Source organism: Anser cygnoides, chromosome 2, assembly GCF_040182565.1.
Source record: "Anser cygnoides isolate HZ-2024a breed goose chromosome 2, Taihu_goose_T2T_genome, whole genome shotgun sequence".
Classification (NCBI taxonomy): domain Eukaryota; kingdom Metazoa; phylum Chordata; class Aves; order Anseriformes; family Anatidae; genus Anser; species Anser cygnoides.
In genome coordinates, this window is record NC_089874.1 from 133,017,782 (window position 1) to 133,078,729 (window position 60,948).

A 60,948-nucleotide genomic window follows, 5' to 3' on the forward strand; every position below is an offset into this window, starting at 1 on the left:
ATTTAAATCCATCTGAGACAAAACATTAACAGCCAAATATTTGTGGTTTACTTCATTGTTAAAATTATATGAGTGTGTTAGATGTAATCTGTTTTTATCCCATAAAAAGAATGGTGCAATACAAGTCTAGGGATATAAAAGTGTAAAAACAGACATTTTCAAACTCAAAAATTGGTCTTTTTTTTTTCTTCTGTTTCTCTCTATCTCATTTGTAAATAAATGTTAATCTGAGAAACACTGCTGAATGAATCACAGAGGAGCAGGCTGCACCACCGCAGTTAAGGGATCAAGACTGATACCTGAATGACTAATTTTGAAAAATACAAGTTGCTCTTGACTGTTCTGAAAGGTGTCATATCCCTCAGCCAAAGCTGTGATGATCCTAGGTGGCTCCTATTGCTGTTATTGAATGTGTCTCACCCTCATTGTTTTCACACTACAGAATTTCCAAATTATCTCCTGGAGGTTTCAGATGAACTCCAAAATCCTAAGTGATACTCAGGGGGAAACACGGAATTTCATTTGCTTTGATACCAAGCAAAGGTCTTCAGGCACAAACCCCAGCGTTTCCTGAACTTGAGAGTAGCTTCCAGGAAAGTTGACTGAAATTAGAAATAAAAGCCTGTGCTAGTCTCACTTTTAGTTTCAGAAACAAGTCTAAGTAGTCCACAACCTCAATATCACAATGTTTTCACCTAAAAGTAAAATGTCCTTGTAAAAGTATAATCTTCAGTATAATCCCAGAGTAAATCTGTATGGAATTATATCTTCTAACTGCAGCTGGTCAGAATTGTCACATATGATTTTATAGTTATGTCATTCAGAAAGTCAACAAAATGGCTTTAAAAAACTCATCTGAGAAATCCATGAAGCCGCTAGGCATGACAATTATTTGTTTCCAATTCAATAGGATACAGGAAACAAACACAGGAGACCTGTAAAAATGGAGCCTAGCATCCATCTTGGGATGTTCAGTTGCTCGCTATTTGGGATGCTGCTGCCAAAGTATTTCTAACCCAAAATTCTTCAGAAATCAGCTCGAGAAGCCTTGGCCAAGGAGGCCACTACCTCCAATTCCTACTAGGGATCAAATCAAGTCCTGAGGGCTGGCAAGTGAGCTCTTCAATTGCAGTGCATGAACTGTTGGGTAGCCAGGTCTGTCCTTATCCCTGACCCCTGCTGCCTATTACTGCTTGTTCACAGATTCCTGTTGGGGCTGCGTGTGTTTCCAGTTCTTCTGTAGAGGGCAGAAATGGCTTCACTCATGGGAGGCAAAGCGTACACGCCCACTGCTCACTGCTTTGACTCTTCGTCCCAGTATCAGCTGCCTGCAGGACTGAACCCAAGCTCATTCATGATGTACAATACTTTGGCTTAATGTTGGCACCCTAATGTGCAGAGGATTTATGGCACATGAGTGTGCATAGCCGAATCAGATTGTTATTTCAAGAAAATGGACCCAATCTCGTCCTGACAAAGCTAATGGTAATTTTCCTAATTAATGCATTGGGAGCGGTCCTCGGGAACTACACTGAAATGTAGTTTTCCATTAGCCTCCACAGGGCTGCAATTTTACAACGTGACAATTATTCAAATATCATTTTATTGCAAAATGAATAGTTTTAAGCTGTGTCATGGGTTTTGACATTCGATGAATTCATGATACATTTTTACTACATGTTCCTGCTCAGGTGTTAATGTGCAAAATCCCACAAATACAACAAAAAACAATAAAACTTTTGACTTAAGATATTAATTAAGTGATTAAACTGTCACACAAGATTTGTTTATACTTTGTAAATTAGTAGCTCAATCCTCACAATTTATAAGCAGTACAAATCATAAAACAAAAGGCTTGGTTCACTATAAAAACTGCTAAGCTTTTGCACAAGGCCAAAGCAGCCATGGAAAATTGATTTTCCACAGCTTTCTCAGTCTTGAATAGGCTCTGCATTGTGGATTTTTTTATCGAATGAAGCCAAAACTCATTATAGCTAAGACTTTAAGGAAAAACGTATGTTTGTTCCATTATTTTTACTGTCATCAACATTACGTTTTAACTTGATATATTAAAGTGAGAAGTGTGCAAAAATATTTTTTTCATTTTATTACCTCGGTAAAAGAAGGGGACTATGCTAGACTGTGTGCTAGAAAAATTATTATTCACTATTTCTCACAGGATAAGCAGTGGGTAAAGAGCAGGTGTAAGGTACAGTGAAGCATGACCTTTTGTACAGGGTACTATAAGTACTAAGTACTGTAACTCATTATCACTGGATCTTAGGGCAGTCAACATATAAATAGAACTAGACAAATTCAGAGGTGCAAGATATCAGACACAGCATCCCAGGTGCTGTTTAAGCAACCTCTCAACCAGTGACTGCCAGAAGCTGGGAAGCCCTGAGCAACTAGGTCTCCCCTCAGAGCCCAGCCTTGCTTTGGGCAGCAGGCTGGACCAGAGACCTCCTGAGGTCCCTTCCAACCTGAATTGTGCTACTTCTCTATGGAAGGACTCTATACCTGCTCTTTTCTTACACTGTTAACATCCTGGCTGGTATCAGAAGCAAGTTAGAGGGCGGACTACCTGGGCATTTGGTGTGAGTTGTTATGGAAGTTTTTACTCTGTGTTAGTAGCTAATATTGTGTCACCTGATCCAAGCTATATTAAAGTCAACAGTCTTCAGTAGCTTCTCTGATAACTGGATTGGCTTGGTTGATTTTGCCAGGATTATTGCAGAGAAATCCTTGAGCATACTGCACACACCTGACCAATAACAGTGCAGGGGCTGGGCAGCATGCATTTTAGAAGTAGTGCAATTTATCCACCCAAAAAACACCGGCTGCTCACCCAGTTCTCAGCAGAGGTGTGATCTCATGGAGTCATAGCGCTTAAATCCAGAAATACCATCTGTGATCACCTAATCTGATCTACTTATCACAGGCCATTACTTTTGTACTGAGCTCAATAACTTTGTGTTTGACTTAAATACGTCTTCCAGAATGACATCCCGTCTTAATGTGAAAATGAGAGATGGGGAAACAGCTCATAAATCATTTTGGTAGTTCTTTCCCTTGCTCTCTCAAATCTTTCAAATGATTTCTAAAATATGAGTATGAACTGGATAAAATATTCGGGATGCTCTGTGCAGAGAAGTAAAACATCTCCCATGCTCCCTATTAGGAGATTTGTTCCAACAATCCGGTATCTTACTGCTGATTGTTGCATCATATACGCAAACTGTTCTCCTTGATTTGATGTCAAAATAAAAGGATCATTAAGAAAAGTTTCAACTGATGGAATGGAAGGGAAAATGGAAAGCACAAGAAGGGGAATGGGAATGGAAAGCAATGAATGGAATGAATGGAATGGAACAAGGAATGGAATGGAATGGAATGGAATGGAATGGAATGGAATGGAACGGAATGGAATGGAACGGAATGAACGGGAAAATGCAGAAGGAAGGGAACGGAACGGAATGGAATGGAACGGAATGAACAATAATACACACATCACATTGTCATCACATTACATGCTATCATATATCATATCACATCACACAGCTAATACAGCACGGTTACACAATATCATTATCATAATACATATATCATTATCAGTTAATACAATCATATTAATATCACATAATACAATACACACATATCATTATCAATAATACATATCATTAATAATAATTACTAACAATCATTATACACCGCTAATACAATACATATCACATACCGCTAATACATCATTATCATATCATATCATATATATACTTGCTATCATATAATTAATAATACATCATATCATAATAAGAATAATAATAATAATCACAATACATCATTATCATAATACAATACAATTATCATGAATACATCACATTCATACTAATAGTCACACCACAATACATTATTAATTAATATACATTATTAATAATACACACATCATAATAATACACTATCATCATTATCACATTATTAATAATAATACATCATTAATACATACAATACATCACAATACAATACATAATACATCATATCAATATCATCACATCAGGGTTAACGCTAATACAATAAGTAATACACCGCTATCACATCAATTAATACAATACATTAATATCATTAACACATCACTAATCACATCATTAATCACATTAATACTACACACACATATCGCTAATTATTAATAATTGGATCATTAATAATAATCAGCTAATCATATCATACATAATATATCATTAATACTATCACTATCATATCACTACATACCATCATCATCTACATAATATCATTATCATTATCATTAATACATCACATAATCATTATTATCACATCATAATAATTAATCACAGCACGCATGCTAATACTAATTAATACTAATTAATAATACATCATTAACGCTATCACATCATGTTAATACAATATCATTAATACATCACATCACAATACATCACATTAATACATCATTAACAATAATACACGCGATCATTAATACATGCTAATACACGTATATCATAATACATTGCTATCATACTAATAATAATAATAATACATCGCTAATACAATACATCACATCACATATCAATTAATACACACATCATGACTATCATATATGCTGGTCATATCATAATCACATACCATACGCACATATCATCATTGAATATCGCTATCATATTATCATATCATTAATACATTATCATATCATTAATCACATCATAATACAATATCATAATATCACACACACAACACATCATTCATTATCATTAATAATATCACATTATTACATATCATATCATATCATATCACACATTAATCACATACATACTCACATCATTAATTAATGCTAATATCATCAATAATACACCGCTATCATTAGCACATAATTAATAATATCAATATCACATCATTAATACTAATCAATATCATTAATAATACACGCTATCCTATCACAATAACAATAATACGCTAACTAATAATACATCATTGCTATCACACACAATACATCATTACCTACATATTAATAATAATACAATATGACTATTATCATTGGTCACATCATTAATCAATTAATTACATTATCATTATCATTAATACATCATATCATTACACATGCTAATAATAATAATCATATCATATCAATAATAATACATGTTAATACATCACATCACATCACACATATCATTAATACATGCTAATACAATCACATCATCATTAATAATATCATATCAGCTAATAATAATACTAATACAATATTAATACATCATTAATACAATATCATTAATCACATTCATGATTGCTAATTAACACATCACTATCACTATCATTAATACATCATATCATCATTAATAATGCTATCATCATTAATTAATCACATCATTAATTAATAATCACTATCACATCATTAATACAATAATACATAATAATACATCATTAACACATCATTAAGCTACATCACATCATTAATTAACGCTAACGCTATCACATTACATCACAATACATCACAATACATGCATTAATAGCATCACATCAATATCATTATCCATATCATTACCACTAATCACATCATACATCATATCATTAATACATCATTATCACATCATATCAATTAACATCACAATTACAATACACATATCATTAGTATTAATTGCCATCACAATACATCACAGCTAATCATTACATAGCATCAGCTATCATACATACAATCACATACATCATTAATCACAATACACACATCACAATCGCTACAAAATAACGCACACATCATTACATAATATACACAATATCATACACGTTAATAATAATAATTACAAGCGGTCATTATCATTAATAATATCATTAATAATAGAATATCATCAATTAATATATCATTATTAATATATCATACTAGATCAATAATAATACATTAATAATAATATCACGCGCTATCGTATATCATTAATACACATATCATTAATACATTAATACATATCATAATAATATCATTAATACAATACATCATTATCATTAATAATAATACCTATCATATCATTAATAATAATACATACATTAATAATATCATACTATACAATACATTATTAATACATCACATGCTAATATCATACCTATTAATAATAATACATCATTAATACAATTAATATCATCATACATCATTAATATCATATCATTACATATCATATCATTAATACCACACCGCTATCATTAATAATATCATTAATATCATATATCACGATCATAGATACATCATATCATTAATACATCACAATTACATCACATTAATACATTCATATCATCAATATCATCATATCATCATTCACATCATGGAATACACGCACGGCTATCACATCATTATTCACATTCAGCTATCATTAATTAACAATAATACATCATTATCATTAAATACATCATATCATTAATCACATCACATCACATCATTAACATGAACATCATTCATACTTAACATCACATCATTAATATTAATTAATATGCTAATATCAGACATATCACATAATGCATAATGCGATAATGCATTGCAGCGCTGTATGCATTAACAAGCTAATACATATTATCACGGTGCATGCTAATGCATATCAAGTTGGTCATATCGCTAATACAATACATAATACATGGCACTTAATACAATACAAGCATATCACATCATATCATTAATACAATAATAATACATCATAATTGCTAATACATCATTAATACATTGCTACTGCTAATACACGTTAAGGCAAGGTATCACATCACAGCGCCTAAGTTATCATAATAAGGCATCACATTGGCAAGGCAAGGCAAGGCAAGGCAAGGCAAGGCAAGGCAAGGCAAGGCAAGGCAAGGCAAGGCAAGGCAAGGCAAGGTAAGGCAAGGCAAGGCAAGGCAAGGCAAGGCAAGGCAAGGCAAGGCAAGGCAAGGCAAGGCAAGGCAAGGCAAGGCAAGGCAAGGCAAGGCAAGGCAAGGCGAAAGATTTCTTGCTGTAGTATTGTCATAACAATACAATTCTTCACCACAACTAAAATTTTCAAGTAGTTAAGCCATTTTAATGTTAAAATTTCATTTTATGCTGTAGTCTTTTCTACTCCAGGGTCTATTCAAATCAAATTATTAGTTCCCAGAACTGTCTTAGACACAAGAGAGACTATTATCCCACAGCTGCAATGTTGAGATATATGACTACTGGGATAAAATAGGGCATGGGCTATACTCTGTTAGTTCAAACCCACTGAATTTAGCATATTGTTAGCTGAAAACTCTCACTTAAGAATCACTACTGGCATTATTGATATTTAATAATGCCAGTTTAAATGCATTACTGAATTGAAAAGTTGAGCTCTCCAAAATGTGCCTTATTTACTTTAGAAATTACTCCTTTTTTAGCAATGGAAATACGTGGTTTCTCAGAAGTGATGGATACTGCATTCCTTTTGCTGCTCAGGATTCTTATCATCCTTTCAGACAATTGAATTTCTTCCATTTGTAAAATCTATTACCAGAGGAAGGATTTCAAGTAAAATTCAATGACTGGAATCCAAACTGCTTTGGCAATATAGGAATACATCATTGATCCATACCAGTTCCTAGGAATACCATTTAAAATATTGTATTTACTTGGTTTTAGGAATTAGAACTTGAGCAATATCACAGGAAATCTCATGAGATATATAAATTCATTATATTCATAGAACAGATTTTGCCAAGATATTCTTCAGCTTGAACCAATAAGATGTTTTGATTTTTGGAAATGCTCTAAATAAATACAACAATATTATGTCAAAAGGCTGCAGAGAGACTGCAGAAATCAATTACAAGCAGAATATCTCTACCCAAAGAAAAGATTTACTTTAAACCAGATGTGAAGCAGCATTTGCCATAATCTAAGTGCAAATATTAAACTGATGCTAGTAAATATAAAAATACTAATAAAAATTGTGACTTCATAAATAATTATTTGAATAATGACTAAGAGAAAGTAATAGGCCTTTCCAGACTTAAAAATTAATGAATGGATGACACTCTATTGATTGGAGCATTTACTGCACCTTCAATATGTCTAATTAATGAAACTGTTCACACAATTAAACATAGTGCTTAGCAGGATAACATTATGTCCCATTTTTTTGCAGACATCACCACATTCATATGTCTCCGTGCTCATGCAGTGGCCCACTGAGGAACTTACTCCCTATCCTAGCGAAGTCAGGGAGTGTTTCTCATTAACTTCTGGTATCTCATGCTTATCTAAATATCAATATAAAGCTACTTATGAGACACGTAAACTGCAGGATCTGATACTTGATGTAATAACACTGTTAGAAATCAGATGTAAAAGAATACTTGGTTCATTTATTTTATCAGTTAACACTATAACTTTAGTGATGAAAATGTAGATGGTTACTTGGATAAATCAGATTGTTGTGTTTTGCAAATAACTTAAATTTTCATGTTAATATGATCAAATACGAATGTATAGATCCACATATAGGTAGTCCATGATAGCATAACAGAAAATAATGACCCACAAGGCAAAGAGTCTGAAAGGGGTCTGAAGGTCCCACTGGAAAAAATAGCATGAACTCTTAAGCGGTTCTAACATGGCAAGAAAAACTAATGCAATATTTGAACATGTTAAAGGAAAGGAAATGTGCAAAAGCAGAGGGACAGTTTTTGCCTCTTGATGAGATAATTTTAGATTCTTTAAACTACCTAAATTTTAAAGATGTTTAAAAAAGGACAGAAATGGAATAAGAAGACCCATAAAGCCCAGGCTAATCATAATGACTTAAAGCAAGAAACTAGAGGGGCCAGATCATCTTTGCTTTTCAGAAAAAGAACTAAGAGACTGGAAACTATAGCAGAAAAAGACGCAGAGAGAAACAGAAGATGGACTCAGAAGGCAGAAAAATTCAACTTAGAAACTACACAATTTTTTTTTGTGACAATGAGTGGATTTTATATCTCTCAGTGCTTTCAGGTGAAGACTAGACACCTTCCTCAAAAGTGCTTAGGAAAATATGAGCCATTTTGTCAAATAGTTATTAGAGTGTAAGAGTAGCTCTGTGTACTTTTTCAATACATGAAAGAAATAGACTTAATTGAATATTCTGTTCTGTCCTCCTGCAAAGCTAAAAAGGTGAGTGGAGCAAAGATTTCAGCAAAAGGAGATCAAAGTTTTCTAGCTCAATGAATCCTAGTTCAAGGAATCCACTGTTAACCAAGCATCGAATAATGGAATTTGATCCTTGTCTGAGCATTCAGTCTATAAATCCAAGAAATTAAAGTTATGATCCCAAAAGTCTTATTGTTATATTTGTAGTGTCATCCTCATGAGCTTATATAAGATATGTATTGCAATAGTTTAATGAAACATCCTCAAAAGGAGATGAGGTTACAGTCAGTTTTCCTGTTTATATGAACTTCAGTTAACACCAAAATGTTACTTACACTTTAGACATGTTAGAATACCAAGGATAGCAAAAAGTCTTAGTTTAGCAGATGGATTTTTCACTGCAATCCATCAACCAAATGTAGTATTCTGCATTTCAAAATGTCACATGAGGAAATATATCTTAATTCTGAAAGCTACCAGTCTTTGGAAACTGATATCCTATAGTAGTCCATAGAATACAACCATGGTTAGTACACATTCAGCTGCCACTGTAGATTCCAACCTGAATGCCCACCCTAGGAAGGGCATGCTTCACTCTCCAGCTTACAACTTCATTTGTTACTCAGGAACTTCTCTCAATCATCTCTTCTTTTCACCCTTCAGATAAAATCAGCCTTAAAGTGCTGAGTGAAGCTGTAATCTGTAGGTTGACAACACTATGACCCATCTAGACTTTACTTGCCAGCTTCTCTGGAAGAAGAATATAACAAATCCACTGCAAGACCCTGGACTTCAAAGAACGTTTGAATAATTTGAACTCCATAGAAGAAAATCCTAAGGTTAAAAAAAGTATGAAAATGCACTCCTAGCCAGTCTCATTCAGCATTTGAACTTAAGTTTTATCCTAATGTGATTTGCCATATTTGGTTATTACAGGGGCTAGGTACCGTGGAATTGTTGATAAAGTAATGCAGCTCCCTCCCTCCCTCCCTCCCTCCCTCCCTCCCTCCCTCTCTCTCTCTCTCTCCCACCCTTTTCTGGCTAAAGTTAGAGCCTTACTTGACTTGAATCTAATAGTATTTGACTGAAAAGGAAATCAGAAGTCAGACAAGAATTTTTCAGCCCTAGAAAAGATAAAAGTGAGTTACTGCTTTAATTGGCTGTTGAATTAGCTCATATGAATAACAGCTCACAGTCTTTTCAAGTCCTGTGGTTTAATAAGACTCCCTTTTACTTCTTTGTCTGAAGATTTACTGGAGAAGATTCATTCCTTCTGGACACAGTGATTACATTCAAACTCCACATGTGAAAAAAAGAAAATGCTATGCAAAGCAAAAAGCATATGTAGTATAGGCTACTGGTAACAGTAGTCTTTAACCACCTTCTTGAAGTAGCAAACACGAAGGTCTGTTTTAATTATGTTATAGGGCCATAACCAAAGGGGCTCTTCATTACATAGGACTGCACCACAGGGGTCTTGCAGAGCTGCACATAAAAATAAAAACAAGATAATTCAAAATGGGACTGAACAGATATATGCTAGCCAGCAGAACCATCACCTATATGACAGAGCTGGAACTCAAGCAGTACATGGACTTTTGCAAGTTCAGAGCTGAACCAGCAAACATCCGAAGAAATGTTATGTTGTCCAGAAAGTGGATTCCTAGTGAGCCCTTTGCCTGCAGTACCCACAGGCAGATACTACCAAAATACACTCTGAGTATGTCACCAACTGAAATGAAAGATTAATACAAAATGAAACATTTCTTTATTCCCTTTGAACAACTTTTGTTGTGACTTAGTAAGCCAGTAGCTTGCTACCTGCAATAGCTCTTCCTATAAGGTCCTTTTCCTTGCAAGCAGTATCATTAAAGGTATTTATCTAGGCTCCAGCCATCTACAAGCTGTTAATGCTTTGCCTTCCATAGCATCAACTGAAGCACTGCCTAAGTAATATTTACCCTTAGAGTACCCAACTATACTACTTGGAGGCAGTGACTATGTAAAAGGCATACCGGGGAGCAAATTCCCGCAAGAGAAAAGAACCTTAAAAAAATCCATTACGTTCTACTCTCAGCACAAAGCACCCTCATGGACCCTACCCATTTCAAATAGGAGTATAGCCATTAAAGCACTTGTCATAAACCTGAAACTCCCTACTATACAAAACAAACAACCCCTCCCAAGGGACAGGAAAAGACACATGGGGCATCAGTATATTATTTAATCTCCCTCCTGGCAATCTCTCCTGTAGAAGGGTGATAATAATCTCTTGTGCCTATGTGTTTTGACACAATTTTTAATCACTATTTTTTCACAGGACCACTGCTTCGTTCACCAAACAGCTAATCAATATTTTGCTTTTACCTCATAACTCATTGTGTGGCCCATGCTTTGTTTACTGCCCATTATTCAATTGTGTTATGATGGAAGAATTATTAATTTCCTCCAGAGCTTCTCAATGGTGCTCATCACTTCAACATCTGAGTGCTGCAGAAATGCAAATTAATTTAGCTTCACAAAAATACATGGTGGCAAAGAAAAGGAAGCATTGCTGTCTAAAATAAAGGGAGTAGAGGCAGAGAAAAACTAAGCACAGAGGTATTCACTAATTTTACATGTCCTATCTGATGCATCAAAGATGCAATTTTAAAGTATTTAGCAATATTTCAAACACAGAAGTTGCAGCATCAGTCACAGGTGTGAGTGTTGAGCAAATTGGATTTGGGACTCTAACTATGATCATTAAAATTAGATAATTAGAAGCTATTAGACTATGGGAGGTTCCACATACAGAGATTGAAAAGCAAACAAACAAATAAATAAATAAACACCAAACTGTTTTAAGTGGCTATATTAGCAATAGGCAGGAAAAGTCCTGTGCAACAGTGCACAGTTCAGTCACATGGCCTTCCTTTACCCTTCTTCATTCATTAACTACTTTTCAGCTCAAGCAATAAATGAGTCAGGAGTCATGCAGGCATCACCTGCCTTTCTTGCACAGCCCTACTGTGTCCCCTGAGCAGGTCCATCCTGCACAACACTTGAGCCAGAAATCCTGCATAAAAACAATATGTGATCACACATGTATCATAAGGGGACTGAATTAAAGTTGCCAAGCAACCACCTCCCCACATTATGCCACAAATCCTTGTCCTTCATCTTTTCAGCAAACAAATGCCAAGCCCTGTCTCACAGCCGTACTCTTTCCCTAGTCTGCTTCTGAGACCCTAATTAGCCATGGTCCCAAAGGCTTCCTCATTTCAGTTTCTTTGTCCAGCCAGTACCAGTCTTTTCTCATTACTCCAGTTGTTATTTTGCCTTTGTGTTCTTCATAGTTAACATTTAGTCCATCCTGTTTCCTATATCCCCGACCAGCTCTCAGTCCCAGGAGATGAGACAGATGCTGTTAAAAAAATAAAGAATCCTCAGTAAGGATAGAAACTTCAGAAATACTAGCTGTTAAGATTCTAGCATACATATCCAAAAACTGTATAAAGTACTTTTTTTGTTTATAAAACATTAAAATGTCACCAAGATTAAGAGGATTTTTGCAGTGAAAAGACAGTGAACCTCTCTACTACCAAAACAATAGCCTGACAGATTTCAGTTATGTATTGCAGAATAGGGCATGCTAGACTGTTTAAAAAAAAAAAAAATCACCAGAATGAGCAGAACATTATCATATTGCTTAAAGTTTATACTCAAGAACAGCTAAGATGTCTCAGCTCATTTTTTTCAAACAAAAAAAATATTCAATGGACTTGCAATGCTGAAAATGTCAAATGAAGAAAATGAAGTCTAGCAAAGCTGTGAGCAAAAACAGTTGTTACTTGAAATTTCCTGTAAACTTTTTATGGGCTAAGAGCAAGACTATAAATAGAAAAGTTCTCCTACGCTTCATTCTCAAAGTTGTTTTCTGCTACTGTTTCTCTCCAAGTGTGGATTTCACACAAATGCAAATAATGTCTTCAGACTCTAATCTATCTTCAACTTATTTCTTGCTTTACTGTCATTTGTTGTCTGTACTGCAATTAATCACTGAGTAAGTAAAAATTAATTTTAGTTGCAAAAACAATAGATGATGAGCTGATATCAGGAGCAGAATCCTTGCTTGAGAGCCAGCGATAACATAACAGTTCTCCTCCTAAAATGCACAAATCTATAGATATGTCTAACTAGATAGAGAAAAATGGTCTGTAATGTATTTGGAGCATCAAATGGTCTTCTCCAAGGGGTGTGAAACAAAAAGCATGATGAAATAGCTGGTAACCAAATTTTAGTCACCAAAAAGTAAAATAAATAAATGTGAGTTAAAATAAAGTCACCAAAAAGAATATCCCAAGAATAGCAAAAATAGCAAAAGAAAGTTAAAATAATTGTGTATGTGTCACCACAAACATCAGAGTAGACAGAACAAAGAGAATCTGGCCTTTGCAGCATAATTTATAGCCTATTGCTTTTTGCATGTAGCATTTTGCTGTCCAGAAAGACTACGATCAAGAAACAAAATCAGAAATGTGACAGTGTGCACCTCATTTCAAATGAAAGGGCCTTCTTGGAGGACACTTACAAACAAGGGTTTCTAGTCTTGGAATGATTTGTTATTCAGATCTGCTCAACATTGTCACTTTTGTTCCAGTAAAATTTCATTGTGAACCACTGAGGTACCATGGACGGCATTGTCACCCAATCATCTAATCTAACTCCTGCATCATCTGGTTGTCCACTGGGTTACATGAAACTCCTCCCATTTTAAAAGGAGAATTGGATCCTTACTTTAAAGAGTAAAGAATCCTCTGATTCTAGGATTGGAAGCATACTTAGCATCCTAGATCTAGAGATGAACATAATAGCTCTTAGTAGGACATATTATGCTTTAAATTGGATTTATTTTCTTAAAATAAGCAGAAGAAGATTGCTCTTTGTATAGTAAAGAGCTAGCCTGTGGAACTGACTGCCACAGGATATTGTGGAAAATAAAAGGCATATGGGTTCAGGCACACTGCATAAGCACTTAGAAAAAAAGAAATATCTTTAAAGGGTTGCTGAATAGGAAGATTGTGTCAGGCTCAAGAATACACTGAGAAAGGTCAATGGCTGAAATGACCTCTGGGAAAGAACTGCACGTGCTTGTCCTACTCTTGGCCTTCCCATAGCATTCACTTACAATTAGGAAAAATATGGAGAGGCTGGACTACTAGACTGTTCCTAAATGTGTAGAAACTATAGGAAACCACACTTGTAGAAACCAAATTGCATACATTTAAAAGCTGGGAGAATAACAGGAGTACTATCATAGAATCATGGAATCATAAAATGGTTTGTGTTGGAAGGCACCTTAAAGATCATTAGATCATTTAGTTCCAACACCCCTGCCATGGGCAGGGACACCTCCCACTGCACCAGGTTGCCCAAAGCCCCATCCAACCTGGTCTTGGACACTTCCAGGGATGGGGCATTTGTCTTCAGAAGTGCTTCATCACTCTGATCATCCTCATGACCCTCCTCTGGACTCACTCTAATAGGTCCATGTCCTTTCTGTGCTGGGAGCCCCAGTGCTGAATGCAGCACTGCAGGTGGGGTCTCAAAAGTGCAGAGCAGACGGAGCAGAATCACCTCCCTTGACCTGCTGGCCATGCTGCTTTTGACATAGCCCAGGATACGTTTGGCTTTCTGGGCTTTAAGCACACATATATCATATATGTTTGCTCTCTGTTATTCCTCCTAACCCTGTGTTTATGGCTGCTCTTCCTAAAAAGTTTCCATTTTAGGAACAGCTCTTCCTTGAAAAAATAAATAAATAAAGAAAGAAATAAAGAAATAAAATTACCTGTAAACAGGAAACTACAGAAGAAAGAATTTAGTGAAGAGAAATGCAGAAGAATATGGAATTGGAAACATGAAGGCAGGCGAAAGTCCAAGGATTACAAATGTAAAAATAAGATGTCAGAGGGAGGCATCAAGCTAACAGCACTTCTGTGAGCACTCTGAAAATACACAGGTACTTGGGGAGGCTGCCCAGTGGTGGCCTACCTGGAGATGGGTCAGGATGAGAAGACTGAAATACCCCCACAGACATGGGATTTCCCTTCAGGTTATCTCCTTCAGGAGCTTTTGTTGACCAATTTGGCCAAGGCAAGAATGTCATTGACAAGAAGATCCTGTTATCCTGTGGGGACTTAGAAGGGGAGGATATACAACTTAAAGGCCACTGGCATATGACCACTTGGTCTGATCCAACACAACAGCTCCCATGTTCTTGTGAACATGGTATCCTCATTCAGAATCACACAACTGGTTTCTACCTCAACCTCCACCATCTTCCCCCACAAGGTCTAGGGTGTTTTATGTATTTGCAGCACAGGACAGAGTCTAGGTGCAACCGAGTCACTCCCATCACACAGCCTTGTGCAGCTCTAGCTCACACCTCATGGACAAGGGCATCAAGGGAGACCTGATTATGTACAATCCCCATGTTAGCTTTAAGCCATTGCTTAGAGATTTCTAAGAAAGAAAAAAATCCACAAATACCGTAATACCATTATTCAGCTTTCCCACTGTGATTCTGAATGCTGCTGAAAGGAACACCATGTGCAGTCGTACAAGTATAAAAGCCTGCATGAAACCAGACTAACACTAAGGTATTCCAATGCATGGAATGAGCAGCAACTGAAATCACTAATGGCGACATTGTTTGCAGCTGGCTTATCGAGCCACTATCAAGCTGTAACAAGATGATTTTTAGATGGGCTACGCCCAGCAAAAAAGCACAATTTCAGAAGTGGAGAAATGCTAGTAGAAATGTAACAGCATGTTGCCATTCATATGTTGCATAGGAAAATGAAAGGATAAGAAGAGCATAATTCAGAAAGGAAATGGTGACCATGGTTCATATGTGACATAGTTACACGTATGTATCAGTGCTTGCTCTTTCTCCCAGTGGACCCATCAGTACACAGATAATCTTTTTTTGTCTGCTTGATATGGTTTTTATAACATTCTGTAGGAATTAAAAAAAAAAAAGCCAAAGCGTTACAAAAATTACAAAATCACAGGTTTGTAGTCTCTCTCTATTTTCAAATTAAAATATGTAGGGTTTAGTTGCTTACTGATATACACACTATGCTAATTTCTTCTAATCTATACTTAACCTGCTGTGAGGAATAAGTCTGGACAAAAGATTTTTTCACCCATGCTAGAAAAATATTCTCGCAAATGTTCTCATAAGAAAATCTTTATTGTCCCCATGCTTTCAAGGGCAGAGAGGACTGTGTCAAGGTTCTGTTTTATGAGAACAGAATGAAAATAAAATATCAAATAGTCCTCACCAAAGGACCACCATCCGTCTTGTTATGGATGTAGGGAGAATCTGGTGGAAAAACAGCATATGCGTACATAATTAAAAACTGTGTCATAATATTTATGCATAGGGGAGTAATTAAGGTTGCACAGGCACCATTCTTTTCGGACTTTTGAGAACTGCATTGTACAATCTCACTAGTGTCTGTCACCATAGGTTTGGGTGAGGTGTGAAAGCAATAGAGATGAAAAGAAGCTAATCGTGAACTAATTACTAACTAATTTACTAAAATTGCATAGATACAAAGAGAAATTACTTGGGAAGGCCTATAGAAGAAGTAGGAGCGAGCAAAGCAAAAAATCAGCTGCTATAAGTAAGGTCCATTACATTTCCTAATAACAAAGGCTAAGTGTAAACAAGCCTCCGCAAAGTCAATAAGAGCTTAATTTCTCAAGTTATTTAAGTAAGATAAACAAGGCTGCACAGCCTCCCGGCCTATGCAGTAGCGAGGCACAAAGCACAGGCAGACAGCAAGAGATTCATGACCTACTCCCACCTCTGCTGTTTGTAGGTGCCAGTGCAAACAGTGTTTTCAATGCCAATGTAGTTCATTTACCTAGCAACAATAGCCTTCAAAGTGCTGCATAAACATTTCTCTTTCCAGCATCGCCTCCCTCTCTCCCTTGTCTCCTGAAGGGTGAAAATTAAGATTCTTTCTAGCAAATGAAGAAAAGAACAAATGAAAAAGAAAAAAAGGGAGGGGAAAAAAAAAAACTTTTCAATAATCTGGCCAACACCACAGAAGAAGCCCCAGACATATCCCACTGCCATTTAGGAGCAGTTAAGGATTGCTGGTGCATCCTTACAGCCTGTAGCAGACCCAGAGGTAGGGCTGGGCTACGAGTGCTTTTTAACGTCAACTGAAAGAAGGCCCAGGCTGTGAAAGAGCACAAGTCTTAGCAATCCTAAAACATGCTGGAGCTTAATTCTGTTCTCCTTTCCAATGAAACACAGCATTAACAGGTGACATGATGTATGGCCCATCTAATATCCATGCTCCCCTATACGCCACGGCTTTGAAACGGCAGTGATTGCCCGGCGATTTCTTGCACCACTTTCCGAGGGGGAGCGGCGAGCTGGTGGCAGGGGGGTGGTGGGACCGGATGATCTCGGAGGTCTTTTCCAACCTTTATGATTCAGGGATTGCCCCCCTCCCGGCCTCACAACCGAGGCGGGGGGCTCGGGGAAGGCTGCTGCCCTGCGGCGGGGCCGGGAGCCCTCCCGCTGCGCCTGCCGCGCCCCGCAGCTGCTTTCCCTGAAAAAAAAAAAAAAAAAAAAAAAAAAAAACCCGAAACGGGGAAGGCAGATGCCAGGGCGGCTTCGCTGCCTGCTGGGCGTGCCGGGTGCGGCGGCGGGGGATGGGGAGCCGAGCCGAGCTGCGTGATGGCAGCACCGCCCCGCTGCATCCCCATCCCCATCCCTATCCCCCTCCCCCCGCACCCCTCCCCGGGCCGAGCCGAGCCGGGCCCGGGCCCCGGTGCCGGGAAGGCGCTGGGCAGAGGCTGCGGGAGCCGGTCGGGGCCGGCAGGGCGCCCCCACACCCGCCCCGCCATGCGGCTGCCGCGCTGCGCTGGCGCAGGGCCGGCGGGGGGGGGAGATGGGGGAGGGGGGGGGTGGGGGGAGGAAGGCGCTGCCCTGCTGGGCTGCACCCCTGCCTGCCTCCGCCCGGCTGCCACATCACTGCAAATCCCTGCTCCGTCCCTCCTTGCTCCATCACTGCCCCAGCCCTGCTCCATCCCTTTCTATCCCATCCCTGCCCACCCCTTCTCCAGCCCTCCCCATCCCTGCTCCATCCCTCCCTGCCCCAGCTCTGCCCCAGCCCTACTCCATTCCTGCCCACCCCATCTCGATCTACCCCTGCTCCATCCCTCATTGCCCCATTGCTGCCCCACCCCGGTCCCTCCGTGCCCCATCCCTGCCCCATCCTTGCTCCACCCTTCCTTGCTCCATCCCTGCCCCACCCCTACCCCTCCATGCTCCATACCTGCCCCCTCCCTGCCCCTCCAAGCCCCATCCCTGCCCTATCCCTGCCCCATCCCTGCCCCCTCCATGCCCCATCCATTCCCACCCCTGTCCCTCTATGTCCCATCCCTGCCCCATCCTTGCTCCATCCTTCCTTGCTCCATCCCTGCCCCACCCCTACCCCTTCATGCCCCATCCCTGCCCCACCCTTGCCCCCTCCATACTCCATCCCTGCCCCCTCTGTGCCCCTCCCTGCCTCCCTTCCCCTTTGCCTCCTTCCCTGCTCTCCTCCCCCCGCAGCCCGCCCCCTCCCCTCCTTTCCTTCCCTTCCCTTCCCCTCCTTCAGCACCGCGGGCAGCTCCCGGCCGCGCCTGCCCCGGGCGCTCCCAGCCCGCAGCCGCCCGAGCCGCGGGCGGGGGGGCTCTGGAGACACCCCCAACCCCTCGAGGCGTCTCCCTCCCGGCAGCCGGCCTCTGCTCCCCCCCGGGATAAGCCCCCCTCGCTGCAGGCAGCCCCGCGCAGCCACATCTCCGCCCTGCCGCGCACCCTTCCCACGCCCGCAGCCTCCCCACAGAAAGGTTGTCTCGCTCCAAAGAGACAAGCCGTCCCCAGAGGACAGCTGTCCGCGGGGGCAGGGTGTCCCCAGGAAGGCAGATCACCCCCCAGGGCTGTCTCGTCCCCCTCCCGGCACGGCTCAACGAGCCAAAGCTGTCCCAGCGGGGAGCCCTGGCAGCACCTCCTGCGCTGCGCCCCACGCGCGGGTGAATCACAGCAGCGCTCTGGGCGCAGAGTGGGGATGCTTCCTTCCCCCAGCCCGTTTCCAGACCGTGCTGCTCTCGCTTAAAGGAAAAACCTAGTTCCTGCAATTCAGAAACGATCGATAGTGACTCAAAAGAGAAAGCTGGCCTCAGGCTCCAGGCCCTGCTTTACGCAAAGATGCTCTTACTGACCCTGAAGGAAGCTCGAAAAGAATAAACCTGTGTTACCTGTCCTGGGGAAGCACACGCAGAGGAAGAGCATCGCAGCTCGTGGTGGCACAGTGCACGGGCTGAGCAGCTGCAGATGGCACTGCTGGAGGAAGGAGAACGGTGCCAGTGCCCTGCCTGCTCCGGCAGGACACAGCTCCTCCCTGAGACCTCTCTCTGCTCACCACCTTTCTCACCCACCCGACAAAACAACCCCACAGGTAGCATCCTCCAAACTCTGAGCTGAAAATTCACCCGATGGCTGCCTCTCTGCCAGCAGCCTGGGAGTCTGTTATCACTGCACGCCTTTGAAAGTAAGGATGGTTTTCCTCTGGGAGAGGTGAATGAGCTCCAGTTGGGCAGTGTAGGACGAGATGGCCATGCAAGCATGGTGCATCGTCCTCGGGGCAGCACAGCCCCAGGCAGCGACTCCTCTAGGCCAGCAACTGCTTCCAGCCCGTGAGGTGTGCACATACATCCCTGCACTGCCATGTTTCTAGCAAGCATTTCAGATCACCACCCACATGTCTTAGCCATCAGTCATGTCACTGGCTTTCCTCTTGCCAGGGGTAGAGAATGCTTAAAATGAATGAAAAAGAATCCTTAAAATGGGTCCATCCCCTTTTGTGTAATAATCCTATTAGGTCACATTCTGTGATCTTCATCAAGTAAATCAGGCTCACAACTTCCCAACGTACATCAGGGAAGTGGTTACTGGCACTGCTTTTCACATTTATCCTGCTTTGGGCTTCCCAGAGCCCTTCATGAGTGTGAGCAGGTCCAGCTGTCATTCCCCAGGTTTTGGCACGATGCGAGTTGTCCAGGGTTAGGTCTGGGCACTCTAGAATAAATATGCGGCATAAAACAATTGTATATGGTATCTGCATGCAATTGTAGGAAATGAGACGCAGAGGAAAAAGTAATCTAAGCAGCTGGTTTATGGATATGGTTTATTGAAATGGTTTATTGAAACCCTTTCCATTGGTGGTCTTTTTTTTTTCTTTTTTTTTCCTTTGGTCATATCTTTGGAATAAAACGTGTTAAAATGAATTTCTGCATGTTTCACAGGTAGCAACAGCAGCCTCTTCAACACCAATAGGCTTTTTTCATGTAAGACATAAAACGTTTGACATGGAATGTACTATTAAAGCCAGACCGAGGGGGGAGAGGCGTTCAAGGACTGATTTCCATTTCAAACTGCATTCTGGCACTTTGTACTCCAGCACCATTGGTGGATCAATATTTAATGCCCGGAGATTCTGGCTCTGCAGGAGTCATGTCAGGGGACCTCTAGAGCCAATCTGCTTGGGTAGAGGAGTGATAATTATTCATGGGCTCCTGCCTCTTGCTCCTTCTCTTGCACAGCCCCACTCTGCTGACTCAGTGCCTTATTCAGTCTTCTCTCCCTCTCTCCACTGCTGTAGCTGGACCCCTTTGCCTTCACCACCTCTGAGAGCCTGCACATCCCACCATGGCTAAAACAGCAATGGGTAAGAAACCGCATCTCTTTTCCTTCAGCCAGTACAACAGCCACTGCTCCTGGGAGCACTGCCTGCACCGGCAGCTCTTCTCAGTGGCCCTAAAGTTTAGAAAAATCAAGACGACGCTGAACATATTTTTATTTCTTTGATGGGAAAAAAAAAAAGGGGGGGGGTGAGAGGGGAGGGGACCCCGGGTCCCTTTTAACATCCTGAGATCGGATGAAATATTTACTGATGGGCGAGGTCGGCAGCGTGAGCGCAGCCTCATTTTCGGAACGGCTTTTCTTATTTTAAACATTAGTCTATCTCAAGGCACCAAAGATACAGAGGCAGATATATTTATTAAAAAAAAAAAATAGAAAAGAAAAAAAAGAGAAAAACGAGCCGGAAAGTTATCCCCGCCGTAAATACGCCTCCCACCGCCCCGCAGCCCCCCGCCGGGAGGGGCAGCGCTTCCCCCTTTTCGTTCCCAAACGAGCCTCGGACGGCGTGGGGGGGAGGCTGTGGGGGAAATCTGGGGAAGGGGGGTCCCAGGGGAGAGGCACCCCGAGGGGGGACCGATGGGGGGGGGGGGCTGCGGGCGGGGGGCCGGGGGCTGCGGCGGGCACCTGCTGCGGAGCGCACTGCGGGCCGGCCGCGCCCAGCCCGGCGCCGGGGGCTGCGGGGGGGCGAGGAGGAGATGGAGCCGCCGCCTGCCCGCACCTGCAGTCTGCCGGGGGGGGGGGGGGGGATGGAGGGAAAAAATGGGGGGAGGGAAGTAGGTCACTGCATCGTCGCTAGCTGGTGTTTTCTAGCGGGTCCCACCCTGCTTTGGTTCTCTCTCCCAAGGGGCAGCTTGCGGGGCTGGGGCGATGTCGCGTGTTGGAGCCGGCAGCCCCCCCGCACGGCTCGATGCCCCCCCCCCCGAGCCGCGCCCTGCCGCCGCACCGCATCCCGCATCCCGCACCCCGCGCCCCGCATCCCGGGAGCGGCCCCGGCCCCGGGGGGGCTCCAGCCCCCAGCCCCGCTGTGGCCGCCGGGCGTTGGTCCTGGCGGGGGGGGGGGGGGGGGGGGGGGGGAGGGGGGAAACGGGGGGGCCCGGCGCCAGCCCGGCTGCTGCTGCTGCCCCTTTGTTTGCGGGAGGCTGCTGAGATGGGTGGAGGAGCAGAAAATCGCAGGGGAGGGCGTGGGAGAGAGAGACGCAGAACAACCGTGGGGTCAAAAGCATTCAAACCCTGCTACTTCATGATTTTTTTTCCTTTTTTCTTTCTTTTTTTTTTCCTTCTTTTCTTTCTTTCTTTCTTTTTTTCTTCTTTTTTATTTCTTTTTTTTTCTTTTTTCCCTTTTCCTTTCTTTTTTTTTTCTGTGTGGGGGGGTGGGTGGGTGTGGAATGAGGCAAACCCTACGCTTGTCGCATTCAAATACAAGTTTCCACAATCATTCACCATTAAAGCCGTGCACACACGAACCACACAAAATAATGATGGAGTGCCCCACCGTGATTATGTTCCTTTCCCAAGAAACGATTCCCATTCCGTGCAGATGCTGTTACCACTCTTAACCGTGTTGCACGAAGTTGCACCGAATCCTCCTGGCGCTGGCTATAAGTGATGCATTGCACATTTATTTATCTGAATGCTGATCTTCCGCTCCCGAGGAATAATCGGTGGGGATTGAAAGCCTTTTACCCTGGCTGTGGCACCCCTGGGAAGGAGGCATGAGACAGCTGGATATGCAAATAGAGGAGAGGAGACAGGGCTGTGGGAGTCTGGCCAGCCCTGCAGTGCCGAGCACGCCGTCCCCTCCCCACTGCAGCAATCTGGTAATCGGTATTGATAATTTGTAGTCAGCTGGAGACTTATCGCTGCAGAAGGCCCTGCAAGGAATCCTGTCAGTGGGAAGGAAAGGGCTCTTCAGCCTTTGATTAATGATCTCGCAGCACACAAATATAAAGGTTTCTGCAGCAAGAGACATGGCGGAAATCATTAGATTTGCCCAGAGACCGGTTGGCTGTATGGCTCCCGTTTGCCTATTAATACCTGGTTAACCCGCTGCATAGGAAGGCAGTAAGAAGCAATATAACCACCTAGCTCAGATCTCTAAAAATGCTAATTGCAACAGCTTTCAATTAAAAAGGAAAAAACATCATTAAAAGCATCTTTTCTTTTTTAAACTCTCAAAGGTAAAGGCTTCCCTTTGCCATTTCTTTAACTTTATTCCTCCTTTCTGTATTTATTTTAGGGAGATTGTGGATCTAGGCAGCATATTAGAATAAGCTATTTCATCTCTATTTTGAGAATTTCTTCAGCAGAACAATTTTTATTGTCATGTAGAAGAACAGACTTGTTCTCAGTCATACACATTTCCAGCTACTGCTAAATAAGCTACATTTGCTTGGTACCTAAGCTTTACCCAATAGACGACTGAGAGAACTACACAGTGCCTGAATTTTTTTCCCTTTTGAGCACTGTAGTTTGCAAAGTGGCAATAAAGGCTAGGTCCTGCTGCCATCGGAGCCAACAGAACATTTCTAATTGGCTTAAGCTGGCCCACCATTATGTTTCTGGCCCCTCTCCAGCAACGCACTTAAGCAGGTGTCTGAGTTTGAGCATGTGAACAGTCCCACTGGCTCTAGGCAGAAGTCTTCGCCTAACTCAGTTTAGGCAGATGCTAAATACCTTGATAAATCTGCTTTTATCTTCTGCCATAGAAAACAATTATATTTTTTTTAGTCTCTATTAAATAAAATCTTTTCAAGGAAAACTCAATTGATTTACATGGGAATTTCAACAGCTACAAGAACTTTCTTGTAAACCCTGACTGCTGATAAAGTTCTTTCTGTTTAATTTGCATAATATATGAATGATGCACATCATGCACAAGCATGCACATTTATGTGTTTTATTTTAAAGTTTCATGTAACATGACTGCAGAAAATCTGAAGGCTTTTAAATTGTACTCATCCCTTGACACCTTCTTCCAAATAAAATCTGAGTTATATGGATGGATTTATTCATACCTCATGCTTCCTACTGCACAAGCTGTGCCTTAGAGAATGTTAAATCAACTGCTTTTTTTTCGGGTGGGGTCACTGCAGACCAAATAGGCCATGTATGTGGTTGAATAAACTCTCCTAGGGTAAGTACATTGAAGTGTGAGGGTGAAGCAGGCAGTTGTGCCAATGGAACTAAAAAAGGTGTCTGAACCCATTATTCGAGAGTTTTCTTGTGGTGTTTAATTTAAAGACTATTTGTTCTGAAAACATGTTCAGACAATTACCATACAAAAGGTCTCAGTCCTGATTATGGTCCTTGTTTATTTTATAACAATTCATTTAACAGAAATACATGAGATTCATGTGAATAATGTGTTAAAGAAGTGTTTTAATTGAGATCTTGAGATTAGGATAACAGAATTTAGGCAGCCCCACCTAGCTTCTCAATAGCACTGATCAAACCGTTGTAAAAGTGCTTCAGAGTATTGTTCTGTTTTATCCTCGGCATTTTAGTTACACGCTCATATCTAGATAGTTAGCTTGATGGATGCAATGTTATTGCTCAGTTTGTCTATTAATGGACTGCTACATTATTGTTTTATCTGGTATGTAAACATACATGTGAAGTCATAAACATGTGCATGATTGTTGATTTTAACTGGTTCAATTATTTTAATAACTAGCTTTTTTACTGCACAGAGCTAAGCATTTTGCCCTGATCTGCCACTACACTTAAACAATTGCTTTGTCTTTAACAATTTCACATTAGTAGTCATCTGGACGTCAATGGCAGAGAAAAGCTTCAACTTAAACAACATATGGCAAAGTGCCAGGCTGCATTCAGACTCAACATCCTCCTTTCCATACTGTGCAGGTTTTAAGTGAAGGTTTTAATCATTTTTTTCCCCCTTTTATATAGAAAGGAACACAAATCATCACTGAATTATTATTAATTGTCAGAAAATCACATATTTGAATAGAGCAATAGGAAATTAAAATGCAAAGAAATGTAGACAATTCAGAAAAGAGAATTTGCTGTCTCATAATGTTGATTTGACTGAGACACGGCCATTCCAAATTTTGTCAGGGTGTGGAAGAAGAAACATTTCAATTAATCTATTGATCATTCTTTTGACAGTTTTGATCACTATGTTAATGTAAATTTACTAGTGAGTACAAGTCACTAGAGAACTCAAGGTTAATATTTACTTACATTCTTTCCCTGTTTTTAAGAAGTAGATTACTCTTCCTGCTACTGAAAATTCAGACAGTAATAATTTTGAAAACAGTCCATATGGTTAAGAATTTATATTGCCTCATAGCAGTTCTTTACTTACCCTGTGAAATGCAGAGGCAGGAGAGCAGAGCATCGTCTATTCCATCATCTTATGGAAGGCATCCCACAACATGCTGAGGAAATAAAAATAAAATTCAGCAGCTTGAATACTCCCAAAATGTTCTCTCACCTCTACCTCCATCACCTCTTGTCCAAATATAAGCTCCATCTAGTCTAAAGGCTTCCCTATTTAATAATGTATTCTTATAATTCATTCACATTGATTTTGTCAGCTTTTCCCTTAATTAATTAAGCCTGGAATCTTTTTTCATTTCTTTGGTATTTGGAACTATAATAACACGTTTCTCTAGATCACATTTCGCACACATTTTTTTACCATAATTATGCATGTAATCTAACAGCATGGTTACATTTTTCCCAGGTGACATTTATATTCATTTCTTTAGAAAAGAATTTTCCATTTTCAAATTAATACCATTAATTAAAAGACTGATTATAGCAGAGGGACTGGATGATCATATTCAGCAATACATTTAGGTGGCATTTTAGCCTTCAAAGACTGTGCAAAAATGAACTAATTAGTTTTCCTAAAAGCCTCCTGTGAGAAGTAGGCATTATCACGTACTCTGAAGCACAGAAATCAGAGGATTCCCAGGACAGGTAGGTCTGGGCAGTACTTGACCCATGTAGCATTTCCGTGTAGGTCTATTTGAACTGCCTTATTAGTTCATAGACAAAAGCAACAAGAGATATTCAGCGCTCCTGAGAAATAAATCAAGCCCTAGGTGTCTTAAACTAGGCATACTAAAATGGTGCCACTCCAAAAAATTGATGTAGTTGGAAAATTAACTCACTGAAATCTTTGTCAAATATTACACATCACTTTAGTTACCACTTGACCTCAGGGGACTGAAGGTGGCAACTAGTCACCAATTGTTGTGCTTGTAGGCAACATCTCAGCTGGAATTGAAGTCCTCCAACAAGCGTTTTCCTTAAACATGCTCCCCCCAGGCTTTATCTCTATTAAGTACATTTTTCTTTCAACTTGCATTATCAGGCCTCATTTTTTTTCCATCCTCGCACTCTCAGTACCACACTGCTTTGAGGAGGAGCAAATAGGGCATCATGAAACAGCAGTGATCACTCACCACTGCAGTAACTACCTTCAAAAATCCAATGTTAATTGTCCATACCTTTATAAACAAAAGGTACTGTTGTCATCACTGCAATTGCAGAGAACGTCTTCTTCAGCAATACTATAAAATGGATGGTAGATGAACCAAATTCACAAAACAAGTCTTGCCGCCATGGAGTAATGGAGTTCAGTCACTGGCTTCAGCACAATCAGGGCTGGTCCTGAGCCCATGGGGAAGCAGAAATCTGGTAGATGATTTGGAGGAATGGCTGCTATTCAAGATTTTTCCTAGGGTGCACATAATCCTCAGGTGATGAATCCTGTGGATACTGTGGAGAGTGGATTCCAGTGTGATGCTAGAAGTGGGTCAGTCTGTCTGTGAGAAGCAGCCAGCAGTTCTACCTGGGAGGCCCTTCTCGATTCTGAAAGGTGCTGGGCACCCATGTCTACAGTGAAGGCAGTGTCTGTTACTCTAGTGGCTCAGCACTTTTCAAAAACTGGAAGAATATATCTTGGAGATCTCAGCATGCACAGACCTCCATCCTCAACCAATGGAAAAAAAAAAAAAAAAAAAAAGCTTAATGCAGAAGTGCTGGCCCCTAGGGAACAAAATATTCAAGACATCACGTGTCTGAGCAATATCCAACATACAAAGCTTCTCTCTAATTATTTCATTTTCTTCCACTTACTATGTTTTTCCTGTCTGATAATACATAATTTAACAAAAGACATGAATTTAAGATCTTTCAGCAGGATGTACAGTTAAACTGATGCACAGCATCTACATGAAATATTAGGCATTGCTACACACATTTATAAACATTATTTTCTGTATGTTTGTAAGTTTGTCTAATCCAAACTGTTCATTAAAAATTATAATTTGTACACTCATTCAAATACACAAAACCCATCATTGTTGTAACAGTTATTATGCGGAGACATTTTGATCCTTCACACATTAGATTCTGAATTACAAACCAGGATAGTTGGGTTTTGTCGTTGTTGGTTTTTTTTTTTCCTTTTTTTTTTTTTTATTCCCATTTCTGCCTATGAATGTTTTTTTTTTTAGTTTAGGCAAGTGACTGAGGACATTTAGTAAACCTCTAGGGCACCTGCAGTGGGATACAGGTGTGACTACATCTACACAAAAGGTGGGGAGAGGTCAGCACCTCTGGCTGCGGTCAAGGTCTTCCCAGAGTGATTGCAATCATCACCATCACCTAGAGGAAATACAAGGGGGTGAATGTTGAGACATAAACCTTCCCTCAGGCACTTCCCCTGCAGCTCCTGAAAAGCCCTACTTCAGACTTCTCTCCTCCATCACCGCAGGAGCAAAAAGGTGGCAATGGGTCCACTCCTCTCCCTTGGCCAAACAGCTGGTGGTTGGTCTCCAAGTGTGGCACTGGGACTTGGTGGCCCTAGTCCTTGTGTGTCCACCCTCCCTGGAGAACGCCGGAGCCACCAAGTTGCAGCCCTTACTGCCATCCCATGGGAACAGCTTCACACTGGAGAGAGAACAAGAGGGCAAACAGACTGGGGCATGCGCCCCACCTACTACCTGGGAAGCCCTGGCTTATGGAACAATAGATGAATTGTGCACACTACAGCCAGGGGATAAAAAATAGAAACAGTTGTGGGAGCAGAAAACAAAACATGAGTTTCTTTGGGTGGTAATTAGGACCCTTCAGCTTGAACCCCCTAATTTTTCAATGAGGTTGAACCCATCTCTGTCATTTCCCAATCCAATGTGCTCACCGTAGACAGATGTATCAAAGGGCAGCAGTAAGACAGCCAACAATGTGTCTCCTCAGTAGCATTTTAAAAGAAAGCAGTGGTTGCCCCTGCTTTTATGATGAACCCTGTCCTATCCATGTGGGCCACATTTTGAGAAAACAGGCTGAATAGATTTTCTCAAAGGGTAACAGCTACATTTGAAGAACACCCAATTCCCAATATTAGGGGATTAAACATATCAAACCTGAGGCACTCTTGCTTGCACACAAAAAAAAATAAATAAATAAAAGTGGCATCTACAATGCACAACCAATTAGAAGAGCACAAATTACAGTATTTATGGGTTTTAGCAGCAAAGAGGTCACTTTCTGCAGCTTTGCAAAAAGTTGCAGAATCCACATTTTGGATTTAGAAGCCAGAATTTTCCTTAAAATATCAGTATAGGCATCTAGCTCCTATATTGGATTTATCTCTTACACATTTTATGACTTGCTTTATCTTAATTAACAGGAGAATAATCTTATATAATTAGTTCAGCATTGTGTTGTGAAGTTATGTTCCACAATGTATAGAGATGTATAACAATGCTCTTATGTTCTAGAATTTGCAAAAATCCATACTGATTGGATCAGGAGATGGAGCAACTTACCTTCTAAAGCTGTATTAGCTTTCTGTGCTGTTCATGTACTTCTTATAATCCTTAGGAAATTATTAGGTAAAGAAAAATGATGTGTATATTTTATACTGATTTGCATAGAAAGCTACAAATTGAGTAGTAAGCTTAAGCTAAGGTATGCTTTACCATAAGCTATGCTAAGATACTTTTTAACGTTTAAGATTTTTTTACATTTAAATATATTCTCTAGTCACAGAGTTACTATGGAGCTAAAACTTCCAATCTTAATACTATTTCTGATCCTTTCTAAAGTTATTGAAAACACCAATAATATTTTTTCCATAGTTTTCTTATATTCACATGTTCAGATTCATCCTCTTGTTTCAGCTATGATGACACCTGATGTGATTTCACCAGCAAGATTCCCTGAAATGTCTAAAATTTTTAGAGTTATTATTTTTTCATCTCAAAAGATTGTAGAGACCACATCCATTCACAAAAATTTTGACCTGTATTTTGTCTACGATAGTGTAGTAAAAATTAAAATTTGTAGTTTACCAGTATTTTTGTACTGCAAGTCCTCCCAGCTGCCTGAGTGGAGCTGCAAGGAACCTTTGCATGCTCCCAGGAAATCTTTTAAATTAAAACAGAATGCACAAATCAAGCTCTATTATTTTTAAAGACATATTTTTGAAGTGAAATTCACTTCTGTAATCAGTATTATTAGGCTTTATTAAATATCACATTTAACCTTTCAGATATATTTGCTTTTTTACATCATTCATATGTGAAAAGGAAGAGTAATTGATGTCACTCAGTAGTCATGTTTATAGTTGCTTGCATACACAGCCTTTGTTTCCAGGTACTGGCATTTATTCAATTTATTAAGTAGATGCAATACAAAAGACTATTTCTAAGCTAATACCTTTTCTATCCATTTAGATATTTTTGATACTGTCAAGATTGCAGTCAAGTAGCTTTCAATATTATATTTGTAGATAGGAAAGAAGCCCATACTCATGGCTGTTTAAAAAATAAACATGCAGTAGTTATCAGTAAAACACTTATTCTCAATGCAAATAACTTACTGCTGGGAAAACAATGTTCTAACTCTAAACATGATTTTTTTTTAAGTAGAATACCTATAACGACCTCTTAAGACAAATAACAGTAAAAATTCATTTTAGTCTGTATAGAGGATTCAAGTTCTTCCCTTCTGAAGTGCATTCACTTTTTTTTTTTCAGTAGAGTATCAAGAGGTGCAACAGTGTAAAGACTTTTACCTTCTAGTGGTGGAAGGCCTGAAAAACAGGATTAAATATGACAGAGATACTTTCCAGTGCTCTGCAAAATTCTCGTTATCAGCTGGTGTAGATTACCTATGCTGTTCTGCAGTTCTTGGCTCTTCTGGTATCCCAGTCTCTTCTGCATGAAAAAAGTGACCAGTATTCTCAAGAAGGATAAAAAAAAATACAATAATAAGAATTGAACCACATAATTGAACTGAACCACAGCACAAAACTCAAGCTATTTAGAGAAGCAAACTGGAGCAATCTACAATACAAAAGTTACAAAATTAAATTTAATATATTTCTACTTAGCTATATGGTATATAATTTCCTAGAATAAAGCAAAAATTAAGGAAAAGTATCCTGGAAATGGAATACTGGATCAGACATACTCAGTCTGTCCCTGAGCTGCTGATCTAACATTTTGAGTCTTTTAGTGCTATTTATACCTCAGACAAAAGTCTGAGCTAGCCTTCAAGAAGATTTCTATTTCTGATTTCCCACCTCTGAACTTCCTTACGAGCATCTTGCCATCTAAAACACAGTTTCCCATCTGCTCTGTCCCCCCCACCTACTGACTTCCAGTCCTAATCCATCTCCTTGGTGCAGTTTTCCTCATTTTCTTAACCCAATCTATTTATCTACTGCAGAATATCACCTTCATTCTTGGTCATTTTTTAATCATCCCATTCCTTAACCAACTTTACCCCCCCCCTTTTTTTTTTATTTATCTGCTGTCTAAAATTTCTTTCACCATCTAGATTCAACTCTCATCCCTTCACGCAACCCTTAGTAATCCTCCAATAATCCTCCACACTTCTGAGGGGCCAGAAAGGGAGGAATTGACACCATGGGATAGTTGTTTTCTCTTCTTTTTCTAATTTCCAGAACCCTTCAGCACAGCAAGCAGGAGAAGCAGTGTTTGAAACATTGCTCTCAGCCCATGTGGAATCAGTCACGTCCAGCACGAAGTGTCCTCAGAGAAATTGGCTGAAAAGCTTGGACATGTCTCTCCTCGCCATGGGTGAAGCCTGTAATCAGATATTTCAATGACATTCCACAGCCAGGCCTGGGCAGATTTTTCAATGGTGGAGTGATTTCCTGGCACAGAGCTCTACAGCCCGTCAAACAAATGCAATAAGCATTTGTTCAGTTTATTATGTACAATCTCTGTATTTTTTCCCTAGTCATCTCCCCAGAAATAGTGAAACAAATTTTGCTAAAAGTTTTCCCCAAACTCAGCAAGAGGTGGCCCTCCAGCCAACAAAAATATTGACCAAATTGTTATAATTTATCAAAGAGATACTCAGTGGAAGGAGGACTCATGCTTTCTAATGCAGTGGAGGAAAAAAAAGTGGCAGTAGATGGGAAATAGCAACTGCTCACTGTGGCGTATGGGCTGTACCTCTGAGTGGATAAGATGAGTGAAGGTCAGGACCATCGATTGTGCTAGAATTAGGTCTGATACCAATGTAAATCTACGGTAATAGACCCCTGTTGATTTATGTATGATGAACCCATTTTTTCCCCTTTAAATCTCCAGAAGCAGCAGCTTAGGAAGGAAACATCTCCTTTATTATTTTGAAAAGTCATATAAGAGCCAGCTACACTAATAAAGGAGAATTTGATTATACAGGAAAAGAGACTTTTTAATACAGGAAAAGGAATTTGATTATACAATAAAAGAGAAAAAGCAGGCCATTATAAGTTGACATTTGGATATCTCCAGCTCCTGCTACTTTTAGGATGTAATGAAAAATGTGACAGCCTGTCCAGTTGTGGAAGCTTGATAAGGCTGATAAGGTTACAAAGGACAAGCAGAACGACACAGAAGAGGCTCTGATTTGCCTTTAATGACAGGCTGTTGATGCTGGGATATGCTGGTGCACAGTGTCCTGAAAATCTAGTTATTGGAAGCAAAAAAAACTCCCTTACTGTAAATGAGCCAGGCACCCTTCCACCAGTGCCCCACAGAAATCAATAGAGCATCTCGGCAGGGATTGACTCCAGATGTGGTTAGTTTAGCAGCTGAGAGGTGCCTCTGAATTCATCAGCTCTTCTGTGTAAAGGGAGACCAGTACTGCAGGAAAATAGAGACAGACTGGTAGACAGACTGCTACAGAGAGATAAATAGACTGACAGAACAAATGAGCTCTAGATACCTATATCTTCAGTAATATTTCATAAATGGAAAAAAATCACTAAACTTAAAAACAGTATAAAAATGGGAAGGAGAAAAGAGATACAAAAAACTGTGGTTGATCATGAAAGACTTAATTCAGAGCAGTCATATTATTAAAACCCATATAACTTATTGTAGCTTATAAATTTATGCATTTATTTTACTTCTTCAAAAATCAGCATGTTTCTATTATGTAAATCTGAGCAAAGCTACTTAAAACACAGGTGGCTTCATCTAACCGGTGGTTCTTGTTCTAGTTTTTTATTGTGTTTATTTTAACAAAAATGTCTCACCAACAATTGCTCTCTCTCAGGCAATTTAATCAATTCTGAATAATATACCAATTTAGTTGCACCATCAGCATGGTTTCAAAGAAGAGGCTGTCATTCCTTTTTTTTTTTTCATTCACTTTACACATCTTCTGATTAAAGTACTCAATAATATTTATAATCTATGCCTAACAGATAAATTTTAGCGATATGCTGCTGAGTGGTATCATTATTTTCTTAATTTAGGCAATCAAATATTTGAATATATGTATAAAGACATGACAGGATACAATAGTAAAAGTGTAAATCAGTTCATTAGTAATAATAACTGCATAGATAGTTTAGTCATGCAGAAAAGTCTGAAAGCCACAGAATAATAGACATTTTACAAGTAGATCAAAAATTGCATCTTAGCCCCTCAGAAAGCATCTACTGGGTAAAACTTAAGCGTACCAAAGTCAAAGAGAACTTTTTAATCAACTTGAAAAAAAGCTGGAATTTCATCCACAAATGATCTGATCGCTAGTAAAACATGGTATTTATCAGCTGAAGTTCGGGACTGATGATAACTTCAAACTGTTGTAATTCATTTTACTGGGAGTTAGGATGCATTACTGACAGTAGAATGTTACAGAACATGGACCATATCTTCTAGAGAGGCTTGTAGAGGACCACTTATAAATGGCTACAGCCCAGTGGTTGAACTTTACTGTAGTATATATGCATAGCATCTTTTTTTTGTTTGTTTTGTTTTGTTTTCTCAGACTAAGAAAGGATGTGACAAACTGGAAAATGCTTGTCATCTAACAGGAGTCAAGGTTGCTGAAGACTTCATCCATCACTTTGCAGGAGTCACTTCATTGTTGACACTGCCCAGATCAATTTTACTAATAAAGGCAAAGCATGTCCAATCAAATAAATCTCTAAGATTTATTGTATGGACTGGATTTCATTTTAAGGTTGGCCTAGATAAATGCTTTTAATTGTGGTGAGTTCTGGTTAAAATAGGCACATTTCTATTTGCATGCTCTATTTCCAATATGATGTAGTGATTTCACTCAATAACAAATCTTGCAGAGAACTTGTATTCCTTGTGTTGTGTGAGTTAGCATTCACTGATGCTCAGACTGCTGTTTTATATGCAGTAGTTCCAGGAATTAAATAATCACTTAAACTCTACAAGCTCCCTTAAATTCCCAGTGACACAAAGCCTTTTAAAAATAAAAATAAAAAATAAATAAATTACAATTATGTCTTTATTTTATCTATTCGCTTATTTTTTAAATTGACCCCATCTGTTCTGTATGGCTTATTGCTTGCAAACCTGAAAGGGTACTTGAATCACTGCATTTCAAAAAGAGGTAGGATGATTGGAGAAGTGGCCTCTGGTGATAACTACACCTAAAGGCCAGTAGCTGAATGGGCTGGTGTCTCTTTTGTGCTACCATGGCAAGGTGATCTTGCAACACGGCAAAAGGAAACCATGAGTTTTTTTGACATGAAAGAAGGTAGGATGGAGGCCAGTGAGGAAATGTTTGGCTGGGGGAACAACCAAAGAATGAGCCTAACGGATTTAGTCCAGTAATGTACTGGGGATGAGCTCACCAAAAGCCTGCAGCTAATGTACAAATCCAGAATGATAGCAATAGTGCAGAGGTTCAGTGAGATATGATGCATTTTTATTGGGATAGCAAGAATTAAAGTATGTGAATAAAAAGGAGGAAGGGAGCTGCTGTTGTAAGGTGGTAGCAACCCTTACCTCCCACAATGACACAGGGTGTAAAGGCGAGCGTACTGTGGGAACTGAACCACGGTTCTGGTTGTAGGGACATCCAGAGGTCATCTAGCCTGTCCTGCTGCTTGAAGCAGGGCCATCGCCACTTTGTCTAGCCAACTTCTGAAAGCTTCCGTGGATGATATCATAAATTCCCAAGACACAATTTGTGGCTGCTGATCCTTCTTGCTATCTGGCACTACCTGGGGAAGGTGCAGGTGTGACTGTAATTTCATTGATCTTCCCCCTAGCTCTAAGCAGCTAGTATATCTATCTACATCCCTTAGAATATGCTTTGCCCAGCTAAACAAAACTGGTCCCCTCCACCAGCCTTCACAGGCTACATGCTCAGGTCCCTCACCTTCCTGGCAACCCTTCACTGGGCCCTCTCCTGTTTGTTCATGTTCCTCTTAAACTGGGGGTCCAAATGGTGAACCCGGCCTCCTATACTGTTCATTCACACACTTCTCTTCTTCTGGCCGCCCTCCCCTCTCCAATTCCCTCAGCTGATCCCTTTCAAGGATTGGTGGAAGAAAGAGCAAAAAAGCTCTTCAATGTGAGACTTTTAGTACTGAATTAATTTCTCTAAATAAATAATAATAATAAGTCACTCCTCCAGTATCCTTTCATATTTTATGCTTAGGCTTCATCTTTCAACATTGGCAGGTAGAGTTTTATGTGGCCACATACTGAAACATCATCTGAAATCTCACTTGGGCATTTGTAGGATTTCTTAAGACTGTGTAGAAGACTAACAGAAAACTACCCTATGCTCTTCAATGCTGTGAAAATATATTTTCACTGTGAACATATTGATGGTTGAAATGTCTATGAGTTGCCCCAATTTCTAGACTTGAGAATCTTCCAAAAGATACTTTTCTAGTCAACCTGCTGCCCACTCATTGTAAGATAATGCCAAATGAAAAGATGAGTAATACAGAAACTGCTTTGTATCAACAGGGTTGATCAGGGAGTTGCTGTTATCTTAACTTACTCTGTGCAGTGCTTTCAAAGACCTTCAAAACCTCAAGACATTATTATTGGACCAAAACATTTCTCCAAAGATTAACATACCTTGGTTATGTTTTCTACATGGAGAGACTTTCTTAATTCAGGTTTTAAATTTGTCTAAACTCAGAAATTCGTCTCTTTGGAATATCCTATAATGAAAATACAGCCCATTGCTCCCACATATACCCAATCAAAGGAACTCTTACATTGTTATAAATACATTTGAAAGAAAGGGATTTAAGCTATATGATATAAAGCATTCATAAAGCAGAGCATCAAGACATCTGCACCAGAGTTGTCATTATCACACCTGCATGGGTTTAAAGCAAAAATCTTCAGAATTACATGTTATAACTACAAGCTGTAATGTTAAGGAGCTTTATATAAAGACTCAAAACTCATTTGCTTAGGGCTCATTTTGTTCTGGCACTCAAATTCAAAATACTGTGTTAATTAACACAATTATAACATGTATGTCATTGTATTATTGTAAAGATAGGAGCCCTTCATTTTTACATAATCTTCTTATATATGCCATTTGGAATTGTGTACAGAAATAACTAATGCCTTTGTTCACACAGATGAGACATCCTTATTTTAAAATGTAGCACAAAATTAAAATTCCATTCAAAATCCAGAAGAATGGATTTTTCAGACTGTCTCCTTTCATTGTCTTTTGCATTTTCATATTTAGCCAGTAGTCATGGCAGCTCATGAGTGATTGTGTAGCACAAAGATGCAGTTACACATGTTTGGCTTTGGGTTAAGTAGATTAAACACATGCAGATTGCTCAAAATCAACCAATAAACTTAAGTAAAAAAGCTTTATATAAATACATGTAACGTATATGTATACAGGTATGTGTGACCTAAATAATAAATGCTTCTATTTGTTTCTTTCAGACTCTATAAAATAGGTTTTCTAGCCTATCGGACCAGGTTTGTTTGAGAGGTATCTTACACATCCCTCACAGCAGCATATTGTTTCTAAAATGGATTCTCCCAGTAATTATAGCGTGAAAATAATTGCAATATGTTCTGCACTCACTGAAATGACTCAGCAAGCAAGGAATACGTTTAATTACTGGAATATAAAGATCAAGAGTCCATCCTAACTGCAAATTATAATTGTATTTATCCCATATAATATAAACACTAATTTCTACTTAGCTGACTTGCCCTCAATATTGTCTTTGCCTAAAACAAACAAATGCACCTTGCAATTTAATTTGCAAATCATTTTCCGGGCTTTAAGTTATGACTAATTAATATTTTCACTTTCATTAGTTCAAAGAACAGTTTTTAAAATATTGGAAGACATCAAGGATCTCTGCACTTTGGAGTGGCACAAAGTGTGTGTTAATGAGGATTGTGGTTACAACTCCTATGTGAGTTATTTAAAAATAAGTAAAAAGTATCTGACTTACAGTTCTGGAAAAAAAAAATCATGTAAATCTGATTCCAAATAAAATGCAAGGACCAGACTCTTTGTTAATGGAAACTGGCACAGAGCAATGTGGTTCTGTTCACTTGATGGAGGCACTCTACTTTACAACAGTTAAATTATGAAAAGAGAAAAAGATGGATTCCTTAGCCATTCTTCCTTAATTGTCTGCTTTGCAGAAGTATCTTGAGCCATTTCTTTGCTTGATGTTGTATCAATGGCTTTCTTCCAGAACCTGGGGGTAATTCTGCTAAAAGTTGCTCTATCCAGAAGCCCACTGTGACTCAGAACAATTTGACTGCAATCTGAGTCCAGAGATGTGGAGAAAGGAGGGAGCATATAATAACATAGCTGAAATAATATCAGCACATGTCCAGAAAGAATCTACTGTGTCAGGATGACAAGAAGCAGTAGCAAAACTCTTATTTCAGTTGTGAGATGAAAAATATGCCAGGATTCTGTCATGACTCTCTAGCTATAATATTCACAGCCAATACAGAATAAAATGTCAGCCAAAGTTAGTGGATGATGCAAGGCCAGGTGATGAAAGACCAGGAGGAGTTTGTTGAGCCTACATAAAGGGATCACAGTGATACAAAATCCAGTCACTGGCAGTCTCTGTAGAGGTCATTATGAAAAATCAAATACATGCAGCTGTTCCAAACACACATACATGGCCGAGTCTGAGATTCAGAAAAAATCCGGTGCTGGAAGCCAACTCTGTCACATCCTGCTCTACTAACCCAGTCTTATTGCTAAAATAGAACCTGCAGCACACTTCATACCTTGAGAGACATTGTTTGATCATAGCAGGCTGATCATAACTAACCGGTTACAGCTCTGTTTCATCAATTTTGATTTGCATCCTCACTCAAGAGGCTGTTTCACCAGCTAGCACCTCTATTGCTTGCACCATTCTCAGTGAGACAACCTGGGCCAACAGAGGTATCACTCACACAGAAATCAGGAGACCTGGGTTCTCCATGAAGCCTTCCTACAGACTAAGTCTGTGACCCGAGGCAATTTTTGTCACCTCTGGGTTGTTTCACCCCCAGTGTTCTCTCCCTGGCTTTCTCTCTTACGCTGGAAGGTCTTTGGCACAGGGTGTTCACATCTGATGTGTTTGTACAGAAAGTAGTGCAGATCCCAGCTGGAGCCCTGTGTGCTCCTGCAATACAATAATGAGATGACCTTAAGAGCGTGCTGGGAGACAGCAACCACCTCCAATAGTCTGGTCCCTGACCATGGGGTGCTCCAGGGGAAACTAGTGTGCTCAAAAGGACTCAAAATTGCACCTCCCACCCAGCGCCGAGGTCACCAGCAAGAAAAAAGTTGTAGGCACACTTCTGTTGTGGTGACTGGTACCTGCATGCCAGGCCTGTCAGGGAAAAGCAGGCTGGCTGCAGGTTCTGGGACTTGTGTCCTTCCGAGCTCTAGCTCTGTCCACCCCACACCTCACTTGTTTGTTATCTACTAGGAAGTCCCATCTCCTTTCCAAGTAGTTATCATAGTTACCTGGTGCTCTGGCCACCATTGTGGACCCAGGACCGAGTCAAGCACCACAGCTTGGCACCCAGGAAGCAGCACGGTTTGGGGGAAGCCACTTCTGAGGGAAGGATCATAAATATGTGGGGGTCTCCTGCTACAGGGAACTCCTGACTGTTATAGCAGGTTAGTACAGGTGTTAGCCCCCATCTCAGAAATGTTGAGACAAGATAACCTGTGTACAGCGGTGCTGAGATAGGTGTGTTGAGGCCTTCTGCTTCTCTGGCTTTTATACTTGAACATTAGCATTCCTTCAAACATAGCTTTTAGCCTATGTGGAGACTTAGATTCAGGTTCGGTGCTGCTTACCAGGGAGGATCTTCAAAGCTATGTCAGTAGAAAGTTTGGGGTGAAATGTCTGACTTTTTAAGCCACTTTATATGTAACCTGTCAGAGAAGTAAAGGATTCTAATGTCTCTAATGTGCTGGCAAAAGAGTGTGTAACACTTCAGGCATACAAGGCAAAGGAAATACTTTACACGGTGAGCTTTAAATCATGCAAAGCAAATCCATGCATTCAAAAATTCCAGGGCTTAAGGTTTTGATCCTTAAATCATTCATGTAAGTCTCCGAGTGAGAACTTGGTCAATAGGGATTTACCCTGAGAACAGGAATATTAATGATAGGATCAGACTCAGGCTGATACATGTAGTATCATTACTACTATTACCAGTAGTCTTAAATAAAAAGTAAAATTGAAGATTTTTCTGTAAGACATGACATAGCAAAAATTTCTACAGTACCATCAGATCTGTGGAATTTATTTATTTATTTGCATCCTGGCAGAAGTTCCCTGCACTGCAGTCAGGGTTCAGAAAAATGGATTTTCTTATAGTCTCACCAGTGAGAATTACATACATTGAAATAATACAAAATAGTTAGTTCACTTCTTAACATTCTGACATCAGAAAATAAAGTGAACAGACGTTTGAATCCAATCACACTCATTAAGTAAAAAACATAGCCATGGCATCTGGAGTAGTCCATTTTAATCCAAAAGCATAGTCATGATCAGTGATTAAATTGTAAATTTGGGCGCAGTTTTCAGCTTGACTTGTGCCACCCTGCAATCTGCATGTTGACAAGGTGCCTGTGTTTGCATCTACACACCAGCATGTGCAAGAAAATCAGTACTGGGCGGTCTTTGCATAAGCAAATAGTTGCTTGTGTATTCCTTTGTGTGGGTTTTCCAGTCAGATACTGTGCTGTCACCTGAGCTGTGCTGTAGAAAGGGCATACAAAGGCTTGCATTTGATGGTAGCTTTCATGGTACAATTTGACACAACCTTAATAAGCAGGTGAAGGGTCAGATCTGTCACTCGCATCGTTTGTCTTACGAAGAATTCGTGCTACAATATTCTCAGTCACCACAAAGTAGATTAGATCTGTCCAAGTTCTTTCTTTCTGGACTTATGGTAGGAAAGATTAGAGCTAGTGTTCACAAAGGAATCTCAGTAATTCACAATTTGTTTTCCTTGTTCTGTTTCTTGTTTCCTTTTCATGGTACCTGCTTCCTCTGTGGTATAGATACTGACATATCACAAAATTCAGGGGCAGGGGGCATGACCAAAACTTTATACTTGTCACAATATTAAACTGCTTTGCAGTACATGAAGTATGTAATTTTAAAGACTTGGTTACAAAAGAATGGACACATTTATGATCAGAAGTGATAATAACATCAATTAAATGTTGGGGGTTTTTTGTATGTTTTTTGTGGGTTTTTTTGTTTGTTTGTTTTTAATCAATAGAGATTAATCAAAATTATATTCTAAAAGACGACAACAAGGAAAAAAAAAAAAAGAAAAGAAAAGAAAACAACAAAGGGTGAATGAAATGCAGGCCAGCTATACAAGGTTGTCTTTATAGGGTTGTCTTGGTTTACTTCTATTAAATATCAATTACAGTTATGATCATATAACACCGTTTCACTTAACATAAAAGAACATAGTACATTACTAAAGTGGTTTACCAAAATAAAGTAAAATTACTGGCCAACAGTGTGCCTTCTGGTGTTCATGAAAGGATGTGGCTGTTCATGAATTAAAGTGTTGCTTTGACAAACCAAAAACTCTATCACTTCAAAGGGAACATTAACAAAGTGAAATTTGTAGCAAACTGCTTTGTCAGTAACACCCTTAAGAAATCAGCGCAGAAGATGGCTGTGGTAGGTCTTCTGTACCTTGCATTCCATGCCTCATCAAATCACATTTCTTACTCTTACAGTCTCTTCCAAATCAAAAAGACAAAGCAGAATTTCAGTGACTATAATTCATCACAGCAAGCTGACTGTCTCCCAGGCAAGGGAACGGGGCTGAGTCATGCTATGGGTTGCACATTTTGACCATGGACATTGTGCCAGCTCCTGCTTCCTTCCAGGTGTGCAGAACCTCAAGAATTAGTTAGCTGGTGGGACTTCAAGTTTCAAAAATCTATAACATTTTGTTATATGCAGACTGGATTCAGTAAAGGAAAATGAATCAACAGATTTGTATTCATCAGATGTTAATTATAAGTAACATTTACACTATCTCTCTGCTTTCATGTGTTAAAAATAGTCTTGATTATGAATAATGGACTCTGCTGTGACACAGCAATCTGTCCTAACCGTGCTTTGCCAAGGAACAAAATGTGACAAAAATTGCCCATGGCCCGTCAGTCAGGACAGATTTTCATGTTACAGTGTAAACTGTAAAAAATTCCTTATAGCTATTTGATAACAGATAAGAGCAGACAGGGTGGTTTCACCAGCATATTCCCTAATCTCCCTACTTCTCTCAGCAGCAGGTAACTGGTTGCTGACTTCTAATAGCAGCCATAGCACTCTCCCCTGTTAGTTTCAATCAATGGGCAAGTGAGCTGAAGGACTGGCAGTGGACAAATTTTCTGTCATTAGTGAAGGAGTATGGAATGCATCTGAATAAGTGCATTGTTTGAGATCAGGAGAGCAATTTTGAAGTGAATCATCAGAACATCCCAGCTGACCATGCTTTGGTCTACACTGCAGAGCAATCTCAAAGCCCACAAACTGGTTTAGTTGAGAGGTGAAGAAAACTAGAAGGTGTCCTTTAGTAGTACTACTGTGCTGCAGGAGCTAATGGTTGGTCAGAACATGAGATATATTCTAAAGAAAATACACACAGCATGGGGATGGAGTACGTAGAAGTGTGTCCTTCCACAGATCCTATCCTGCCACATGCTTTGCTGCTTGCTCATGTAGATGTAGTACTTGAAATCCTCTGGGAGATCTTACCTAGATTAGCAAGTAGAGAGCCCTCAAAAAAAAAAAAAAAAAAGAGCATCAAAACATTCACAAGTTCTAAAAACTGCTGTTATATATTACGCCAGAAGTTTCAGGAGGTGGTGATATTAGCTTAAAGCTGTGATATTAAGATACACTGGGGACTCATTCAGGGAAAAAACGTGCAATCTTGAGTTTCAAGCCAATCTGAGATTCTTCTCTGAAGCTGTCAAAGGTTTTACGGGTATTAGGTAATATTTTATTTCCAAGCCTTTTCAGCAGCTATGGATGTGAGGAATTCACTTCTTTAAAAAAAAAAAAAAAAAAAAAAAAAAAAGATGTTCTGAAATAATACACAACTTAGAATTTAAGGAGATCTGTAAATAATAGGATATTCACAGCAAAACCACGAGCATTGTTAACACCAAAATACCTTTTGGTATTACAACCTTCTGAAAGGGTTGTTAGGCATTGGAATGGGCTGCCCAGGGAGGTGGTTGAGTCGCCATCCCTGGAGGTCTTTAAAAGACGTTTAGATGTAGCCCTTAGTGATATGGTTTAGTGGAGGACTTGTTAGTGTTAGGGCAGAGGTTGGACTAGATGATCTTGGAGGTCTCTTCCAACCTAGATGATTCTGTGATTCTGTGATTCTGTGACCTTCTGATTTTTAGCAAAAATTAGTGTTCTGGGATCTTGCCCAACTTTAAATCATTTAATGCATCTAAACATTTAAGTCTTGCTGCCTGTAACTGAGAAGATGATGTTGCTGTCTTTTGTCAACATTGTTCTTCCCTAGTAATTTCCCTATCAAAGCTTTTGTATTATTACGATTACCATCATTTACTTTCCTTCATTTAACTTGCACAGTTAATGCAATGATATGTACCCTACATGACTGCACAAGGAGCTATATAATTAGGAAGCCAGTTGAAACACATTTGGAAAATGAGTTTGGAAAAGTTTATTTGAAAAATAAATTTTGTTGCAATCACTGATTCTCTTTAAGGGTTTTTAAATGCTCCACTATAAACCAGAGCATTTTTGTGCCTACTTCATTTAACACCATAAATCCTGTGCAGATTACATAAATGTTGTGATGTTGGCTTTCTAATTTTTTAACATAAAAAGAATTCTTTTAGGGAGAACATGTTTCTATGGCTAAAACACTAGCTGTACGGGGTTTGGGAAACCAGGGTTCTCTCCCTGTTCAGCCACAAACTCCCTGTGGGACACTGGCCAATAACTCTAGTTAGATCACCATCTACAGGCACCTACATAGTTGTCAATGGGCTAATAATACAGCTTTTTCTTTAATGCATGGCATTTTAAGGAAAGGACAGATGAGTAATGCATGGCTTCTGATATTTAAAGCTGCTAAGTAAAGCTGTTCTTTGTCTGGTCATGGGGGGGAAGTCTTCACACCACTGATGCTGGACACCTGCAGAGGTGTGTAGGTCTTCAATTCCTCTGAGGCCCTCAGACCTCAATTCTCCAACAGGCAAAACACTATCAGCACTGCAGGAGTAGAATACATTAAACACTCTCCCTGAGACAGAACAGGTCTCCTTTTCCATGTTTTCCCATGTCATCCATGTGGTGCTTGGTTTCCAGGGTTGCAGTAGCCTCCAGAACTTGCTGTGAGTGTTCAAGCCAGGTTCTAAGTGTGGCTGAAGGACTTTCTAGGACAAATAGAGACTAAATCAATACCATGAAAAAAAGAAATGTAATGCTTGCAAAGCATGGAAAATCATCCTAATTCTGTCAGTAGCCAGAATGAAATAAGACAATAATTTCACCAGTGTGCTTTCAGTGCAGCTATTGTGTTGAAAGGAAGGAGAGCTGAGCATTTTCTTATCTTTCTCCAGCCATGTTTTGCAGATGATAAGCTGGCAGAACAGACATCCTTGTCTGATTGTTTAAATGCTGCTAGAAAACAACACGTATTCAATGTCAAGCAAAGATAAAAAATAATGACAAGGACCCCCTAGGACACCTCTTTCCATGCCTCTTTCTATAAAGATGTTTCAAGCTATGTGTTGTAGCAGTGATTCATCATACCTTTTACAAGAATGTTTAGCTTTCAGCTTGTGCCATCAATGGCCATGTCTTTGATAGGCAACTTGAAGTCTGTTTTCTGTATGTTTACTAGCCCCTTATGCAGGGCCTCATGTGCTCCCACTCCACAAACTCTCTGCTGAAAAGGATGCAGTTTTGGCGGTGTGGGCAGCTGGCTGGACAAGCCCTCCTCCAAGGACAGTCTGGACGACCACGCCTGTGTGCTTAGAATTACATATGCAGTTAAAAGTTTTGTTGAATTAAGGCTTAAATGGTTAGGCATTTCATTATGTTTGACTACCAACAGATATCAGTTTGATGTCTTTGACTCTTCAGAGGATTTTTAAGTTATTTCTTGCAATTTAGTACTTACGTTTCAAAAACAAACAAACAAAACAAAAAATGTGAAGTCCAAGCTTCCTTGGCAACCTTAGCTCAGAGAAAGCAAAGCCTTCAGTATACTCTTCGTCTGAGGTGCTGTCTTTCTCTTGTGGTATCTATGAAGCTGTATGTCCTTTGGGTGGGTTATTTAGTGTCCATGATTGCCCATGCAAAGCTTCATTAGCTAAATTAATCATGTGCTGGCAGTTAGAAATCCATTCCTAAACTGATGTATCATTCAAATATCACCATTCTTAGCAGTACCCTAGGGTTCTCGAACCCTCATCAACCTCAGGGGCCTTTCTGAGGAAAAATTAAATATATATATATATTAAAAGACTCTAAAGCAGCCACAAGAAAGACTGAATGACAATATCGTATGTATCCAGTATCTGAAGATCAAAGGGCTCTCTGATTTTCATTTAGTAACAAGAAGGATTAATTTGGTCTAGTCTGTTAAGTACAATACTTTCAGCCCAAATTATATTCAAGCCATATTTTCACATGCTGGCAGAAAATGTGTGTCTGCCTCTGTAGATATGATTTTGATAGCAGCAATAATCTGTGTATGCCAAGGTCAATTTTGAAGCAGCCCCCCAACATATATACTTTATGCTGTGTGTGCGGTGGCTTGCGTGATGACTAAAGAGGACTTGGGAGAGCTGGCTGTGGTCTGGGCTCTGTCATTGACCTGCCAAGCAACCAGATACAAGACTATTTTCCAATTAATAAGCTGAAATGTTAGTAATTAGGAAGGGCAAATGTAGAACCTCATGTAATGGCTAGGTATTGATATCACCATTTCTAGAACAATTCATCCTCAGTATATCACTGGGGCCTATAGTAGTTACTGGGCTACAAACTAACAGTAAAGTACAAGCATATTTATTGCATCAGCTGATATACACTATACCTGAGTATGGAAGCAAAGTATTTTGGCCAGCAAGTGAGGAAAGAAAAGCTTATTTGTCTCAAGGACTTACACATATTAAGGATATTATCCTAAGGATTTTATAAATGTATCCTCATTTCTGGATTTAATTTTAATTATCTGGATGACATTTTCATTTGTAACAGATAATGTGTTTAGCATCTGCCTATGGCAATACATGGGCAGTGTTTCTGTTCTCAATTGCATTTGGGTACATCATAGAATTTTGTAAGAGCTTCATTTCTCTGCACCTGCCAGGAGATAGTGGGGTCATGGCACTCTTCCAATACTAAATACATTGCCTAGTAGCCAGACTCACTTTCTATAAACCAAAGATGACTGTATTCATTTTAGCTGAGGTTGAGGTCATGCAGGAGATCAGAAGCAGTCTCTGCAATAATGAGCATCTCATATTTGATGTGATAAAGACTCCATGTCCAGAAGAAATAGCTGAAAGTAAATATTCTAGATAAATCTGCCAGGTGCATGATCAATCAGATTTTCTGGTCACTAGTCTGTCATCCCAGTTAGAGGCTCACTAAGGAGAAATTGGGGAAATTAATTATGCTAATAAGGTCTCTCATTTCAGCTTACAAGGAAAAGATGAAGGAGCTGTCCATGCTGTCTCTGATCTGCTCCTGTTTTTATCCTGAACCTCGCAACATGAACATCTATAAATATGATGGTGAGTAACTTTCATTGGAAATCATCCTGCAGGTCAGATAATGTGCTAATGCTAGGAAACGACTCAGATAACCATCCTGGTACCTAATGTTAGGCAGTCGATACTTTGCTGATTTAACAATTCATTTGCTGATCTTGGCTGTTGTCTTCTATTAATTGTGTATTACCTGTGATTCTCAATATTGGTCCTAATAGCAACTAACTAAATTTTTAAAGCCCTTTCCCAGTGAACTGTATTTTTTCCCAGTACCCTGAGAAATACTTCCCATTTGAGAATTACAGATCTTCACAGCTGACATAATTCCCAAGGAAATGAAGAAAAGATGAAAGCATGCTTAAAAAATTAATCAGCTTGGGCACTGCTCACATGGGGCGTGAAATGACACAGAACGCCAGTAAGCTTCCAAAACTGCTGTAAATTTTTATTTTTATAAGATTAGGGTATAATTAAACTATTGTAGATAAAATGGGATGTTCTTCTGAGAACAGTTTTCAGCCCATAATCTGCTATTTCATTTTAAATGTCCAATGCAAAGATGCTAAATCTTTTGTCTGTACTTCTGATCCTACATTAATGTCAGTGCTGCTTCTCTCCTTGATACCACCAAAGTATTGAAAGACTTACCATTTCTCACTTTATCATACAGACATGGAAGTTAAACAGATCAACAAACGTGCCTCGGGCCAGGCTTTTGAACTGATCCTAAAGCCGCCATCCCCGGTCTCAGAAGCACCACGAACTTTAGCTTCTCCAAAGAAGAAAGAACTCTCTCTTGAGGAGATCCAGAAGAAGCTGGAGGCTGCAGAGGAGAGGAGAAAGGTATTTTGCCTTAATAAAATACTAGTAATTACACCAGACATTGTACAGGATAACAGCCATGTCTCCTATCCATTGCCATCATTGTTTTGCATTACCATCACTGAACCACAGTATGTTTGCATGGACAAAAGCTATTAACGTGTTTAAAGAAACAAATTAGTTTATTTTCTTTCAGCAGCTTGCAAACAAACCTGACTGATTTGGATGCTTGGGAAGCATGTGTCATTAAAATACTGATAGCTTTGGACAAGAAGCCTGAGATGCAGATAGTACATGGGACAGCCTGAACAGCAAAAAGCTCTCTGCTCTCCTTTCACGTCTGTCAGACCAGATCAGGGGTCCCTGGGAGAGTCCGTGGAGCCATTACAGTGGTGTGTGGTGAAAAGTGAATCCCCTGAAGTCAGTAAATCTGGTTTGCTGACATTTGCTTAAAACCTGGCCCTTATTTTTGACTTGCAATGAAACCAGACTATTCTGTATCTCACTGATTTGAACAATTTAGTCATTCAAATGTTGCACATTAACACTATCGCTTCTGTCTTTACTTGTGTCAAAGTATTCACTTCAGCAGAAGGACATGTCTATATGTGAAAGGCACATGCATATGCAGTAGCACCTGCCCAGAAGTATGAGCCTTCACACACCCAAATGATGATATGCTTGAAAGACTCAATCTGTGAAGTACCTCTGTACTGAGTGCAAATACTCAAGTAAAGATTTGGACACAGAATGAAATGGCAGCAATTAAGAAGCCTGATATTATGCATACACTTAGCGGGAAATATAGATTGAATGTCCCAGACATTTCAGTTCATTGATTTCATTACTGTTCATTTCTTCCTAAAGGAGAGCTCATTATGCCATAAACTAGTAATCAGTGATGGTAGTACAGACACCTGCCGTTTCTTCCCCTTAATACTATATTCATTTTGAATGAACATATAACTGTGTTATTTTAATAGATTAAATCTTCCATATTGGCAATGCAGCAGAAATTGCAAGGAAAGGAACCAAGGAGTGAGCAGAAAGCCTCATTACATCACTGTTTAAATCCTTGGTGCTCACACATCCCAACTATCACCTGCAGTTTTGGTCTAAAAAAAGCGTATAGTGCAGAGAAAGGTAAAAAGCAACCAGAGCATAAGAAGATAAATTAAACAGTCCACTTCTCAGCTTGGAGACAGACAACAGATGGAAGATAAAATTCTATAAAGTCATGAATAGTAATGAGAAGATAAATAGGAACAATTATATTCTGTTTCATGCAGTCCAAAGGGGAAGAAACACTCAATGAAATTAGATAACAATTTCAAAGCAGAGAGAGGGAATTACCTTTGCATGTATTGTTTAATCAAGTTTTTGTGTTTGTTAACAGGCTATTTGGATGTTATTAAAATACTAATTATTTCAAAAAGCAAATAAAAAAAAAATGGTAGAGCAGTACCTTGCAGAACATGATTATACAGATGCAACCTTTGGCTCAGAAAATACCTAACCTGATGGAAACTAGGAAGATAGATGTATGTAGGAAAAAATTAGGCAGATTTGCTCAGCTTCGTATACACTTCCCCTAAGAATCTTCCACTCTCTGCTGCTAGACAAATCAGGCAGATATTTTCTGAGATCCAACATGGCAGTTGTTATCATACTTTTCTGTCTATGTACAGCAGCTATCTGGCATAACCATTCCAGATCGTGTCCTTCCAGCACAGTTCTAATTAAAATCAAGTATAACTAATTGATGAGAATGGCCTTTTTTGAAACACTACTAACTGATTTCACACTTTTTAGGAATTAGGCCCTGCTCTGTCAATTAAGCAGTGTTTTCTTTAATAGAGTTTAAAACTCATGAGAACATCTACAGTAATACATGCACTCCAGCAGCCTCCTGCTTATGCTGTCTCGTGTTCATCATTCTTGTTTATTTCCTCATATGTTTTTACAGGGCTGCTTCCTTTTCTCCCCCTTTTTTCTACCTCAGTTCGCAGTCACTGAGATCTCATACTCTCAGACCAAACTGAGAGTTTCACCTGAGACATTTTTTCCTTTTGCACCACACAGCAAGACCATTTGAGCTAGTTACAGACTTGTCCTTTCTGTTTATAGAATCCTCTTTGTAGTGTGTCATTATTATCCCATTACTTTTTTGGCATGTGTGCACTATATTTTCTCATCTTGATAGATAATCAGAAAGATCTCGTCATCACTTCCATTTAAGAAATTAGTGCACAGTGACATTGGAAGCAGCAGAATTTAATTTCTTAAGGAACTTTTGGCATTTATCAAATTTTACCCATTGGTTTTGAATATTCAGCTACAATTGCACTGGATATACAGATTTCAAAAGCCATATGTTGAATTATGTATATTTATTGCTAATATTCAACTTGCATAACAATGAAACTTTAAAGGGAAGAACAGTTTTGTAGACTTTGAAATGAAGGAGAGAAACTGTATGTAATGAAAACCTCCTAATGGCTTTGTATTGGGGTGAAATTAAATCAGGTCAGTCCCTAGTGCTTAGCACCACAACAAATGATGGAGAACAATCATCTTTTTTAACTTTTGTGTTTCTCATTATGGAGTTAAAGCTATATGAGTTGTTAATACTGTAAAATCGTATAATCAAATAGTCACAGAATCATCTAGATTGGAAAAGACCGTCAAGATCATCGTCTAACCATCAATTTGACCTACCAAGTCCCATCATCAAACCATGTCCCTCAGTGCCACATCCACACGTCTCTTACATACTTCCAGGGATGGGGATTCCACCGCTGCCCTGGGCAGCCTGTTCCAATGCTTGAGCACCCTTTCCATGAAAAAATTCTTCCTAATGTCCAATCTAAACCTCCCCTGGCACAACTTGAGGCGGTTGCATTGTGTCCTATTACTTGTCACCTGGGAAAACCAACACCCTCCTGGCTGCAGCCTCCCTTCGGGTAATTATGAGCAGTGATGGGCCCTCAGCCAGACTCAGCCTTCTCCAGGCTGAAAAACCCCAGTTCCCTCAGTCACTCCTCCTAAGTCTTGTTTTCTAGTGCCTTCACCAGCTTTGTTGCCCTTCTCTGCACACCCTTGAGCACCTCCACATGCTTCTTGTAGCGAGGGGCCCAAAACTGAAGACAGTTTTCAAGGTGTGACCTGTGACCTCACCAGAGCTGAGTACAGGGGGACAATCATCTCCCTGGTCCTGCTGGCCACACTCTTTCTGATGCAGGCCAGGACGCCATTGGCCTTCTTGGCCACCTGGACACACTGCTGGCTGACGTTCAGCTGGTATTGACCAGCACCCCACAGCAAGACAAGGGCCCCTGTGCAGCCTTATAGCTTGGCAAGGCTTGCTGTGCTCCCTCAGTGGGCAGCTGGCCTGGGGCTTCTCTGCCTGCCAGCAGCAGGGCCGCACTCTGCATTGGGCTGCATCACCCAACCCGCTGCCTCTAAGCTGGCACTACTGCCTGCTGGAGGCACTTCTTCGTACTCTTGATCCCCCCTCTCTTTACACATTGAAAAAGCCACGTGTGCTTTACCACACAGCAAACCACCAGGAGGCTCTTAGGTGAAAAGGCTTCACCAAGGTGGGAAGATGTTGAAGCCGCAGGACAAATGCTCTCTCCTAGAAACCACTCTGGGTTTTGACATTCCTCTGTCAAAAAAAAAAAAAAAGAACTTTCTTTGTTCTTTTGTTCTTCCAACTATTCCTCTCCTTGGTTTCCTGTCAAATTGTAAGTGAGCAGGCCAGGACAGATGACAGGCACTGCCCACAGTGTCTGCCTCCTGTCTTGCCCATCTACTCTTTCTGTTACTCTTGGCTGGTGGCTGGGCTTCTGGAGAGATGAAAAACAGAATGAGGTGCTTTTATATGAAAAGATCCACCAATATATGTGGAATCGCAACTAGAACCAGGCATTTCTGCCCCATTTTGGTTTTCTATACATAGTGTTTCTGTACATCATGCTTCACCCCTAATGTCGACAAAAGACGTCTAAAACTGCATCCCTCCCCTTGCATCCCTCCAACATGCCTTGCTTACCCCATGGGTCAGAACCATGAGAGCTGCCATATTATGTCAGTTCAGGAAGAGAAAGTGAACTTTCTTGTCTCACAATACAAATAAGCTATTTTTTATTATTTATTTTTATTTTTATTTTTTTTCCTCCTTGGATTCTTAGTAGGCCTGACACAAAGCTCCCTGGCAGATTTGAAAAAAGGAAAACAAAAAAGATTCTTATCTAAATTTTGCACCATCTGGTTTCAGTAGCAGTGGGACTATGGTTCCAGCTCACAGATGTCTTTGGCTCTTCTGCAAAATGGCCATTTTTGTCCTTTGCTCTCTAACCTCATAGAGCAGGAACACCCCCCTCTTCTTCTTGTCTCTTTAAACTGTCATTGCTCTGGGAGAGGAACTGTCTCTCCCTTTGTGTTTGCACACTGCCTGGGACAGTGAGTCCTCACAACAGCTAGAATAAGTGCTAATAAATAATAATACACCCCAATGAGGAATATGATATAAAAACAAATAGACGGAGGAAGCCAGTGCTATGAGTAAGGTCTAACTTGGGCCCATTCCCTTGCTTTATATGGAAAGAAAAATCCCAGTTCCATCCCTGAAAACATCACTTCTTCAACGTATGACTTCCTTCTGATTAATAACTAGGCATTTATATGTTTTCAATTGCATGGCAGTTGGAGCTTTTAATCCTGCCCTGTAGTATCTCTTAAGAACACAATACACTGAAGAATACCAAAGTTATCTCAGCTTCTGCAGAACAATTTAATTTAAAATAAAGCCAGAGAGTGAATAAATGTATTAGAATAGTGGAACTCTCATGACTGGTAGTGTGTCTCACACATCTTAGTAACCAAGATTGTCAGGGAAATGGGTTCAAGCTGAGATTCCCAGTTTAAAAGTTTTCTGAGGCCATTCCTTGCTTTAAGAGTAATCCTTCATCTCTGCATAAAAGATTTCAATATCTGGAGCTATGCATCAAAGAAAAACAGATAAATGTGAGAAAATAAGTGCACCTGTTATTCAGATAAGTGGAATTTTCTTCCTGTGAGTAATAATAATAATAATAATAATTGGGGAGGACTTGATAGTGTTAGGTCAGAGGTTGGACTAGGTGATCTTGGAGGTCTCTTCCAACCTAGATGATTCTGTGATTCTGTAAAATAATAATAATAATAATAATAATTTTTAAAAAGCATCTCTAAATAGAATTTCTGTAAATAATTTTTCTATTAAAGTGAGCTCTAAGTTTTCTGCATCTATCTCTGGCCAGCTAAGCATGAGATACAGATTTCTTTGTGAAGCACTCATCTCTGGAAACCGGGGGTGCAAAAGATCCTTTAGAAAAATGACATGAATTTCTTAAGGAGCTGGCCTACATTATCCATCTTTTTAGCACAGAAGTACATTTCTGAGAGCAAAAGTATCTGTACCAGGAATATCTAACTACATTTTTATTCCTCTACACCTAGCATTAGAGGCTGCAGCTGTAGCTGCATTGATTAAACCATTTAATATTTAAGAGGTCTTCTGAATATTCCCCACTAAGTATTCTTTTTTTCCCTTCTCCACCATTTTATACTTTTCTCTCCTTATTAATCTTCACCTCCCATTCCCTTTCCAGCTTTTTTTCCCTCATTTTCTCATAACTATGCAAGAAGCGTTTATTGTAAACCATTTACAAGTATATTAGAAAATGGACTATCAAGGATTTGAGAATACCCTTTCCAGCACTTTAATACAATGTTGAAAAATAAACTTGGAATAAAAACTTCCTGTGTATGTCGAAATCCTATGTCAAGACTGTCCAAACACAGTGGCTAAAAGCCAACACCAACAAAGGGAGTTCATTAATCCCAGCCACACTAGGTATCAGAGGCCATTCATTTTGGCAATTTCTGGATGCATAGTAGACTTTGAACAGGCTGGGTGGCCAACTTATTTTGCCAAATGTGTTTGAAACAGAAAATCATTCAACAATCCAGTACAAAAACACACTGACTATATTCCAAAATCATCACAAGGGGATTTCAAAAATGATCTGAACACAATCAAACAGGCAGACTCACAGCTGGTGTAAATGTCATTAGAAGGGGGACATCAGTTTAAATGAGACTCTACCCCTTCGATGGTTTGTGATGGGGAGGGGAGTCCTTTATTTTGAACCATTTCTGGGTACCCCAAACTTTTTGAAGGATGAAAATGAATGCCTTTTAAGGAATATCATAAAGGAAAATCGTATTAGGAACGTGCAGTCAGTTCCCGTGGCCTGGCTTAGCTTTCCTTCAGACTCTTACCAGTGCCAATGCAATTTGCATCCAGAAAATATCGAATTACCATATAAGCATTTTCTTCCTTATCAGGCACTAGTGACTAAATTACTTTTGAATGCATCATCTGCCAGTGTGGCCTCTAGAACTGTGTGTACTTTGATATGTAACTCTAATTTTTCACAATTCTCATGGACTTATGATAATAGGAAGTAGTTCCAGAAGGCAAAGGGTTTCAATAGAAGAAAACAAATCCTGACAAACAGGCGAGTGCCCCAAAGACCCAAAGGCATTTTGACACCTCCCACTGAAAGCCAATGTTCTTTTCAAAAATGCTACTTAGAGGCATAGTCCAAAGCTTGCTTTTTATTATAGCATCTCCATGGGATACATCCATGGACATGTCTACTGTCCAAATCTCAAAATGCTTGATTGTATATAAACACCTTATACCAAGGTATGTTTAAACACCTTGAAATGTTAGCCTTTCAAACTAAAACACTTCTTTAACGTTTCATGGGAAAGGACATGAAGATTAGTATTATATTATCTTTTCTATTCAAACTCCCAATAGAAAGGAAAGTATTTTTTTAGATTATCAAAGGTACTTTTAAATCACTTAAGTATATGTTAACGAAATTCAGATCAGCAGCCGAAATTTCATGATGATAACTTTTCTAAAAGTGAAAAAAAGATTGCAATTAAAGACTAAATTAAAGATAAAATGCAGAAAAACTTCACAAGCACTAGTCAAACTGAGACACACAGGTTGGTCCAAAGACAGTCCAACAGGATGAAGATGTTCAATTATTTAATTTTTACATTTTACAAAATCTTTCAAAAGAACTTTTTTTCCATTTTGAAACAGCATATATTTAAAGAAATGTTAAACATTGAGGGCCTGAAATAAAGCATTCTTTAAAATAAGCCTTTTATCATGCAATTATTAAAATTATTGATATTTTTGTTAAGCATGCTTTTTAATGAGTTTTGAGTTAGGCTACACCTTCTTTGCCAAGGTGCCTTTCCCTTTGGCTCATTCTCCTTCCATTCTCTGCCAGAGAAACTCCCTCAGCTCTTCTTGCCTGTGCCTGTCTGGGGACTTTCTGTTCCCATTTGCAACATCCTTTAGCCTGCACAACATTAATTTTGTCTGATGGAAAGATCTGAAAAGTACTTGCTCTACTACTAGCTGTTCAGCATGTGCTATAGTAGTAAAAGCAACAAAGATCTTTCTAAGGTACCATCCAGTTCAGTAGACCACTCCCATCATCAAGTGTTCCAAGGGTCATAGGTTGAGAAAGGAGCCTGAAACTGTGACCAGGATGGAGGTGAAAGCAAATATAGTAAGTGGCCGAGATTAACAAAAGTTGCATTTATCTCTGATCTCAAGCAAGCCATTGCAGCCTTTCAAACCAATATATGTTTTATTCCAGTGTCTTCATGAAAGGTGGTCTGGCTGGTTTCTGCACCATTTTCTACAATCTGCTTAATTTGCCTTGTCATTACATCTGCCTGTATATGTATCTTACCTTTGTTAAAATGTTTTCTCTTCCTCTCTTGATCTTCTACATGTAAAAGAACTGCAGCTTTTTTCACTTCATTAAAAGCCACATGATATAATTTAATAGGATTCATTACTGCTAATTGTAGTTGTTGGTTAAAACCCTTAATTTAGGCCTTAAACTAATTCATTTTTATGGTTAACAATGGCAACAGTGTATTGTTATCTGCACTGAAATATACACTTATCTTCCTGGAGCCATATTTCATTCCATGATTTCTGTTTGCCTCTCATGCTCCCTCTAATTTATTTTATCCAAGAGCATACGATGTTGTTTATCATTTCCAAATAACCCCTCTGAAACATACTGTCTTTTCTGCTAGACTTGCCTGGAGGATGGGCCCAGTGCTGCAAGTTCCTTGGCTTCCCTCCTAGGATTAGTGGTTCCATGTTAGTAATTTGATTTAAAAAACAATAACACAGCTTGTGCTTCTGCGTTCACAAAGAATAGCACACTGTTGTGCATAGGCTGAATGTGCTTAATTCCTACCTCCACTTTTCATCTTCCTGGTAGAATTTAAACTTTAAACTAACAATAGCTTTTTTTGATATTTTCTATAAAGTAAAATCTTTTTTTTTTTTCTTTCATAATTACTGAGATGAAGTGAAACATAAATATCATGGGGAAAAACATTGTCTGATTTGGTTCTGTTTATCTTTCACAGTGGTAAACTTCAAAGCCTGTTATTAACAATTCATGCACACTGAAGGACTGTCCAACCTGGGTAAAAAATGTGCCTCTCCTCCTTTTTAACACTGTACCCTTCAGCCTCCATCCCAGATCTCTGCAAATAAAATGCTCTTATCTAAAAGATCACAGCTCTGAGAGGTTAAGCAACCACTGCAGTAGCTGAGGGCAGCATTTCTCAATAACAGCATTTCTCATTAACAAAACTGCTTCAGAGACTTCTCTGCTGCTGCATAAGTCATATTCTCCACATTTAGCCAGTGCCTCTAAGCCCCTGTTATTGACACTAATCCGGTTTATATACAAAAGTGATCTTTCCAAACTGCGCCTGTAACAACAAAGGAACAAACTTTACGCAGTTTCCAAACACTGTGAAGAGCCCTGTGGGGGTTATTTTACTCCTTGTGGGTGTTTGAGACACTTATTTCAGCCACATGTCTCTCTGTTTCCAGTCCCAGGAGGCCCAGGTGCTGAAACATCTGGCTGAGAAGAGAGAACATGAGCGAGAAGTGCTTCAAAAGGCTTTGGAGGAGAACAACAACTTCAGCAAAATGGCAGAGGAAAAGCTGATACTGAAAATGGAACAGATCAAAGAAAACCGTGAAGCTAATTTAGCTGCTCTTATTGAACGTCTTCAAGAAAAGGTAACTGCACCATCACGCCTCACCTAGACTAGAGGAGAAAATCCAACCAATATTTTGAAGAGAGGTAGTGGATAGCTCTTTCCTCTGTTGCAAAACTTGAGTTATATTTAAATCAGAGCCCCTGATGCCTATCTAAACCACTTTTGAAAAATCACAGAATGGTTGAGGCTGGAAGGGACCTCTGGAGTCCATGTGGTCCAAACCTCCTGCCCAAGCAGGGACACCCAGAGTGGGCTGCACAGGACCACATCCAGGTGACTTTTGAAGATCTCCGAGGAGGAGACAACCTCTCTAGGCAACCTGTGCCAGTGGTCCATCACCCGCACAGCACAGAAGTACTTCCTGGTGTTGAGGGAATCTCTTGTGCTCTAGTTTGTTCCCATTGCCTCTTGTCCTGGCCCTGGGCACCATGGAAAAGAGCTCAGCTCTGTCCTCTTTCCACCCGCCCTTCAGGTATTGATATCCATTAATAAGATCCTCCCCCAGCCTTCTCTTCTCCAGGGTGAACAGTCCCAGTTCTCTCAGGTTTTTGTTAGAGGTGCTCCAGTCCCTTCATCATCTTAGATGCCCTTTGCTGGACTCTCTGCAATACGTCTGTGTCTCTCTGGTTCTGGGGAGCCCAGAAGCGGACACAGTGCTCCAGGTGTGGCCTCACCAGTGCTGAGTAGAGCAGAAGATTTACCTGCCTTGGCCTGCTGGCAATACTTTGGCTAATCCAGACCAGAATACTGTCATCTTTCTTACCAGCAAGGGCACACTGTTGACTCATGTTCAACTTGCTGTCCACTAGGACCTCTATGTCCTTATCTGCAAAGCTGCTATCCAGACTGTCATGGTGAAATGTGTATTAAAAACTCAGCTGTCCCCTGCTTCTGTTCTTAATCTTGGTTTGGGACCTTTGTGCTAGCCAACATTCACATATTCTTAGAATTATGAAGACAAAGGTTCATCAAGAAAAGGAGAAAGCAAGCCAAACAAAGGTTGATTTTCTAGCTTTTAAGAAAGTGCTGTGAACAAATTAAAGGTCACTTGTGTTTAGATTTTGGTCTTTAAGAAAGGTCAGTGACCAAATCAAACAGTTGTCCCGTGGACATATAGTTCTTGACTTCCCAGAAGGGAACAGGGAAAAAATAAGCAAAAAAGTCTTTCCTATATATTAAAAGGGGCCTATTCTTCCATAAGTCTTGCAACAAAAAGAGAGTAAGTTTTCTTTTGAAGATCTTTGAAAAATCCAGAGGAATTTCCTTTAAGAATCCAGTAAATCACAAACCCCACAGTGCCCTTCTCCAAAACAGCCCTCCTAAACAAGAAAGAGAAACATTAAAATTAAGATTTAGAAATGTTAAGAAAAAAAATAATTTACACTTGTTTCTCTCAACAATGAATTTCTAATATGTTAGTAAATGGTTTAACAAAAAGAAAATAGCTCTCAGACATTTCCAATGAGATGGAACAGCACCTGGTTTCCTTTGGTGATAACAAAAGTCTCATAAAGCAAGTAAGAAATAATAGTTTCCCAAAGATTGATGTTATAAGTGAACTGGGTAACTCTGGAGTTTAAGGACTGTACTCAGATTATTTGACATTTTTGTAGTAGATGAGTTTGCAGGCACATATCCCAAAGTTTATGAGAACAAACAGAAAAGCCAATTAGTCATCCTTAAGGTCCAAAAGAAAATAGGATGGACAGCTGGACATTCTCAGTCCTATGTTATTGTTAACAGACTCCTAAGCCCCTTTTCCTCTGCAATATGATGGCAAATGTGCATGAAATCCAAAGAAGGCTTCTGAACAAAGATGTCAATAACTCACTTGGGAATATAATTACAGACCAGAAATTAAAAATTTTATGCCTATAGTTTTGCCAACACAAAAGCCAACTCTGACTACGCAGGAAAAGATGAAGTGAGATAACTTCAAGAGTGACCAAGAATTGTGGATGACCCAAGGCTGTGGTGTTTAGAAGCTCCTACAGTGAAAGATAACTTTGTATACTGCAGTTAACAGGAGTCATGAGAAACAAGTCCCTTAGAAAATCTAGCATTCAAAATTATGGAGTTTATAAGAACCTGTGATTTACAGATTCAGTTGATACAATAAGCTGTCTTGGCCTGTGATCCATAGTTCATTTTGACCAATCCCCATAAAAGATCCCCTAATGTACAAAAAGATCCCCTAATGTACAAAAATACCTAGGAAGTGCCATAAACAGAAGACAGCTAGAGATAATTTTGCTTCTATAGCTACCTTATGACTTGTCATTTAGTTGTCTAATGTGTTGGGTCTTTTTCCAGTAGTCAGACATGAGAGGTAAAAGTCTGATAGTTTGACAGTTAGAAAGAGATAGGCATAATCCAAAAGCCCCAAACCCCATAAGCTGCCAAAAATAATACAGTATTATAAACACCCTGAGTGGAACATTCTTAACATTTAACAGATGTTGTTCCTGACCACAGTCCCATTTCCACAGAATTATCTGAATATACAGTGGCTCTAATAAATCTAAATTAATTGTGGCTGTTTTTCTAAAATGCAACATGGCTGTAACTTGGCAGAAGGGGCTAGCATTGACTTACAGTAAAAACTCCCCTTTTCCATCACAGTAGGAGTAAGAATGGAGAGGACAGCTAACCTCATTGTTCAGTCTAAGGACATTATAACAGAACAGAGCATAATAGAATAGAATGAAATAGTTCAGTTCAGTTCAGCTCAGTTGGAAGTGACCTTCAAAGATCATTGAGTCCAAATACCTAACCTCTTCAGAGCTAACCAAAAACTAGAACATGTTATTGAGGGCATTGTCCAAGAACACTGACAGGCGTGGGGCATCAACCACCTCTTTAGGAAGCCTGTTCCAGTGTTTGATCACCCTCATGGTAAAGAAACTGTTCTTAATGTCCAGTCTGAATGTCCCCGGTGCAGCTTTGTGCCTGTGTTCCTGCACATCTGTCATCTATTACCAGGGAAAAGAGACTGGCATCTCCCTCTCCACTTCTCCTCCTCAGGAAGCTGCAGAGAGCAATGAGGTCACCTCTTAGCCTTCTTTTCTCCCAACCAGACAAACCAAGACTCCTCAGCCTCTCCTCATAGGAAATGCCTTCCAGCCCTTGTACCAGATGTTCAAAACACTCAGATTGACCCTTCTTGGCAGAACTACAATCTGGGACCTTTTATTTGTGGCTCCTAGATAACATAGGAGCTGTCACTTCTTCTCCATACAGCATGCAAGCAATTAATTCAAGACCATTCATCCTTCCCTCTATTTAGTTCAGTATCTAGGAATTCAAAGAAGAAATGAGAACACGTGGCATATTTCATGTTGCATGCAGTACCTCTCTATGCAGGCCCTTAAAATGAATCTTTCTGAGGTGCCGAGAACTATAAGGCCATATAATATAAAAAACTGGGTTCCAGAGCATAAACAGAATGTAAGCACTGAACATGCCTTGGGCTGGGCTGGTAGGTGACACCTCTCCTGAGCTGCATCCTCTAAAGATGGTTGTGCTGTGAAACAAGTTTTGCACAGGCGTCAAATGCACAACCTAAATGTGTTAGCATCAGGATCCTCCGAGGCAGGCAGAATGAGAAAGAGGTTTGATTTTTCCCTTCTTGATGTTTTCCAGGAGAGGCATGCTGCAGAGGTCCGTAGAAACAAGGAGCTCCAGGTGGAACTGTCTGGCTGAAAACAGCAATGGTGGATGTGACCCATCCCCACCATTAGTAAACTCCCCCTGCCTATATTATTATGGATCATGCGATATCAGTATGGGAAATGTATGACATGGTTTAAAAAAAAAAATCAAGAACTCAATAAAAAACTTTAAAAAAAGAAACAAAAAATAAAAACAAAACAATGCGGTCTCTTTGCAGAATGATTTGCTTGATGTTTAAAAAACTTGGATCTTATTTTGTAAATACTTACATTTTTGTTAAAAAATACAAGTATTGCATTATGCAAGTTATTTCATAATCTTACATGTCCTGTAACAGGCTTCTGATGTTGTCTATTTCCACTCGGTTGAATTTGCTGGGTCTGTTCATTTGAAGCACCTCACGTCTAACTCCATTCCCTGCGACTTTCATTCCCACCCACCACGAGGTCAGTAGTAGTTCTATGGTGCTAGAGACCAGTCATTGCCTGATAACCTAGACTGCTTTGCCATCGATAAGCTTTGTTGAAACAGTGACTAGATCACAGGTATCGTGACTTCACATTCAGCTGTCCGAGACAAAAGGCTCTTAAAATGTAGTTTCTTTAAATGCAACTTGTGCTACAGGACTCTGTAGCGTGCTGTTTGACCGAGGTTAAATCACCGTGTGCAGTACTTGCTGCTTCTGCTTCCGAGGCAAGAGGCAACAAATACAGCTTTGCAACTGAACAAAAGCAAGTGGTATCAGTTTGAGGTGAACTTGAAAGGCACATTGTAACCATCCAGCTATGACAAATTCTAAATGATGCCAAACAGCCATACAAATGCTAATTGTAAAGTGAGCTTAATTCACCACTTGAAAATTTATTAATGGAGCAGATAATAGATAGCATCAAATGGCTTTATTTGTAGATGCCATGATCTATGATACTTCTCTGATGCTACCATAGTACGTGTGTAACAGTAAAAGAGGCTACCAAATATTTCACCAGGAACCCATGAGCCAGTTGTTACCTTTTTTTGTTTTTGTTTTTGACACTGCTGACTTCCATTCATCATGACCTTTACTCTTCAGTGTTAGCCAACCCTACCTAGTGACGGACATCTAGGACTAAAGAGGGCTGAAGCAGCAGGAATGACTAGACAGGGTGCTCGTGCCAAGTACAGTATCACGAAACCTAACACATCATCCCCAAAATACCTGCAGTTTTGAAGTTGTCCCTACCCCCCTGGAGGTTGCTGCCTGCATATTCTACTCTTCATTAGTGCTATTTTCCTGTATGTCATTGTGAGCAAGCTGTGATTAATAAAGAATTGGGGTTCTGTGAACTGAAAAAGGGCTTGTCTCTTCTCTCGCTCCATTACTTCTGACATGTGCCCATATGAGGTGAAAGCCTAATGAAGTCATAAAAGCATGGAAATTAGATTTAAATAAGACCTATTAATAAATCAAGCCTATTTCTTTGCTAATACAGGACCGACCCCTGCTATGTGTTTTCAGTGCTTAGGCCGGTTATTTTTAAAGATTACCATATAAACTGAGCCTATGAATGTGACCTCTAGCACTGGGATTATTAAAAAAGAACTAACTACACACACATGCACATGCACCCTTAATCCTAACTCAATATTGGGAAAAAAAAAATCAGGAAAGAAAATTTAATAATGTATCCTTGGGCATATACATCAATAACTGCGTCAAGATTCTGGATGTTAACACACTGATTTTCAGGGTGAAAGTTCATTTATAGGAAAAACATCAGATTTCTAGGAAAGCTGAAGAGCTGAGATATAAAAATGGTTCTGATCTCATTTACAGCGGTTCAAAAGGTGATCGAGAATTACACCTAGGATTAGTTTTCTGATT

At 39.7% G+C, this 60,948-nt stretch overlaps 1 protein-coding gene across 1 annotated transcript; it reads left to right on the forward strand.

The window, feature by feature from the left end:
• Positions 1-20,649: 20,649 nt before the first annotated feature.
• Positions 20,650-60,418, forward strand: STMN2 (stathmin 2). Its single transcript, XM_013172429.3, has 5 exons — positions 20,650-20,883; positions 45,342-45,437; positions 46,084-46,256; positions 55,240-55,431; positions 59,055-60,418. Exons 1-5 carry the CDS (start codon positions 20,865-20,867, stop codon positions 59,112-59,114), a joined length of 540 nt encoding a protein of 179 aa, XP_013027883.1. The 5' UTR covers positions 20,650-20,864; the 3' UTR covers positions 59,115-60,418.
• The last annotated feature ends 530 nt before the right edge of the window (positions 60,419-60,948 follow it).

Excerpts from the sequence above, each read along its gene's own strand:
- STMN2 (XM_013172429.3), top strand. Across the intron at positions 45,438-46,083 it reads GAACATCTATAAATATGATG|ACATGGAAGTTAAACAGATC; the intron begins GTGAGTAACTTT and ends TTTATCATACAG. Across the intron at positions 46,257-55,239 it reads CTGCAGAGGAGAGGAGAAAG|TCCCAGGAGGCCCAGGTGCT; the intron begins GTATTTTGCCTT and ends CTCTGTTTCCAG.